The following is a 60,948-nucleotide window of genomic DNA, read 5'->3' on the forward strand; positions in this document are numbered from 1 at the left end:
GCAACTTTTTTTTTTTTGTATCTGTAGTCACTTAAAAATTACTAACAGAGCAGTATGATTTTGCAAAATGTCTTGTCACCTTGATGATATTTTTGGGATGTTACCTTAGTGGTTTAAAATATTCTATCCCATCAAGTACAGGTTTACACTGGGCTTTGCCAAGATGGTAATACAGATGTCCTCTCAGAAGAGGTTAAGCTATAAAGTGAGGGAGTGCTTTTCTAGAGAGCTACGTGGGCATGTTAATTACCAAGGTTAATAAAAGGGTGATCTCTGTGTGCCTCAATTCTTAGGTGCCCAAATGGAAAGACTTTTATAAGGGCTCTGATTTTCAGGGATGCTTGTAAAAAGGTACCTCCTTTTGGGTATTCTAAAACTGAATATAATTAAATCAATTGGACTCTTAATAAATAGATCAGAAAATGCTGAGAAGTACTGGCCAGTTTTTTTTCTCTCTCTAAAAATGCTGGATTATACCTTAGTGTATAATAAAAATAAGCAATTAAGGTGACAGGATCCTGTTTTTGGAAATCTCAGACATGATAAAGAAGTTAAAATAAAAACAATGTTTTAAAAGGGTTTTCATGGGGATGGCAAAAACACTAAGCCCTCTTCTGCCACAGTATGCCATATCACCTAGTCTGGAAAAAGGAGGATTAACAGGCATCCAAACTTCTAAAAACCTCCAGCTGTCTCTAGCCTGGACAGGCAAGCAAGCAATTTACTCACTAACCAAAAGATTGGCAAAGGTCCTGCCATGACAGCAACCTTCTCCCTGCTCTGCATAGCCTGGCTCTCTACCTATCCCAGTCCTAACCTGCTGGAAAGGAGGAGCTTTGCTCTGTCCCTTCCTTATTTATAACTAGTTCAGAGCTGGGAGGGAGGGAGGGATGAGCTGCCCGTGGTGCCTCCTGCTGCTGCCTGCCCCTGCCAGGTGCCAGCCTTGCAGCCAGAGCCACAAATGCCTCCCACTCAGCGTGGTGGCCAGCTCCGTGCCCTGGGCTTCCTCTGCCTCTGGGCACTGGTGGGAGCAAGGACCAGAACTTACTACCTGGGCATTGTGGAGGAGAACTGGGACTATGCACCGTCTGGGAAAAACCTGATCACGGGGCAGAGCCTCTTAGAGGACAAGTAAGTGACTGGGGGCTTTGGTGTACCAAAACTGGATAGTGTGGTTATTTTGCTGCAAATGTCTTAAGATGGCCTTTTCCTTGTTTTTATTCTGATGATGTTGTCATGGGAATTCAGCTTCAAGGCAAGAGTAGGCTTTGATTGATTTCCCTTCCATCGTGGTTGATTAAGGGAGGTGATAGCATGTGTTTGAAGAGGATGTTAATGAATTGATACTTGTCAAAATGCATCAGGTATGGGCTCAAAATCACATGTATTTCTAGAGATGCAGGTATCCATGGGACTTGGTATCAAAAAGCAAACTGCAACTATGCTATAACCAAGCACACTCTTTGCAGTAAAACACAAAACCCTGTTTACTGGCATATGATGTCATTTTAAGTATTTTCCCTGAAAAAATTTAGGGAACTTGGTAAGATATGAAATTCAGATGTGTATAATACCTACGAATGAGATACAAGTCCCTGTATCCATGTAGGGACTTCCATTTTGGAAATGTGCTTAGATAAGAGCTTAGATACACAGCAGTGAATGGTCAGACAGAATTCCTGGTGGTCTCTGAGGCTGGGGAGCACAGGTGAGCACTGTGATGAATCGTGCCCTGGCCAGTGAGAACAGCTGTCTGTTCTCATGTCCACACGGCTGGGGCTGGCTGTGTGATCCTCCCACAGCAGGAGAGCTGGCCTGGATGTTGGATGGAGATGGCTCTGATCCCTGGTGCCTGCCTAAAGAATGATTTGGGTTGGAAAGGACCTTTAAAGGTCACCTCCCCGCCATGTTCAGGGTCATCTTCAACTAAGTCAGGAATTTCAGAGGCACGTCCAGGCTGAATTTGAATTCAGCTTCCATGGATGGGGCATCCACCACCTCCCTGAGCAATGCGTGCTGGTGTTTTACCATCTCCATCGTTAAAAACTTTTTTCTTATATCTGAATTGTCTCACTTTTTGCTTAAAAGCATTCCTTCTTACATCATGGGATTCAAATGTGTGGGAATATTTTTAACAATTCATTGACATTTTTGTCACACTAGAGGCATTTTGGGGGTCCTTCCTCAGTGTCTAGGCTTGAGATTGGAGTGGGAGCTGTGAGTAAGTGAGGAGGTCCTGGTCTCTGTACCAGGTTTGGAGGCTCATTGGAAGCTAGATGCTGCATCCCAGAAGCTAGAAATGGAAATGTACTTTCTGACTTTTCAGGAAATCCCAAGCAAGTCTGGACGTATCTCTAGTGGTAAGTAATTTCAGAATCACTCCCAGATGAATTTCATAAAAGAAACTGTTTTGTCACAAGAAGGAAATGAGAAAGAATCTTATTTTTCAACACCAATTTATGCTTAAGCTTTTAATAGCTAGAGATCCCAGATGGCATCCAAGTCAATAGGTATTACATTTATAGGTAGAATTAAGGGTAAGAGTTTGTTCCCAGCCCATGAAAACAAGCCTTACTGGCAACATTGTTCTTCATTTATATTAAATATCTGAATTTTTCACTTTCCTAGTCTTTATAGCAGAGGATAACTTTTTCCTCTCACTAAACTAGAAGACCTCTCACTAGAGTAGTTCAGCTTTAACTGAAGAGCAGCTACTTATAAATCCACTTCAGCTGAGAGGTCTTCAATAGAGAGATACCACAGAGAGACTGAGACTTGTTCTATAAATTGTACTTTTGAGGTTGTCTGCACTTGGTGCTCCCTGAACATCAAATGGAACATTTGCTTTTAAGTCTGTGACAGAAATGCAATTTTTTTTACGAAATGGCAACACAGGGATGGAAGATACTTTATGTCTTCAGTCATCATGGCAATGTAATAATTACAGAATGCTAATTACAAAAGGTTTACCCACAGAGGATTTCAATCTAGACTACACATTCAAAGCTGGGGAGATGTTTGCCATGAACTCCCTACGTGCAGAATAACTAAGTGATTTTTGTTATTTGTCTCCATTTTTAAACCGTATTGAGTTGAGCCAGGATAAAGTGCTGTATTCTGGAATAATAGTGTGTCTGCATAAGCATGTGGGTTAAATAGTGAACCAGAAACAGCTACTTTGACTATTCACCTCTTTAGGATAATCTCTAATTTAAATTTAAAGCAGTATAACAATGGGCTACTTTTCAGCTAATTAATTGGTTCCTACGGATATTTTAAAACATAGTTCCATAAGCAAAGTTTAAGGATCATTTTCCAGGTAGGGATGGAAATGCCTTTTGAGCCAGCTCTGTTCTGCAAGCAGCAACACTTAGGCTCGCTGAGCCAAGCACTTCTCACCTTGTGAAGCATCCTCACAGCACCCATCTGATGGGGCACTATCCCAGTTTTATTGAGAGCCAAGTGGAGATAAAGAGGTTGCAGACAAGCCGATTATCTTTAAAAGAATTGGTGCATATACTAAAAGGAATGTTTCCTTTGATTCCTGCTAGCCCAGAGAGAGATATAATCAAATCAAATAATTATTCTTCAGTACTTAATGAAAATCCTGAATTAGCAAGTGTGCAGTGGAAAGTGTTACATTACTTGGATCAGATAGTGACATTTAAAGGATGATTTCAATGTTGCTTGCCAAAGTCAAAAATATCATCCTCAACCTTTAGTGTTCAGTAGTAAAGTGGACAAAGGAGGCTCTGGCAGCTGAAGCACGGGGCTGGAAACCAGGTGAGCCAATTCTGGCATCAGACACGACTGTGCTGCTCAGTTCCCGCTGTGCTGGTGCTGAGTGAGCTGCCTCTGGAGCCAGGAATCCTGGTGCTGCATCAGAACCTGCCTGGGTGTGAGCTGAAAACACTGCCTCTCATCAGAGCTGATTAGCCCAAATGAGCCCTGTCTTAGCAGAACTATCCTGCTTGGATGATAATTTTTATTATGCCTTGTCTTACTACAGTGCTCCAGAGCCAGCCTGCTGCTTGCACAGAATAAGTATCTTGCTGGACATCAGTACTTTTAAAAGACTAATGGGACTTTCATCTCTGCTCTTTGTCTTGTCTAAGTTTGAGGCCTCAAGCTGTTTTACTAATTCTCATAATTTGGAGTGTAGTGAGTAAAACCAAGACATTTCAGTCTCTGTTCTCCCTTCAGAAATCAAACTTACATTTTCTGGAATACACAGGGCTTTGGAAATGGCAGGTACAGATCATGGCCACTGAGCATAGGTGAGTTGTGAAGGTGGTCAGCATCCCTTCCCACCTTTCATAATTGGTGGAAGAGCTGGCATCCTTAAACCATGCTGGACTAGACACAAAGGGTACAAGGTGCTCTCAGTGCTGCTGGATGTGCTGCAGATCCCAGTGAGATTTTGTGATGGGTATTGCTGCGACAGGAGAGTGAGCTTGGATGGTTTCTTTAATGGTCAAATGGCCTTTCAAGAGGAAAATTTACCTAGGTGTTGTGGTTTGACATCCACCAGTCATTCTTTCCCCACTGTAGCTCAGCCCTCAGGATTAAAGCGTGGTGATAATCCCTTGAAATTAACTTGATGCTAATTTATACGATGGACGCTTAAATCTTGCTCTGCTGGTGGTAGATGTTGGTAAGTTTTGCCTGATGTGACAGCTCATCTCTTCTCTTTAGGCCACGAATCCAACATTTGTCTGGGCCAAGTGTTGCACCCACCAACACTAACGGGTGTTTTTTGTTACCACAGCACTAAACACAGTTTGTGCAATTTGCCTATGAGGAGATCCCACCCAGAGAAATGACGGTGAAACTGTCGTCACAGATGCTACACTAATGGCTGAGTCACGATGAGGCCAAATAACCCAATTGCAACAGCAGACATGATCATTGTGGGGAGGGTCAACATCAAAAGGGTATTTGAGGTGAAATCCTGGCTCTAATGAAGCCTGAGAGGAGCTTTGTTACTGACTTCAGGGGCAAGTTTATTGTAGGAGGGAAGGCATCATACCACACCAGTGGCACCTCAGAGCCTCATCTAAGATTTTATGGATTTTATTGACCTCTGTGGCTCATGTGGGTCAGAAAAAGCCTAAAACATCATTTGAGGGCTTTGTGTCTCTGTCTTTGAGGACACTCAGCTTTGTTGTTTGACGCTTTGTGGTCAGGGTGCTATCTGGAAAGGTGAGCTGGCACCACTGGTCCCCCTTCCCCAGCCATCCCTCAAGCACAGACATTGCACTGGCCTGGGCACAGGAGTCATGGTTTCCTGGAGGGTTACCTTGAACAGGTTTCATGCCACAGGGGTTCTGGAGCCCTGTGGTAGTCTGGTGCCCTGTGCTGGCTTACTGCAGCCAAAGGAAAAATCAGGGACTTTGAGGAAATAAAATGGTTGTAAACCTAAACCCAGAGTATGCAAAGAGGGAGGAGAGTAAGGAAGGTTTCATCATCTACAGATTTTATGGGATAAACCCATAAAGATGGTTGTTTAAATGGTTAGGAGTGTAAAGTGTATGGAACTTTCATGGAATAATGACAATAAAAAGAAATTTTGCATATGCGTACATTTGCACCCAGGAGTGTACAGTAGCTATTGGGAATGTCAACCACAGGAGAAAATTTGGGACTCCACATTTAGTAGCTATTCTATGCTGTTTTTTGGCACTCAGTGGTGATTACATCAGTAAACAAACTCAGGAGGCTTTGAAATTGTATTTGTGAGGATCTGTCTCCAGGCCACTGAAGAGATGTTTGATTGGCCATGCACGAGATGTCTTCCCATTTCTTACTGCTCTCTGTAACACAGTGCTCATGTAAGCACCTCTTGGAAAACATAACCTCTGTTAGGCTGTAGCCTTGAGATCAAAGGTAACATAAACACAGTAAAAATTATGGCAAAACACTTCTTCTGTGTGATAAAAGAAATGGGTGTAGAAATTACACATCACACCTGGATCTGCCTGGAAATGGCAGATTGTCTGCATGTCTAGTCTTGATTTGGAGTAGAATCTACACGGCACTCTTGCTTTATTCTTTCTGTGGAAGAGTTGTATTGCTTGTCATTGCAGGGAACTGGATGTTTATAATCATGCTTACACTTATTTTAAAGAACTAGAGTTAATTCCCTGTTAATAATTCCCTGTTCCACTCAGGTGCATTTCCAACTTTCTCTGGAGTTTTGTAAGTGCTGAGAGGGGTCATGCATGAAAACGAAATCACACACAGAAATGAAGGCAGGATTTGCATGGCTTTCTTAGTTGGAAAGAGATACTTTATGCTGATTTGCAAACCTGCTTATCTCTATATGTAACCTCAAGTATGCAGGAGATGAAGGAAGGAATTTAGGAAGTTTGCATGGGTGCTACCTCAGAGATGGAGTATCCCCTTTAGAAGAATGGCTGACATGACTTTATTCACCTGAAGTGCAGGTTGATAACTAAGTTGGAAGGAAATAGTTAAAATTTAGAGGAGCAGTTGTTACATCTTCAGCAGATCAGAAAGATGGAAGAGGTTCAAACAGCAGCATCACAAAGCCGCCAGATTAAGCTGGTGGATTAAGGGGTTTGAAATGAGCAGGGGAATATGCAGAGGCAGGGAGAAGCTTTGTCTTCTTGTGACAACAGAGGGATGACAGACAGGAAATATCCTGGCATTAGAGCCAGTGTGGATATTCCATATGTAAAAGGGCTGTAAGCACTCTAATGTGAAGCACAGCAACACCTGTAAAGAGGCACAGAGGTACCAGCTACTTGGTAAGGAGGGTCCCCAAAATCCTCCTGGATGAAAAGGGGCAGTCTAGGCACCTAGAATGGGACTCACAACAGCCAGAGGGCTCTGTTTGCAGGTACTGAGGGCAACTGAAAGGGTGTGGTGAAAACAATCTCTGAACACACAGAGCATCACCTACACTGTGACTGGCTGCAGCTGCTACCCACTGCACCCATTAGAACAGTCCTCCTCTCAGAAAACTGACACTAAAATCCTTATTTTCCCAACTTCTAGATGGCTTTAGGTAGGAGGCAAGCACAGACCCAGATATTACAGCACAGCTTTAGGCAATGAGACTTTCTCAATGCCTAAGCCTAGAGGGGCTTCTCACGGCAATTTTCTTGAACTTCAATTTCTTGAACTGACTAACTGGATTTTGGGATCACAATCTGTGCATTTAAAGGAGTTAGGCTCATGTGAAGCCTTTAACAAAGCCTAACTGAGAAGTGCATTTTTTGGGGTACAATTCTCCTCCTTCAGAAGAGACAGTGTATCCCAGGGGTGTTATGGGAGAGCATGCAATGTTGTCTGGACATAATGACACTGTCATCATGGCAAAAGCATGGCCCCACTGCACCAAAATATTTTGTGGCTGGCAAAATTGGAAAAAACACCTGATGAAAAACATCTCCTGAAAATAAAGACTTTCTGAAAAAATCAATTTGACCTTTTTCTAGAGAAAACTTCTTAAAAACCATTTTAAAAAATCAGTTCATAATTCGAATTAGAGCATAGCCATGTGAATATATTGCCATGAGGTAAGGAAGCATGTGCATTTACACTGCACTCCTACTGACACCACCTCCCACTCTGTGGTAAACACTGGCAGCATCTCTTCCCCCAGGCAATAGAAGGTATCTTCTCCTTGGTGAATGTAGTGTGACTTGCCAGGTCTTGCTATGTGCACAGACTACAGACCTGCTAATTCACTGAAAGTCCAGATTTCTTGATAACTCATTCCTTAACCCTGCTTTTAGGGTGTATTTATCTAGCATACATTATTCTGTGAAGAAGGAGAATGAGAAGCTTCTGTCCCTTCCACCCCATCCTACCCCACTGTTTCTCCCCCAGCAATATCACTGGCAATGTTTTAATTGCTGCCAAAACACATGGCTTTTTATAAAGTGCATATTTCAAATGAAAAAAGTGTACTTTTTGTAAGCTTTTATATCTGGATCACTTCAGGGGTCTGTTTTAGACAGTGATTGTGGAGATTTAACAATCACAGGTATGGGATGTTGTGTTTATGGTGCCATAGAAATCACAGCATCATCAAAAGGTTTGGGTAGAGGCAGAAGTGGATGTCATGGTGAAGAACTTAAAGCAAATTATGCCTTTCAACTTATGTGACATCCACCACTTTAGTTGCTTGCACTTCACAAAAGAATCTAAACAAAATTGGTTAATCAAGTGAACTGACCGGTCAAAAGCCTCACAATAAATGTGAAATTGCTTTATTTCAGGAAAATTTAGTTCAACTTTTAAATGAGTTTTGAAGAAAGCATGAAGGTTCAAGCAATCTTCAGGAAATAGAAAAGCTCACGGTCAATTATGGTGAAATTGGTCACACAATCCCTTGCTTGGTGTGTAGCAAAGGGTTTAATTTCTGCCTTCATTGAGTGTTATAATTAGGGATGAAGATTTACCAGCTGTAACCTGGAGAGAATTAAAAAATGGATTTTATATCATCACACATAGAATAAACATGGGTTATCAGCATGATGTTATAGTTCAGAGGGCAAAATTGATTCCCAGATATGTAAGAAATATTGTCTGGCAACATCTCTGGTCCTAGCTGGAATATTACTTGCCTATTGTGTGAGTTCTTGTGTTTAAACTTTGACAGGGGTAGAGAAATATTTGCTTTCAAAAGAGAGCTTTGCGTAAGATTTGTGGCATAAAGAGTGTCACTGTGCTTGGTTTGTTCAGAAGAAGGGTAGGAGGCAAATTAATTAATTAAAACTTATGCAAGTGTCTGCATAGAAAAGAAGTTTCTGATGGTATGTGGCTCCTTTGATCTGAGAGAAAACTTGACTGGAACCAGTGGTTGTAATGTGGAACTGGATGATATTAGAATGCAAGTGCAATTTAGGCTTCGAAGGGAGCAGGTACTTAAAGTTATAATATGCTAACCACTGACCATATGGTGGGTTCTCCATCACTTGAAGTTGTTATAAACACAGACTCTGGAATGTGGAAGTTATACATTTAATGCAAAACACATTTAATGCTACTCTTCCAGGGAGTCAAGCTGGTTGATTAGAATCTCTCTTATTGGCTTTTGAAAAACCTTAATTTGGTTTTATTTTCCTTCTGAACAGTCATGCTTTCAGAGGTGAGGTTTTGAACCTTCAGAAGAGGGAGAAGCTGTTAATATTGAGCAGCTTGAGGCTGGAGTGGCTAGTCCTCAATGAATGCTTGGATCAACTGTGCTGAGGACAAGATCTGCAAGTGGGATGGTTGTTACTGTACAGAAAGGGGCTTGGGCCCTGCTAGTCCAGTCCTGATGTACTCCTGAGCTTTAACTCCACCAGCCATGAGATGTGTCCCAGGGAACTGTTTGTCTGCACTGCAAGCACCAGTTATCTGATCAGTTCTTTAGACAGGTTTGCTGTCTCTCATATTTTCCCTTCCCAACACCAGGTTTGCTAGCGTGTACGCAACACGAGGAGCCAACCGGATAGGACGTGTGTACAAAAAGGCAATTTTTAGGCAGTTCACAGATGACACTTACTCCCAGGAGATCCCCAAAGCAGCATGGCTGGGGTTCCTTGGCCCAGTCCTGAAGGCAGAAGAAGAGGATGTCTTTATCATCCATCTGAAAAACTTTGCTTCCCGCCCATACTCTGTGCACCCACATGGGGTCTTCTATGACAAGGACTCTGAAGGTAAAATCTGTCTTGCCTTTTCCTTTCTTTTTCCCTGGAGTAATTAATATCATGACTACAAGTCTGTCCAAGTATTTATTGTTATTGACATTGACATCAGAGGACTTTAGATCATCCTCTCATAAACTCATCAGTTGTTGCAGTTGATGACTAAAACCAGGAACAGCATCATCTCAAAACTTTTTGCCACGAACTTTCAACACCTGGGATAAATCCAGTACTAAAACAGGTTAGATGGGTCTTTTTGCCTGAATTATTTTTCTGAATCATAAATCACTGAAACATCTTCCCTCCTTCCTTCTACCTCTAGTCTGTTTGAATAGATGGAGTTCTTGCAACTAAATGTTTTTTTCTCTTTTGGCCTATAACAGACATGATCTAATTTTCAAAATCCCAGACCTGTGCACGTGCATTTCTGTTAGAGGATTGTGTGGATGTGCCTACAGACAGTATTCTCATCAGTTTTCTGTGAAAAAATACACACTGTTAGATGACAAAATTCTAGATGACATGAAGAGACTATGAAAAAATAGAACCTGTTAATGCATTTTAAAGCTTTATCTACCAATAAAAAATGGATTTAAATCCCCATTATATTTGGGGTGAGATTGTCAGAAATTGAGTTTTTTCATAATTTCTCAGTGATTCTGTATTTGTAAGTGCTGTTATTATTTTATAAATACAAGTTAAAATAGAATAAACTACACATCTATTTAACAAAAAACAACTAAGGGATGGCTAAAGTCTTCATTTTTCCTTTTTATGTATTAGGAGCACTTTACCCTGATGGAACTGGCGGTAAAAGCAAAGAGGACGACTTTGTTGTTCCCGGTGGAAATTACACATACACATGGCCAGTAAGGAAAGATTATTCCCCAACTTTGGCAGACTCAAACTGCTTGACTTGGATTTACCATTCTCACATTGACACACCAAGAGATATTGCATCTGGTTTAATTGGGCCTCTGCTGGTGTGTAAAAAAGGTACTGAGCTGGGAACACGGATAGAGCAAGCCCCTCTGCCAAGCTTGGCATCTTAACAGTCATTTTTGCTTACAGGTTTAAACATGATGGTCTAGAGTCTATCCCTACATAGCCCATAAAAAGGGGCAAGGAATAGATGGGCCATTCCAGGAGCATCCCAGGGTAGGTATTGTAGCTCTGGGATAACCCTCTTCCTTTGGCTTCATGATAGGTTTGCCTCGGCTGGTGGAGGGACTGCAGCATGCTCTGTGACCACCCTGTCGTGGCTGAGACCAAAAATAAGCATTCAATCCAATCTGGGGAAGTTTCAGGATGACCAAAGGGCTCATAGCAAAGGACTCACTGTTCAGGAAATCAAATTAGAGCTGGCTGGGTGAATTTGGCATTAGCATTTACGTATTAGAAAGCCCAATCTTTGTAATTTTTTCCACACAGAGAGTATGTATTTATTTTTATTTACAAGTTATATCTCACAACCATATGGGGATGTGCACTGAACAGCCTGTCCTGTGTATTTTATGGCCTGCTAATGTTGTGCTGGAGCCATCATGAGCCAGCCCTCTCCTCTTTATCAGCTGAGCCATTGCCACCTCTCCCGCTGGGCACATGTAACTCTGCCACCTCTTTTCAGTAACTCCCAGAGTATAAAATCAGCCCTGATTTCATACAGTACTTCAAAGTGGAGTAGATTGTATATGTGAAGAAGAGAAAGACTTTAATGTGGAAAAGACAGGCCTGGTTTCCAGCTTAACTCACACAACTAAAATGTCTCAGACTCACATTCTCCTCGAGAGCCTTTGAAATCCACAGAACTGAATATGTGACGCTGAGCTGATAACTACGAGATGACACATGAAGCAAGGAGCAGCATATTCCAAAAAATCCTAGACTGAAAGGCCAGATTATCTGTGTGTTTGGCCTTGAATTCATGAAGGCAGATATCTACATGATGTCATTGCTCTAATGCTCCAGTGGTGGTGGGCACAGGATTGAGAGCAAGACTTGGAGCCTCCTCCCGTAGAGGGCAGAGGAAGTTTGCATGGGATCAGAGATTGATTGGAATGAAGTCTACACCCACCAGTGGATAATAACAGACTACTCAGTATCACCAGTCCTATAGTCTCAGGCTGCTTCCCAAATAGATACTGAGATAAAGACATTGAACTTAGCTGGAGTAAATTCTGTTCATCCTGTCTTCAGCCTTTTAAAATTTAAGTATTATATATTTATATATAATAAGTATTATATATTTAAGTATTATATATTTAGTATATAAAATTAAGTGGTCCTAGATAATGCTCATGGATTCCTTGTCAGTCTGTGGAGAGTGAGCCACAGTGTTTAGAGGGCCACTCAGGGGCTGTGGTTTAGCATCACTTCAGTGTTAATAGTAATGCAGGTTACCACTCATCACTCCTCAATTCCTTGTCAAAAAACCAAGAGTCACTGGTTTCTGGATAGATCCAGCTCATGATCTGGCTCACTGTGCAGGAACACAGATGCTAACACTGACTAAGGGAGAGGGTTGGGTGCAATGGGCCAAAGAGTGGGGAAATGTGACAACAGATATCAGCAGACGCTTGTGCTCATGTTGGACCAAAGAGAAACTGAAATTCCAGCTTGACTTAGCTTAGCTTTGCCTTTGGGAGGCACTCATCTGTTCAAAGTCTGTTGGAGAGTGGTCAAAATTACTTAGAAGGGCAAAATTAGGTGAAATTCATTCTGCCCTGCAGATTATGGGCAAAGAACTGTATTTCCTCGAGTGTGTCAAGGTTATTGTAATTTTTAAATTCAATCCTGTCCCAGGCTTTTTTTATCACTTTCCTTTTTGTTTGCAATTTAGGAACTGCAGATGAGACCACAATAGAAGGGACTGGTGCTGCTAATGCTTTTGCCCTGATGTTTAGCATTGTAGATGAAAACTTCAGCTGGTACCTTGATGAGAATATAAACACCTTCTGCTTAGAGCCAGACACAGTTGACAAAGAGGATGAAGGTTTCCAGACCAGCAACCGAATGCATGGTGAGAAGGACTTTTGGGTAAATGGTGACCTACAGCGGTGACCTACAGCAGTGACCAGGCTCTTTTCAATTCAGAAGGACTTTCTGTCCCCTGTGATGTCTTTCCTTTATCTGTGACAGCAAGGAATGGGTCAGAATGTTGAAGTACTGTGTTGATAAAAGCTTCTCCCTAAAAACAGCAGGACACTTGCAGAAAGGAGATTTGGCTTTCATGCCCAGGTCTGACATTTGCTTAGCATTTTATCTTAGGCAACAGATTTAAGCCTTTTCTTTTCCTGTCCAGCTGCGAAAAGAGCAAAGAAAGCTGCAGAGCAATTTGAGATGTGTGTATTAAAAGAATTCTCAAAAGACTTGTGGATTATGGGCTGGCTGGTATAACCACTCCTGCCTTTCAGAGATATATTGGCCAATGGTAGTTTGTGTTATTTGGTTACTTTGTGGATATTTAGTGTAAGCAGTTGATTCCAGACATTTCTGTGTATTTTGTTGGTTCCAGTGAGCCTCGGAAATAAAATATTTTGCAAAATATGAGTCTCATTCTCCTAGTGTCCTGATACATTATCAGATGTGGAACAGAGCTGACTTTACTGATTTGGCTGATATAATTTTCAAATCTAAATTGCTTAAGCCTGGCATATAATGGTATATTTATGACTTAGGACTAGAGGAAGTAGATTTCAGCCTTGCTAAATAGCTGCAGAACAAGTTAACTTCATTATCAGGCCTTTTTGGTGATGACTTGGCCTTTGCAACATCTTGATGTTACCCAGGATGTTTTTCACAGACACAGACAGAGAATTCGAGGCATGTCAACATCCAGAGCAGCAACACGTATGTTCAAAATGCTCAAGGATCATCCTTAGAAATGGCATTAGAGGCACTTTCCGTCCACCTCTCCTAAAGTCTCCAACTCCCTTTTCAGCTATCAACGGTTACATCTACGGCAATCTGCCCGGCCTGGAGATGTGCGCTGGCTCCCCCATGTCCTGGCACCTGTTTGGCATGGGAAGCGAGATTGACATCCACGCTGCCTATTTCTACGGGCACACGTTCAGCAGCCGGGAGCAGAGGGCCGATGTGGTGGGTCTGTTCCCGGCCACGTTCATCACGGCGGAGATGACGCCCGGCAGCCCCGGGAGGTGGCTGATAACCTGCCAGGTCAACGAGCACTTGCGAGGTACGCTGCTGGAGATCTCCCCTCAAACTGGGAGATGTTTCCAGGGAAAGCAGGACTTTTCAGAAACCGTGATGTGAAGGAATTTGATGGTGATGGTGTGATATTTGTGCGGTGCAAGACCCCAGAAGCAGATATATAATAAACTAGATGTCATAGGAGCAGGCAGTGTGTAATTATCACTGTTGGGAGAATTTTTATATATGGATTCCAGTGGGATTTGCATCAGGCAGAAATGACTCGATTCTGGCAAGCAACAAGTACCTTCAGCAGAAATTGTATTTCAGTGGAAGTCAGGGGGAGATGATGCTATTTTGCAGGTTTCTGGAGGCACTCTGACCTCCAAAATCATTCTACTATCCTTACGCAGATTTAAAAATTGAGTAAATAAGTCCACTAAAGAGTGTCATTGATGTCCATGGGTTTCACCTGCTGCATAAAGTGTGCCACCTTGCAAAGGAAGGGTGTTGGTATCTGACCCATTGTGGGCAGGGAATGTATACTGAAATAGAAATTTACGGTAGTAATTGTTTCCAATCCATGTAGCTCCCAGAGAGTTTTGAATGTGCATTTGTATCCATGAGATTGCTGACTCTGCAGCTGGTCAGGGACTGTCTCCAGACTCTTTCTCCTCCCAGGTGGCATGGAGGCACTGTATGATGTTCAGATCTGCCAAAAAAACCTGTCTCAACCTTCACCAATCAGTCATATGAGAAGATATTACATTGCTGCTGAAGAAGTGCTCTGGAATTATGGACCTGACGGTTATGATAAATTCACTGGGCAGGGTTTGAATGCCACTGGCAGGTAAGGTTTATTGTCAGCTCCCGTTGTGCTTTAATTTCAGGAGTCTGTGTGACACTGCCCCAGTGATTCACATGGGCTAGGTCCTGCACTGTCATTAATTTTAATTGAAAGGGGCAGGGAGGAATGGATTTAAACAGCCTTGTCAGGAAGCTAGATGCATAACATACTCCAAGGTGCCTTCTGGAAGCACTTATCTTACTCCATTAAATCCATGGGGAAAGTGATGCACGCCAAGTTCAACACAGTTAATGACCCTTCGTCGAGAACCTTCAGGCAGCTTTCACACTTACAATTAGTGCAGTTCAGAGGTGCCACAGTGGCAGAATTTCACCCCCCTGATACTACTGATGAGGACAAACTGCATTATAGTGTCTCCCAGAAAAGCCAACAAGGATTAGACACACATTGTGCACAGTTCTTGCCCTAAAATAAGCTGATATAGATGTCTCCCTGAGTAAATCAGGCTTAAACACAAAAATCTAATGTATGATGAACACTCCTTTGTTGGCTAATTCAAAACAGTAATATCTTCCTTCATGTGCTAGAAAAGTGTATGCAAATTAGTAACTTGTGGGGATCACTTCTCCTGTATCTGGAGTAACAACTTTATCTGAAATGAAGGGTTCTGCTTGAACCTTCAATTATTTAACCAGTCTGATTTGCTAATTCCACAGTGAATCTGCAACATATTTCACCCAAGGGACTGACAGAATAGGAGGGCAATACTGGAAAGTTCACTATGTGGGATACACTGATGCAACGTTCAGTAAGAAGACTTGGTCAGAGGACATGAAGCACCTGGGAATACTTGGTACAGTGAATATTTTCCCCTCCTGTCATTACATCAGGTTTGAATGTAGAACTATCTGGACTGAGAGGGAAATTTAAGGCATGCTGCTCTCTCTTCTTTTGGTGGGAATATGCTGGAGACCAGCCCTGTTAATACCTGCCCTCACTCTGTTTTTTAAGGCCCTGTTATAAAAGCTGAAGTGGGAGATACAGTGCTGGTTACTTTTGCCAACAAAGCCAGAAGAAGCTATAGCATTATGGCCCATGGTGTAAGCTTCAGCAAGCTGTCAGAAGGTGCTCCCTACTTAGATGGTAAGTTTTGGCTGCACTACTGCATTGTCACACCTAGAATACTTAAGTCCAAAAATCTGCTGCTGAGCTATGCAGGTTTGCCCTTTTGTGGATGCTAAAGGATGCAAAGGATGATTTGATTAATTTGTATCTACCCTTCATGTCACAATCAGTGGGACTCCACAATTCTGTAAATGTGATGGTTCTTCTCCTGGGTATGAGCCAGACAAGATATCTAAAACTAGAGGTCTATGTTGACAAAAGTCACAAGCACAATCCAGTTTCTATTAGTTCTAATCTAATATTGCTCCATTGCAAGGAGTGGATCTCCTCTGGACATGCTCCAGAATTACGACTCTTAGGATCTGGCATGGTGGCCCTGCTGAGTCTGGCTGTAACTATCCATATGGTCCCAGCTGCATCACTCCCAACTCTCTAATCCAGGCTGGGTATTACCTAGCTTTACTGTCAGGATAGCCAGTTTCAAAGGCAGCTTTTATTCAATTGCCCATGAAGCAGTAATAATCCTTATTAATTCTCATAAATGCTGAAATAGAGCATTTATTAAATTCTTAGTCTCATTTTGTGCAAGAACAGGGTCTTATTGTCTAAGTTTAACTACTGAATGTTAAATATCATGTTTAATTGGTAGGCACCTTTTACAGTCAGTGACAAGAAGACCCTCTGGAGATATGACTCTGTACCAATCACAGAAGTCTAGAGTTTGAGTTAGGGACTAAGCTTGAGATGGCCCAATGAAAATGAGATGGATCTCATTCACAGCATCTACAGAGATAATGCTATAGTCTCCAAAAAAAGTTTTTGCTGCATTTTCAGCACTAAAAAGAAATGTAGTTTTCTTGTTGCCTAAATTGCTTTGTTTCCATTACAATGCATCAAAAGAAACTCATGGGAGGTAATCTCTCTTTTGAAAATTGTGCTGAGAGAAAACTAGGTCAACATGTAAAACTCATCATACAATGAAATCAATGCAAAAGGCATTATTAAATTGCTGTCTCTTGTTCCTGACCTTACAACTCAACAAATTCGCCAGAAGGCAAAAAATAAAAAAACAACTGGCATGAGTTCAGCCCTGAAGTTACCTGCACAGATCTTAATGCCACCCATGTCAGAGATAGCTCTCCATGGAAGTTTCCTGCCTGCAGAGCTGTTGGGCTTTCATTTAACAGTCCCTGGTAATAGTGCCCTTCAGCACTACACACTTTGGTGCGTAGTAAAATCAACCCAAAACCCACAGTTCAGCAGCCATGTGTGAGCTGGCACACCTCTGGGTCTTTGGAGAGAAACCTGACTCCAAATTCATCAATAATCTTTCTGCCCTTTCTCTCCTTTTAACTCTTGGGCCATGGATTTCCATTATATCTTTCTACAAGTGTATACATGCAGAAATCCTGTCAGTAGACATGAAGAGGCTGTAGATTTATGCTGAGGGTAAATAATTTTTCAGAAGATGTGCATTATCTAAGTGCAGCTTACTTTTGTGAAAATACTGTAAATAAAAATACTTACATCTAGAGATGTCTGCAGATATATGTCTTTTTCAGTGCTCTCAGGAAATACCCTTGCATGTTGCATTCGATACTTGTCACTCTCAGAGGGCTTTTGGCTCCAAGTCAATGTTTGCCTCATTGAGGACTGTTTCAGGATGAATCCAGTAGTGTTGGATACTGTGGAAACCATACTCTGCTTTCTGTTGCAGTTTGCAGCAAATAGCTGTGCTCAGATGTAATACTGCTATTTTCACTTGTGTCTAAGTTTCTAAGATTTTCTTGGAGTAGTAGAAACTGACTGTGCTGAGGAAATATAGACAATGGATGCTTAAGTATCAAAGAAAATCTAAATCTACCCTTTGCATGGCAGGAGCCAATGGCCCAAATCCTTTAAAAGTAGCCTCCAACAAAGAACAATATCATCCATTCTCTGGAGATGCTGACAAAGGCTCCTGTGCACTGCTACAAAATCAAAAAGAAACAATTACCAGGATCAGATTTGTTTTGAATTTCTAAAGAGTCACAGCTCCAGCTCCACTCACTAATCTAATTCATTTTCTGGTGCTTAATGAAAAGCAGAGTCTGAGTTGGTGCCACAGATAAATTCCACGTCAGGGCAGGTAAGCTGCAAACATTAGAGGAAGCCATTTAAGCACCAGGATGATCTCTGCCTGTCTTGTGTGATTGGATCCAGATAATCCAGCGTAGCGTCGGAGGGTGTCTGAGCAGAGCAACTGAGCTTGTTCTGCGGGGAATGGGCTTGGCTGTCCCCATGGCACGAGGACATGACTGGGATGAGATGTTCCCATGGCATAACTGCCCAAACCATGGGATTTCTGCAGAAATCAGCTATGCCTGGCTTCCATCCAGCTCTCGTCATCAGGAAGACAAAGCCTTCCTGTAATCCTGGTGCATCTCAACTTTCTCTCTACAGGCTACCTGAAGCCAGGAGCCCATGTCAGGCCAGGTGAAACCTTCACCTACAAATGGAGGGTGCCTGAGAATGGAGGTCCAACAGAGAGTGACCCCCCGTGCCTGACCTACCTGTACTACTCAGCCACTGATGCTGTCAAGGACACCAACTCTGGCCTGGTGGGACCCTTGCTGGTCTGTCGGAAGAACGCCCTGAATCCCGACGGGACACAGGTGCAATGGGAATATCTGCTTCTCCCTAGAGCAGGCTGCTGCACTGGGGGTTCCATGCAGCCAATTTGTCCAGTTCCCAGCTCAGTTTACAGAGATTAAATAAATGTCACTCCTCGGGGTAAAAACTGATCTAAGTGGATGGTTAAGAAGCTAAAATCGTCATTCCCTAACATCCTGGCTCTTCCCTAGCTTTTCTGTCTTTTCCATGCAAATAATAATTATTTTCACACCACATTATAGACATTTTATTTATCCTTCTGGCTGATGAAAAGGTGCCAATTCCTGTCTCTATGCAGACTTAGTATGAAGGTGGCTTCAGGGAAAATAAAGCTTTGTTATAAAAACCTATTCATGTTTATTATTCAGACCTTTTAAAAATTATTATCTCTTGTCTTCCCTTTTGTCTACAGAAAGGAATAGACAAAGAATTTTACCTCCTCTTTTCAATCTTTGATGAGAATGACAGCTGGTATCTGAACAAGAATATTGAAGCATTTACTGGAGACCCTTCAAAAGTAGATGAAAAAGATGCTGATTTCATGGAATCCAACAAAATGCATGGTATAGAATATATAATATCTGTTCATGATACCTTTTATTCAATCATATTGGGAAGATGAGTTGGCAGGTTTGATTATCATTCATAGCTCTCTGCACTGCCCTGGAGAGTGAGCTGGAAAGCTGTCAATCAGCTTATGGCCAGATCCTGATGCTCTTGGAGGGGCAATCACAATGGCAATGAGTGCATCCATCCACCAACTACTACTGGAAAAAGGGAACAGAACATTGGTTTTGGATACAATACCTAGTTCTATAAAAAGGCACAATGCCAGACAGGCATCAGCTGCAGAAGAAGCCCATGTTCCCTAGTGTTTTAAATTTCACTGCTGTGAAATTGGCTGTGCCTTGGCACTGACTCATGCAGTAAAGTCTACTTGCTCTGTCATCTCCCATGTGGGCATGACCACCTCTGGAAGAGAATACACAAAGACTAGGGAAATGGCCAAAAATATTTTACAGCATCATTTTTGGATGATAATATCGGGCTTCAGCATGGATCTCCTCCAAGGTATCCATGGGATGACAGATTTGAGCAAATCACATAACTTATGTTTACTTTAGATATATATTGTTGGAGAACTCTGGGGCTTCCTAGACCTATCTCTTTTATTCTTCTGCTATGAGATGGACTTCATACTGAAGTTTTGTTCTTTTATAGCATCTTTCACACACTGATCACAGAGAACATTTGAGGATTAGGGAGTTTAGCCTCATAACACCCTTGTTAAAGAAAGATATGCATTTAGGAAGGAAAGGTGGAAATTAAAGGTCAAATCACATAAAAAGGCTCCATCAGAACTGAATTTGTAACTCAGACTCTTTATGGCCCTCTCCATAGCCTTAATGATCTCGTTATGCATTCTCCAGGCTGAAAGAAGGTACCAAATTTGTACTGGTGTATGGAAGGTGTACTGAAAAGCTCAGAGGAGGAATGCTACATCATCACTGCAAAGGGCTGTTACAGGATTTTACAGACTAAACCCAGAGAGATAGAAGTTCTGAGTTTATAGGAATAGCACTTAGATGTTAATTTGATGTTCTCCAATGCTACTCTTGCTTCACAAAATGCCCCTTTAGTGACTTGCTGAGTCGTGAGTCTCTGGCCAGGTAGGTGATAGGAGGCTCTGTGATGCTTCTCTGTAGACCTGCTGCTAACCAGGATTTTTTCTTCTCCTCCAGCTGTCAATGGTTACTTGTATGGTAATCTGCCAGGCCTGGCCATGTGCAAGAATGACAAAGTCTCCTGGCACCTCATTGGGCTGGGCAGCCACTACGACATGCACGGGGTTCATTTCCAAGGAAACACCATCGACTTGAGAGGGACGACAAGGGACGGGCTGGCCTTGTTTCCTCATTTATCAGGGACTGCACTAATGCAGCCAGACCGTGTGGGTAGGTCCATGAACTCATTTTGGTTGTGTGCCACTTGCTGATACCAGTTAGCCAAAATAACAGATACTGAGATGCTCTGCTCTGCACAAGGAAGCTGAAAGCATGGACAGAGACCCTGGGGACCCGACATAGCTGAGAATTCAGGCTGGATTACCTTTCTGGGAAGGTATATAAATCAAATATATGTGTGCAACAAAGACCAGAGGCTTTAATGACCTGGGGATGGGGAGAGCAGCAGGCAGAGAGATAGCTAACAGGATACTCACAGAACTCCACAATTCTCCAGACACACTTTTTCAGAAAAACTAATTCACTGCCATGTGGACAGTCAGCATCACTCAAGGTATTTTAGGACTTCAACAAAAGCTTTTCAATAATAGACAGTCTTTAGGAGTTTCTTCAGAAGCTTATACATTAAAGGTACTTTTAAATCTCATGGGTAATCCAGTGATTCACACTTCAAACTAGGAGAGTATGAGTTGTTTGCTGGAGACACCAAATAATCTTCATAATATAGAGTACAACATTACTTTGCTTTACATTGGTGCAATGCTGTTTAAATTAACAGAGTCATCAGGGCTGTACAAGGCTATGCCAAGGGCCATCCATGGCCAGGGCATTTGATAGAAGTGTACACTGGAGTTGTGTATGTGCCAGGTTAGACCTCTGTTGCAGATGCCTGTAAATGGGGAAGAAAGAAGGAGAATATAAATATTAAAATCTGCCCATCAACATGCCAAAATATGGTCTCAGTCACTACTGTGATCACCAGAGCTACCGAAAATAGAGGCCCATGGTGGCTTAGGCTTTCATGGAGGGAATGAAAGGGGCCAGAAAGTTACAGTTTACCTCAACTGTGCACACAGATAAATGGTCATAAGGAGGCATTCCTGTATAGAGGGTCTGTGTCTGTATTGCAGAGCCCTTCCTTAGCCTGATTACAGCATACAGACTGCAAGGGCACAGTGAAGAGTCCCTTGCACTGAGGGCTGGTACAGTGCTCAGGGACAAGGAACCAGCATCTCTCACACACCCCTGTTTCTCCATGCCTTTACTGAGTTTTGCAATGAATGCTTCCTCCTACGTCTTCTTGTGTTCCTCATGGGCATGTCTGCAGCATGGTATTGCTGCCAAGCTTATTTCTGCTGCCAGACATCCAAGGGCTTCTCAAAGCTTCCTTGGCCAAGCTGATCTAACTCAAAGAGAAGCAATTTATGGTGATTTTTGAGCAAAGATGGAGCAGGCTAGTTTTTCCTATGGAGCAAAACAAGGTCAAGTCCTGCTGGGTCCTGCACTTGGTTCACAATAGCCCCGTGCAATGCCAAATGCTGGGGGCAGAGTATCTGGAAAACTTCTCAGAAGAAAAGGACCTGGAGGTGCTGGTCAACAGCAGCTGAACATGATCCAGGGTGTGCCCAGGTGTCCAAGAAGGCCAATGGCACCCTGGCCTGTGACAGCAGTGTGTGGCAGCAGGAGCACGGCAGGGATTGTCCCGCTGCCCTGGGCACTGCTGAGGCCACAGCTCCAATGCTGTGCTCAGCTCTGGCCCCTCACTGCCAGAAAGACACTGAGGGGCTGGAGCGTGTTCAGAGAAGGGACACGGAGCTGGGGAAGGGTCTGAGCAAAAAACTGATGGGGAGTGACTGAGGGAGCTGGGGGTGTTTAGCCTGGAGAAAAGGAGGCTCAGAGGGGATGTTCTCACTCTCTACAACTGCCTGCATGTTAGTCTCCTCTCCCAAGTAGTAACAAGCGAAAGGAAAAGAGGAAATAACCTCAGGCTGCATCAGAGAGTTTCAGTTCATTGGAGCAGGCTGCTCAGGAAGTGGTGGAGTCACCATCCCTGGTTAAAAGATTGTAGATATGGCATTTAGGGACATGGTTTACCGGTAGACTTGGCAGTGCTGGTCTAATAATCTTGGAGGTCTTTTCCAGCCTAGAATATTCTACCATTCTATTTAAACCTCTCCTTGCTTGACTTTCCATACAGCACCATAGATTAGGATTGTCTGAGGACAGATCAGAGATGTACACAGGACCTAATTTGTGCAGCTGCTTGTTGGATTCTTTTAATTGCTTAAATGCCATGTGCTTTTCTTTGCAGGCACGTTCAAAGTGGTTTGCAGGACTTTTGATCACTTTGTTGGTGGGATGAAACATCTCTACGAGGTCAGCAGCTGCCACAACACCACCCAAGCCCAGCAGCAGCATGGGGCCATGAGGCTCTACTACATTGCTGCAGAGGAAATTGAGTGGGACTATGCCTCAAATAAGAGCTCAGCACCAAAGATTTACAACATCAGCAGCTATGAGGAAAGGTACCCAACCCAAAAAAACAGCTGTGGGCACATGACACACTTATAGTAGAGGGGAAACTTTGAAGCACCATTTCTTGATGCCAGCCTTGTATTTTTTAGGAGGACCCTTTACCAAACATAGCAAGAAAAAATGTATTCATTAAGTCACAGCCTCTCAGACTAGACTAGTTCACAGGGTCCAGTTTCAAATGCTTTCATTTCAAAGTGTCTTGTAATGCTGCTGAATTCAAGAAGGCTTCCAAGTTTGTGTTCCAGCCCTGGCACAAACTTACAATGATGTCCCCCAACCCCCTCTTCTCCCTTACTCTCCCCAGCCTTGCCATCCCAGAATTCTGGTTTTCATAGAGGCACCTGTTCCAGATGTGAGCTCCTGTAGGCACTGCAGGTGCATGAAGGGGGAGCTGAGCCTGCTTTCTTGCAGCATGGTAGCCCCTAGATCCCCTGAAAAGATTAGAACATAAGTAGCCCTGCAAGTGAATCACTGTACTGTGTTAAGGAACAAAAAACCTCCGAAAAAAATACACATTCCAGATAACATTGTATAGACTTCTCTCTGAGGACACTTTGCTGAAAGCAAAAAGGAACATATGTCAAAAATAAACCTTAGAAAATCATCTGGGAAACTGCTCCTTGTACAGAGGAACAGGAGTCTATAAAAAGCCTGAAGAGTCACAGGTGATGATGTGAGTGTAAAGAAAACATAAACTCCAGTACTGTCAAATGCTGCTGCTGTACACACAGCTCACTACACAGTAAGCAGTATCCCTGGGGCAGTTCTTTGGTTTCATTTAGTATGTTGTGAGCCAACCTTGCAACTCCCCTGCCAGGGGCACCTTGGAGATGAGCTGCCAGGAGCCAGCTGCTCCCAGAAGAGGGTGAGCTCTCAGCTGCACAGCAGGTTGTGAGTGTCCTCTGCTGGCAAGTCAGCCCTCTGGGATCCCATGGGAGCAGCAACAAACTGAGGGTAAACCTGGAAAGCATCCTCTTCCAGGTGCAGAACAGAAAATATCATGTTGGGAAAGCATCTAACCTGTTTTATCATCATGCTGGGAAAGCATCCAACCTGTGCAGCACACAGCAGCAAGAGGGAAGGGTAAAGCAGCTCCCTCTTATCTCAGATAATGGCATTTGTTTTCAAAGGTCAAGCTTTGTTTATCATCTCCCTATGCTGACTAATAGCCAGGATAGCAAAAGAAGCCATCATGATAAGAGCATTCAGGTCTCCAGGGATAGGCAGTATCTTTTATTGGAGTGAAGAATGCAGCTGAAGAGGGCAGCTGAAACCACTCTCATCTTGTACTTTACCTCTGTTCTGACAGCTCTGGTGAAGGTTTTGTGTCCCCAAAATTCTTGGAGAGTGCAACTCATTATCAGCTTTACCTCTTTGAAGAGGATGTGCATTCAGTGAGGATTATCACTCTTGCTACTTAAAACCTCCTGCATCTCTCAGGGCCTTCACATTCATCAGCAGATCAGATCAAGCTGTAGATTATCATTGAATCTATTGTGACTAACACAACAGCTACTGGCTTTCAGATACGTATGCTTTAGTGCTTTTATTGTCTTTTTTATTTTGCAGCTATGGGCATGTTTTTCTGAGCCAAGCAGAGGACCAGATCGGTTCAAAATACAAGAAGGTGGTTTACAGGGAGTACACAAGTGGCAATTTCACACAGCCCAAAGTGAGGACAGAAGAGGAGGAACACTTGGAAATCCTGGGCAAGTAGCTCTCATATCCCACAGACCAAACCTGTGGTCAGCAAGAGGATTGCTTTCCAAAAACTAAGATGTTTTCTAGCTTTTTAAAGATGGAAAATAAGGAACACTGATGCCTATCCAGGTATCAGTGATTTTACATGCTATTTATGTAATTGCTGAGTGTAAAGATCCTTTCCAAATTAAAGAATTCATTCTTGAACATGAATAAGGAGTATCCTAAGGAGTGCTATAATCCCAATTCCAGGATTCACGTCAGCTTCAGAGCTTGTAACATGAGGGAGACTCTTATAAACAGATTAAGACAATATTAAGGAGATGGATTTGTGTTTGCAATTGGGCAATACAGAATTTTACCCATCATTAAATGTTTTTTATGGGATGAAAAGTGGGCAACAACTGGTCATAAAACAGTCATAAAATCATAGAATATTTTGAATTGGAAGATCATTGAAGTCCAGCTCCTGGCCCTGTACAAGATCACTCCATGTTCCTGAGAGCAAACACTTCCTGAGCTCTGTCATTCTTGGGGCTGTGACCACTTCCCTGGGCCACCCGTTCCACTGCCCAGCCACCCTCTGAGTGAAGAACCTTTTCCTTATATTGAAATTAAGCCTCCCTGTTCCCTTGGGATAACCTTCTCTAGGAATATATTTACTATTTCCTTTTTTTGAAGAACAAGAGTTTAAAAAGAAAAAAATTAAAACAACAAAAAAAGTGGCAATTACCAGCTTAAGAAATAAAATTTTGAAAGATTCAAAACCCATCCTCAGGAATTTTCCTTAAAAGCCAGCTGTTCAAAGACCTGTCTTAAGAGAGAAAAATTCTCTTTATTGACTGAAGAGGGACTATTTATACATATGAAGCCTTTAATCAGCTGAGATAAACCAATTTTGATGGCTTTCCTGGAAGAACAGAAAAGCCCAAGGGTTTTGATAGAGACTTTGGCTCCACTCCTAGGCCAAGCTATGGAGAGTGTGTTGAATTCAGAAAAGCAGCATTAATCACTGGCACCTTCTATCTGCATTTAGGGCCATTACTCCATGCTGAGGCCGGTGACTCTGTACTCATTGTCTTTAAGAACAAAGCCAGCAGGCCTTACTCAATAAGTGCACATGGTATAGAAGAAGTTGGTTGTGAAGAACAGCCTGAGACACCAATTACCCTTCCTGGTAAGGCTCCCTTTTGTTTTCTTTCCCCCCTTCTTTTCTTTGAGCTACAAAGGCTGTATATGAAAGCATTTTAGCACATTAATGATAATCTCTCTTTCAAACTTGCCCATATCTGTATGTTCTCCCAGGCACAATATACTCAACACTTATTCAGCTACAGTTCTATAGCTGTACATGTAGGTTCTTGACCAAGTGACATGTTTGGGCAGAGAATGAGCCTTCATTCCTATCAGGGCAGAAACAGGAAGGTAATATCACTGGACAACTTCCAAAAGAGAGAGAAGCAGGCCTATAATAATGGCAAGAGAAATGTGAGCCAGTGCTGCATTTGTCTCCACACTGATACTATAACAAAGTTTTTAAAACTTTCAAATTCAGAGGTAAGAATTGCAGATGTTAATATGAACTCTGTCTCTTTCAAGCTACACAGAATTGGCATTTGCATTCAGGGTCAAGCATAAAATGCAAAATGTAGTTGTCATGCAAATTAACAATCTTTGGGAAAGTGTACCAAATATGCCTCAGTTTCTTGTGAGGAAAACAGTGGGAAATAGCTTTTCATATAGAAAAAATCTAGTTAAATTTTTTGCACTTCAATTTTTTAAATTGAGTTTATATTCTAGTAGGAAGTCACACCCAGGCATTGTAGTCAATCCAAAATGTACACACCTTTGTTTTTCCAACAGCCATGCGATTTTTCCATGGTATTTGTGAACTTCAGTGTGAAGCTAAATGAAAATAAATTTTCATGTAATAAAGCTCTTTGCAAGCTGAAATTTCTTTCCTGTGAGCAGCTGTGTTGGTGCAGTACAAATACACAGAAACCCATGTCCAAATATGAGCCAACATCTGCCTTGCTGGAGTTTGATTAATATATACTAGAGATGTAATACATGGGGGAGGGGAAAAAAGAGGAACTGATTTATATACAATTCTCTTGTTTTGTAATTTGCTCTATGATGTTGTTGATGCAGTTAGGGGTGCAACAGGAATATTACTGTCATGTCTCCTGTGTCCACATGGGAGCAGGCTTGGGATGAGTTAGATGAGGGAAGGTGTCTGTGTTTGAGAGTAAGCCAAAAGCGTTCTTCAGCAAGATCTAAGGACTGACTTTTCCTTAGGAAGGAGCAGTTAACACAGAAATGAAATCACTGAAAACAGGAAAAATTTCTGGGCACCTCAGTCCCCACCACCATCACCTAGAAATCCTCACTGTCTGTCTTCCTAGCCAGGCTGGACTGCTCACCCCAAACTGGCCAAAGACTGTCTAATTCTACTAAATCAGTTATCAGACAGATTTGCATCCTGACAAACTGTGCTCCTAAGACCACTGCCAGGTTCTAAAGAAACTGTGGAGGGCATGGTAAATAGATGCAGAGAGCAGCAGCCTATGCTATAATGGCTCCCATTTACCACAGCTTTGTTCTCTCCCTGTCCATTTTTCCATTTGCTCAGAGGAAAAAAGGGGAGAAAACATCAATTTTCCTCATGTTTATTGCTCTTTTCAGGGATTATTCCTTATTTGCACTTCAAAGATAGGTCTTCAATGCCTTCTGAAGTGTGTCAGATTTTAAGCAGGGTGGAGAATTTTTTCCATCTATAGCCCCCAAACATCCTGAGGTGAGGAGGAAAAAGCAAGGAAGAGGTGGAGGACCACAGGCAGCCTCTGTTCCCAGATCATGCTCTCTAAAAAGAGGTGATGACCTGTAGGTTACATACAGGTGGATGGCACACAGTTCCCTGACCTATGTCTCCATGACATGGTGCTTATCCTGTGAGAGTAAATGATCCTGCAATACTTACATGAGACCCATCTCATATTGCACGAGAGTTGAGAGTCACAATTTTTTGTTTTTGTAGTTACCACTCTACAATAAAACCCATTGTTGCATGAAGCATGAACAGTGTGGTGGCTCAGTGACACAAAACTAGGCTCAGTCACTTCCCAACCCCTTAAGCTTGAGAACTCTCCTTGCCTAGATGCCCAAGCTATTGGCAGTTGTTGAGTTGTAGCTGTACTAAAACCATGATTCCATGATTTCCTGGTTTTCACCTGACCCACAGCACATCCCACGATGCTCTTGGCTGTGGTCACCCTTAAAGACTTTTGGGACAGATTGCCTGGTTCAACATTTCCCCACCACTTTAAAGGGCAAGGTGTTGACAACATCTTGGTCTCCTATCCTTTCCTGCAGTACCAGGGGGGGAAAAAAAAAGCAAAAAAAAAAAAGCAGGGGAACACAGCATAGGCAGTTCATCTGAACACAGATGTTTGTGTTCAGTGTAGAGAAATGATTCTCACTCAGATAATTTTCTCACCCATTTGTTGCAGTTTTTTTTAAAATCAGAGGTCAGGGAATTTCTGCTCAGAGACGATGATATTTGGGAAGGGCTAGAGGTTCTCTGGTAATTGCTGTGGAGCAGAGGCTTATCTAAAAGAGGAAAGAACCCCCCTGCTGCTCCCAGACAGCAGGTTGGTACATATTCAGCTCTCCTATCTGGGTCCTCAGCTGACACACTTCTGCAGCACCCTCTGTAAAATCCCAGTGGCAATTGCCAATTCTTTCTGCCCTTTTCAGTTGGGAAGGTCCAAGAAACATTTTCTGGGCTTGGCTTCCAATGCCTTGAATGATCTTAAGCATCAGCAGCCAAGATCACTGAAGTACTACAAGTTTTGCCAAGGGGAAAGATGAAGAGTCCTGTCTGTAAACTTCCTTCTATGAGATGCCACTTTTGTCAATATCATTTTCAGATCTTCTTTTCCAGAGCAATCTGCCTTCATTTACACCACTAGAACCTCCCTGACCTCCTGGAAGGTAGAAATTATATCCCCATCCCATTGCTATATATTTCCACAGCTAGTTTTGATGCAGACAATTTTTTATGAGGAAGGTAGAAGGTCTGAGTTAGATACTATTCAAAGCCTCTAATACTTATCTACTCAAGGTAAAACTGTTCTCTCTCTGTTTCAGGGGAAATAAACACCTACAGGTGGAATGTCCCAGAACGATCCGGTCCTGGCAAAACAGATCCTAATTGCATCACTTGGGTTTATTATTCAACAGCAAATTTTGTCAAGGTAACCCAGAAATGCCCATGAAAGCTTGCATTGCTTTGGCTAACATATCATGCCTTGTGTAATGTTTCTGAAAGGATCCTGCTTCCCAGCTGGGAGAGGGCCACAGGCTGGAGAAACCATTTACAAAGCTAGATGCTTTGTCCTCTTGACTAACAGCTGCACATGCCTGGGTAATTTAATCTACAGAAATCCCAAGGCACCCACTACAGTAATGTGACTTCCTCCTTAAAGAACAGTTGAAGCGATTTGGGGTAAAGACAAAACATCACACAAAATCACAGAATCACAGCATGAGTAAGGTTGAAAGGGGCAACTGGAAGTCATTGCTTTGGTATATTACCAGATATGCACACAGAGAAACAAATTTTTAATCAGACTTTTTCTTATTTGCTAGGAAAAAGCAATTTAATCTTCAGTTAATCTGTATTTATTTTATAACCGGATGAACTGAAAATCTCTAATGCATATATTTATTTTATTTCAGGACACATACAGTGGTCTGATTGGGCCTCTTGTAGTTTGCAGAAAAGGAACTTTAGATGAAAGAGGTCTAAGGAAAGACATCAATCGTGAATTTACTCTTCTGTTTATGGTGTTCGATGAAAATCAGTCCTGGTATTTGAAAGACAATATTGAAACATACCTTCACAAGAATCCTGATGATTTTAATTCCACTGAGAACTTTGTAGAAGGCAACAGCAAGCATGGTATGTAGGACTCAGCAGCAGCAGCCAAGAGGAAAGAGGTTTATTTTTCACAGCCCTTTTAGGAAGACATTTGATTTAGCCTGCAGTTACCCAGCCATGTGACAACTTCATAAACTGCAATGCTGGATACAAAAAGATTTCACGAGGCCAAGCCAAGACATTTTTCTAACAAGATAGTTTACAAGATAGTATTTTGGGAAGAGGGTGCCCTGCCAGAATTCCCTTGTCATTTGGGAGCCATGCTCCTCCAAGGGAGGATAAGAATGATATTTTAAAACTGTGGCTGTATTTGCAGCTAGTCCAGGAGCCAGGCAGAACAGACTGGATGGAGACACACACAGCCCTGGCAAAGCAAACTCTTCTTTCTACAGCTGGTACCCATTTTAGGCAACAATTCTATTCCCTCTTTTTCTATGTAGCTTCTCAGCATAAATCCAGTTTGCTCAGGAGTTCAACCTCAACCAGTAAAAAACCAGTTTGATGCTTTTTAAGACAGAAAAATGTTTGCAGATGTATACTTACACAGTATGGAAATGGAAACAAAAGTATTTCTGTGTCCCTGCAGTGGCAGTGGTCACTATGGACAACAACTGCCTGACCACACATGTTCTACCTGAGCACTCCTTCTCCCCTGAAAATGCAAAGGCTGCCTGAAGTAGAGGTTATAATCACCCACACCATGACCAATTATTAACCATTCCTGTTTTGACATTCTTCCAGCAATCAATGGGAAGATTTACAACAGCCTCTTGGGTCTAACGATGAATGAAGGTGATAGGACAAACTGGTACTTGATAGGAATGGGCAATGAAGTGGATATCCACACAGTTCACTTCCATGCACAGACCTTCATCTTCAAGGTTGGTAAAATAAATCAAAGTAAAACTTCTATAGTGTGGTGGGAAATTTATAAGAACAACAAACAGAAAAGATCCATATTTCCAGCCTGGTTTTGTCACTTAGGCACAACACCCTGGGCTGATGCTGATGTTGGTGAGAATTCTGCATTTGAAGGAAATGCAAAATGGATGAGATCCTTGCAAAGCTTCTATTGCTCTAGCAGAGGACATGCTTGGGTGGGTTAAAATATGTGATTACCCATAGATGTAAGGGAAGATACAGGGAGGAAATTAGAGTTATGCTGGGTTAGAGTACAGTTTCATGGTGTGACAGTTTGCCACTGTCAGAACTACCTGAAAAATCTATCTTTCAAATAAACATCCTTGCTCAACCAACAGCTGGAGTTATCAGGACAGGTCTGATGCTGTTATATAATGGATTAAATGAGAGGTGTCCACAGACCTCAATTTCTCTGGATGATGCTCACCAGAAATGCACAAGAAGCATTTGATCTACCTTAAGGAGCTGGAAGTCTAACTGGAATATTTCAGTGTCCATGGGGGACTATTTGAGGCACGACTCTCACAATTCTGGTTTTGCTTTGCCACAGACAGATAAGGACCACAGAGGAGACGTATATGACCTGTTCCCTGGGACTTTCCAGACAGTTGAACTCGTAGCAGAGAACCCTGGAACGTGGCTTCTGCACTGTCATGTGGCTGATCACATCCACGCTGGCATGGAAACAACCTATACCATCAATAAATCAGGTGCAGTATCAGAAACATTCTGGCACTCAGAGGTGGTATTGCAGCACAACTGGATGGAAGGCAGGGATGAAAGGAAAAGAGCTTACCTGGGAAGCACCTGCACTGCCATGGCCAGTTAGCAGTGATAAGAGACAGGACAAACAGCCCTAATGACATGGCAAAGACAGCAATCTTTGGTTCACTTTGCTGCATATTGAAAGCAGTTGGTGCCCCATAAGTGCCCTTCTGAGACAGTGGCAGCCTAGGGACCATTTGCCATTTAAAGGAGGTGCAGAGAACATCTGCCAAGCTGTTTTTCAGCCTTTTTGACACACTGTGAGGGAGGCCCTACAGTCTGGCATGGTGCTTCCTGTGACCCCTAATGATTTGCAGATTTGTTTTGTGAACCTCTCCACAGCACATCACTTCACTAAGCACCTGGATCCAGCATCTCCCACCTAAGTCCCCACTGTGCTGGCTACACTCCTCTACAAGAATTGAACCAGTGCCAGTAGACACACCTCATACCTATAACCCTGTAGCAGCACGATGACAAGTGTAGATGACAAATGTAGCCAAAATACTCCTTCCTTGGATATGAGGAATTTACTTGATTCCACCTATTCATGTGGGCTGTGAAATTTCAAATGGACAAGCAAATGTAGAATCATGGAATCATGGAATTGTTTGGGTTGGAAGGGACCTTAAAGATCATCCAGTTCCAACTTCCCTGCCATGGGCAGGGATACCTTCCAATAAACCAAATTGTTCAAGGCCCCATCCAGCCTGGCCTTGAACACAGCCAGGGATGGAGCATTAACACCTTCCCTGGGCAACCTGTGCCAGTGCCTCACCCCCCTCATCATAAAAAATGTGTTCCTCATAACCCATCTAAATCTACCCTCTTTCAGTTTAAAAGTTACTCAGTGTCCCATCACTACAGTAAGTAGTGGAGTAACAGAGATACCTCCAGAGAAGGGGAATGTTGCCCATGGAACTGCCCAGAGGAACAGCTGTGATGATCTAATCACAATTTGTGTTCAGATCAACAAGGTAGAAATAATGAACATTTTCAAACAAGAAAAAAATATTTATTAAGGCTTTCAATATAACTATGCTTTTTTTCTCTCTGAGAAGAGAGAAGAGAGTGGGAAGTTCCTTCAGAAGGAAGACACACAACTGGAGCTTACAATACAACTACTGCAACAAATGGAACCACTACAAAGGGTAAGGAATTTTTAAAATGCATTTAAAACTCTTCAGATTCGTGTGCAGATTTCTCATTAACAACTCTCTTTTAGCAGATGATGACAACAGAGTGGGCAATTTTTTCAGCAAAACTTTGAGTCCTGGAGAAGCCAGCCTGATACTTGCAGCAATTTTTTGCATCGGACTTGTTCTACTTTCAACAGCATTAATCTTCTTCTGCTTCATCACCCACCAAGGAAATAGAATCCATTACACAGCTCTGCATGACAAAAGTGCATTTCTGGCAGATTCCCTGTAAATCCCCACTTTCAATATCGTTCACAGGGACTCACTGGATTTCACGACATGGAACCATAAAACCATTAAGGTTGGAAAATACCTCTAAGATCATTGAGTCCAACCATTAACCTAATAGTGCCAGACCACATGCTGCTAATAAAACTGGAGCAGGGCATATGCTGACAGGCCTACCCCATGGCCACAAGAGTGAACATGAGCTGTAGGGCTCAGCTCCAAGAGCACACCTCTTGGCATCCATAGGCTTTTCACAGGAGTAAGGAGCAGGCAGAACAGCATCCATGTGCTCTGTGCAGAAACACGGGGCTCACACTAGGAAATAAACACCACCATGGACTGGCTTAAGTTGTCAGCTTCTGAAGGAGCAGGTGCTAATCTCAAAGTCCCTGCAGTTTCCCAAAGTCTGGCTCAATGAATTCACCACCAGTCAAGTGATTGTCCCTTTCTATTTTTCTTGTTAAATGAGGAAACTGCACCACAGAGAGATTCCTGAAGACCTACAAATCAATTTTAGCACCTGACAGGTTCAGCAGTGCCCCTGCTGTTAGTTTTTAACAGCTTTTTCTATCTCTAAAAATCTAGGCCTGAACAACCTCCAAGAGATTAACTGACTTTGTAAATGCTGCTTTTTATGTCCTGATTCTGTATTTCTTCTTTGCACTGAGCAACACCTCTCTCCCTACCTGTAATGAAGACATCAGGAAGATGATCTCTGTGCTCTGTGAGGCAGACAGACAGAATCAGGACATGTTTAGTGATACTTGAATGTTTACAGCTCATTTTTTGTTAGGCTGTGTTCTTTCTTGCCTGCTCATACCTGCTATAGCTCTTGCAGAGGAATTCCAGAACAAACACCTTTGTAAAACTGTTTACACAAATTTGATTTTGAATGTAAATTCAAGTTGCTGATTTGTTGGTTTTTTTTTTTTTTTTCATTTTTTTCCCACTTCTGTACTTTAAATTATGGTCAAAGGTAGGAAATTTTACTGTGCAACAGTCTTACTGCATCTTAAATGTGTCCTTCATTGATGTCCAGTCAAACAATATGTTGAAGGTTCTTAGATGTTTTTCAGTAATTTCTTTGTTTTCCTCAGTCATTTGAAAGCACACAGATAAAGAAGAAAAGAAGGGCTGAGCCCTAATAGAATTTGCATCATAACAACAAACAAAATTTCCTTCTCAAAATCTCCCATTTGAGCTGCCAAAAACAGATACTCTAAACTCTTTCATCTTCCTGTCCTGTAAACATTGAAATTGGGGTCTCTTGTTCTGTGCAAAAATACTGTCTGTGCAGAACTTTTGTTCTCTGTGTACATATAAAATTAAAGCCTTTCACTTAAAATGCATTGTTAAGAAAGGGAATTATTTGGTACTTCACTTCTAGGGTAGCTAATGTGCCTGATGTTTTAGAAACAGAATAGTAAGTATCTTTTGACTGTAGAAACTAGTTTGCCAAAGTGATTACATTGATAATAAAAAAAATCCAGCTATTTGTATGAACCTTCTGGCACAGTTCATTTCCTCTGTCCTGCTCCTCAGCTGGACAGAAACTGTGAAACCAGAGTGAAGACTCCAAAGAGCCCCAGGATATCACTGCTGCCATAGGGATCATGAAACATCACAAAAAGTTTGAAGCAACAGCATCTGTGCTGGGCTGAAACACCAGCAGGGACAGAGTCAAGCAACAAAATGAACAGAGATCAAGTCACCAAGGCAGGGATGCTCTCCATGGAGTGCTACAGGTCTCAAGTATGAAAGGTCTGGATTATAAACTGGGGTAGCAGTTGGGAACTGTATAAATCCAAAAGCTTGAAAGGTGACAAATACAAGGTCAACCTCTAAAAACTTGCCAGAGGATTAAACTGCTCTGTCAGCTACACAACAGGAGCTGTCTGAAACTGTTCTAAAAACAAAACCAGGAAATTGTCCAAAGAAACAGAAGAGAACATGCAAGAATTTATACTTTTTCCCCCACCAAAGAAAATTGTGCCTTAGAAAGGTTATTGAAGGACTCAGTGCATAGGTAAGAAATGCAGATGAATATAAGCTGCTTACATTTCCATAAGATCTTTGAGAAGGTCTTCAGTTAAAGCTTCTTAAGGGAATGAAATCACCATGGGATGAGGAGTCCATAGAAGTTAAGTAACTGGTTAAAAGATAGTGGAAAGTGATCAGATTTCATGCTGAAAATCACTCATGGGGCTACATGGCTTGTAGATCATGCTTGTCCTTTCTCTTCACTATTTTATCTAGGTGCTGTGAAAAAGAGTGGACAAAGTGAGTGACAATCTTAATCACATGTAGTATGAAAATCAGTGAAAAAAAAATTACTGACACATTTACAGTACTACCCATGGAAAAAAGCAATCTTAATTTTATGTTAGGTTTATATTATCTAATATGTTAGGTTTTATACTATCTAAGCATCTCTGAAATGGGATCTTATTTGTAATACTTTAATGACAACATTAGCTCCAGTGTTGTTTAGTGGGTAGAAAGGCAATTAAATATTATGAATCAGTACAAATTAAGAATAGAGCAAAACAGTAAACCACTTTGTCCCATGTCACAAATGTGTGGGGCATCTGCATCTTGTGCACTGCATGAATCAAATCTACTGGCCTCATCCAGCAAAGCAGCACAAGACCAGCACAAAAAGAACAAAAAAGGGAATCAGTATTGTAGGACAGTTTCCATATGAGGAATGATTCCCTCATCTTATGGCTTGGAAAAAATAGGAAGGACAATTGATAGCAGATAGGATAGCAGTTTTATCAACAGGAATTTGAGTGGAGAAGGGAATAGTGTGTCCTTTATGTAGAAAGCAATGAGCTGGGGGAGTGTTACATGAAAGCACAGCACAGGAGGTGGCTCTTCATGGGGCAGATGTGATTTCTTCTCTGACTCCTGAGGATATTCCACGCTCACAGAGGTCCAGAAGCCAACAGGAAAACTACAGAGGGGCAAATAAATTAAAGGTTATTAAAGGTGCAGGCACCCCAGTGACTTTCCCAAAAACCTGACCCGAAAAACAGTGATCAAACATTTTGGGTGGGGAAAATGCCACTGTACATGGTGCTGGGTAGGTTAGGGGCTTGGAGCATCTGTCAGACTGTGGTGGGGAGATGAGTGCTGTGACCCTGAGATGAGCTGGGGCTCATCAGCCTGCAGAAAGTGCCACAGGGGCTCTGCACAGGGTGTGCAAACAGCTGATGGAAGAGTAGCATGGACAGAGTCAGGTTGTTCTGGGAAGTGCCTGGCAAGGTGACCTGAGCTGATGGGCACAAACTTGCCACAAGAAATCTCCATCCAAACACTGCCTGGGTTGAGGCAACCACAGACATGAGAACCCACTGAGAGCCCCTCTCATTGTGGGTTCTTGTGGATGAAAAGCTGGACACGACCAAGCTGTGCTCAGAGTGCAGAAAGCTAATGTCATCATGGGCTGCATCAGAGTGTGGCCAGCAGGTCAAGGGAAGGGATTCTGCCCCTCTGCTTTGCTCTGCTGACAACCCACCTGGAGTGCTGTGTCCCCAACACAAGAAAGACACGGACATGTCACAGCACACTCAGAGGAGGCCACCAAGATGGTCTGTGCAGGGGCTGGAGCAGCTCTCCTAGAGGACAGACTGAGAGAGTTGTGATTGTTCAGAACAGAGAAGACAAGGCTCTGGACAGACCTCACTGAGGCCTTCCAGTGCCTAAGGGGGCTATAGAAAAAAGGGACAATGACACTTTACAAGGATATGCAGTGATGGGAGGAAGGGCAATGGCTTTAAACCGAACGAGGGTGGGTTTAGAATAGATTTTGTGCATAGATTGTGAGTACGGTGGCACAGGAGGCACAGGCTGCCCATAGAAGCTGTGGATGCCCCACCACGGTGGCGTTCAAGGCCAGGCTGAATCCGGTGTAGTGGAATCTGTCCCTCTCCACAGCAGGGGGGCTGGAACAAAGTGATCTTTACAGGCCCCTCTTAGCGAGGCCACGCTGTCACTCAGTGTTGGCAGCGCCTCTCCCGACCTGCAGGACGCGCCCCGCGCCCCTCGGCGGAGCTGGGCCGGGCCGGGCTGGGCCGGGCCTGGCTGCGGGGCGTGCCCGAGCGGGGCCCAGCCCAGCTAACCCGGCACAGCCAGCCCGGCACAGCCAGCCCGGCACAGCCAGCCCGGCGTGGCCCGGAGCAGCCGAGCCCGCCATGGCCATCGCGCACATCGCCACCGAGTACGTGTTCTCCGACTTCCTGCTAAAGGAGCCGCCGGAGACGCGCTACAAGGGGCTGCGGCTGGAGCTGGCGCTCGACAAGATCGTCACCTGCATCGCCGTGGGGCTGCCGCTGCTCCTCATCTCGCTCGCCTTCGCGCAGGAGGTGTCCATCGGTAGGTGTGCACCCCCCTTTCCCGGTGGCCCAAGGCGGACAAAGGCTCGGCGGGGCGGGAACGCCGCCCGGCTGCCGGGAGGGCTCCGCTGGGGCAGGGCAGAGGGCGCCTGTGGGCCGCGGGAAGGGAGGCTGCCTGCCCGGAAAGCAGCCGTCCCGGAGAGCATCCCGGGCTCTTCAGGTGTGCTGTGCATCCCGGTGAGCCGTGCCCTGCTCCTCGCTGGGATCCCGCCCTTCTCCAGCACCTGCCGAGCAGCAGCCTTGTCAGCATCTTCTCCCTGCGAGGACGGGAGCGCTGGAGCCGTGGCGCCTTTGTTTGGCAGGCTGGAGCGGGCAGGCGGGCGGGATGTGCCCCGGGCGTGCCCGGCTGCCGCCGCCGCTGTTTGGCAGCAGGATCCCGGGATCGCAGAGCAGCTGCCAGGGCCGGGGAAGGAAGGCTGTCAGAGCTCTGCCTTTGTGCTGCAGCCGGCTCCCTGGGGCCGCCCGCGGGACGGGCAGCTCTCTGAAGCTCTCCGCTGCTCCGCTGCCCTCCTGCAGCTGTTCCAGTGCAGTTTTCAATTTCTGCTGTGACTCGGTAGATGAAACCATGCTTTATAGGTAAAAAGCCAAGTTCCCCAATTATTTCACTATGTTTTTATTTACCTACCTCCCCAAGTTACAAAAGGGATCATGCAGCAGCCCTTGGCGTGAGGAGTGGAACTAAATGATGTTTAAGGACTCCTCCAACCCGAGCCTTTCTATGATTTGCTAAGAATAGCACTATATGAATGAAGATTTCAAAGCTGAATAAGCAGTGCTGTCCATTTTGAGACAGGGTTGAATCACAGGATTTCCAGCCTTTCAAACAAATAGTTAGATTTATTTCATGTACCTGTTTATTGGCATTCAGTCTTACATACCTGATCTCCATCATCTACAGGACTGAGTCAAGGGAATGTCAGGAGAATGGAAATTGGAATGGGACTTTGAGTGGGTGGTGAATCTGTGTAAAGCCATCATGAATAGCATTAGTCAGATACCAGATCGTTTAAGAGATAAGGTGCCCCAGATTGCTGTATATGCAAAAAGCTACACACCTATTGCACAAGATGTGCACCAGATCGCTGTGGCCTGCAATAACTGCACAGGGGAGTGAAGGACTGTCAGACTGGGAATGATGAGACCAGGTCTGAGCCCCATGGCAGCTCTGTTCATCCAGAAACTGTGTGGATACATCCATATTTCTGTGCTCTAACTTGTTTCTTTTAGTTTTAGATCTGCTACTGATATATGCACATTTCTTACTCTTAAAACAATGAAAAAGAGTGTTTGCATTTCCATACAGTATCTTGTATGTGGCCCCTTAATTCTTCTTTCTACTTCTACTCTAGAAGTGCTGGAACCAGTTTGAAACAGTTCCTGTTTCTTTTCCATGTTTCTTTTATTTCTTTCATTTTCCTCCCTTACACAAAGATCAAACACACAGTGGAACTGCAGAGTTTGGTAAAGTGTGCCTGTCTTTCAGATGAATTTAGTTCTTATCTTTCAGTTGTTCCAGTATTAAAACTATTTCAAATTGAATCTGTGAGTGTGGTAGATTCATAAAGTGAGAATAGAAATGTGGGCTCTGTCTTGCTAGTGTTTCTTTTTGTTTATAATCCTGAGGCCCTATTAGAAGAAAACACTGGGTTGAAAACTGAGCTTTTTTATTTGAAAAACAAATATGCAAGTAAATATGAGAGGTACTTATTGTGATTTCCGGGCACGTGTGAAACTGCACCACGTGGTGTCCATACAGAAAGTGATAGTAAACCAGCCCTGCTGCTGTGACAGCTGTCACCTATTTCCCACACAGTCCTTGCACAGGCTGGCTGCTTATGGGACAACCCAGAACTGCTTCCCTTAAGGCATTTGGGGCAACACTGAGGATTTTAGGGACAGGGAATGCCTGGTTGTCTGTGCTGTGGTGTTCAGCCAGCGATAAAATAGGCAGCAAGTTTTGTTTTCAAACACTTTGTGATGTAATCATGCTCTGAAAAAGCTCAGGAGTGCTAAACTGAGGGGAAAATGTCAGGGTCCATTTTTAGGTCTGAAAAAGAACAACACAGAGGCGGGAGTGAAAGTGTTTGGTGGAAATATCTGCCTCAGAGTACAAAAACAGAACACACTTTCCAAAAATGAATGCTCAGCTCCCATCTCTCCTGGGATAATTGCATTCTTCCCACCTCGGGTTCTCTTGGCACCTCCTCCTGTCACCTTCCTTTCCTGCCCTGCTTTCCTGTTCCCTTGCAGTGTGGTGTCAGACACCTGCAATTTTCCTCCTACACGTGGCTGCTCTTAATTGTGCAAAACCATTAAAATGTTTACAAAGGCTGTGGAAGTTCTGTGAAGCCACCAAGTAACTTCTAGTTTTGATGGGAGTTTCAGGAAATAAATGAGATTCCAGCTGAATCACAGAGGATTTCTCTGCTGGAGGCATGGAAACTCAACTGTAGCAACCAGCCAGTGAGCAGTGCTGAAACTCTGGGGTTGGTGCCTGCATCCCACTTTGGCATTCTTCAAGGGCAGGAGGAGAACTCACCTGAGTTTACTTTTGGCTGTATTTTAGGAACCCATTGTCAGCTGTAGTTTTGTGAGGATTTTAAGCTGGTACTGGCAGTAGTTAAGCAGTGATTGAGCTGTTGTCTGCTATCCCTGGGAATCTGCTGCTTGAAATCCTGCACCTTTTACCTCTTTGCAGCTAGACCTTGTTTTACACAATTTTGCATAACTTTATGCAATTATATATATACTGGGAACAAGAAAATGGAAATAACCATAGGATTGTGAGGATTGTGTTGTTTCTGTATATTCCTTATATTGTGGTTTGATATTATTTCCTTATATTATTTTGCAGTTCTTGGGTAAATGATACTAGAGGTAGTGTGGTAACAGAAACCATCTAAATATAGCTAAATCAGCAATTCATCTTGTGAAGGGGAAAAACCCTGAAAGATGGAGCCCCTTCAGCAGTGTGTCAGCCAGAAATGAAAAGAATTTTATCTGTGTCATTTTTAGTAAGAATAGCTCTGAGTCAGGATTGAGATTCCAGTTTCTGAACCCAGATTGTGTGTATTGCAAGGTGTGCTTTCTTACTGTAAACAGCTTGGCTGAAAACATAGATATTTATTCCCAAGGTGCTGCTTGATGCAGCCCTAAGCAGATACAGTCAGATGAGCAGAGAGGAAATCAAAACAAGCTGCTTCATTTTAGCTTCTGCCAAAATTCAGCTTGTGGTGTCCACAGCAGCCCTTACTACGTGTTTGGTTTGGGTGTTGGTTGTGCATGGCTTGTACATAGCTGGGATGAAGTAAACCACATGTTTTAGCATCTCTGTTTTATCATATAAGAAAACACCTTGTAAACCATTCCAGGATACAGAAACCATCACTTGTTGAGTAAAGACAGTTGAGAAACTTGGTTATAATCATATTTAAGGCTTGGGTAGTTCTGCTGGCTTATCAGTTGTGGCAGGATACTGGGCCAGGAGGTACCAGACCATGGGCCAACCCACAGCATCTGCATGAATCTGTCAAAATGGAGATTTGCTGCACTGAAACAATCTTTTTTCTCACTGGTGCTCTCTGGTGCATCTTGTCATTTTGGAGGGTGCTTAAAGGTGGAAAGGAGCCTTGCCTTATGCTCTACACACCATGGGGTGAATGTCCCCATTGATCTCTTTGAACTTGCCCAGTGGTGACAATCCTTACTTGCCTTGCTCATTTTCCATCTAATTTATGGGTACTTTTTTCACCCAGTTTGTTTTTTTAGTTTTCATCCTTGCAGTTGGCTGCCTGTGGGATTTGAGGAGCTTGGCTGGCAGAAAACACAGAATGAAGGGTGTTAGTGGGGAACTCTGGGTGCTGCATCCCAGAAGCTTCTGTAGGAGCCACAATAGCATCAGTGCCCCTTACTACACATCCAGCTGGGCCTGTATCTCTCTATGTAAGTTAATAATGGGTCTGAAGCAGTCATGGGAATAGAATGTATAGAAAATGGAAGAGAAAAAACCAGTTGTGAGACTGAATCACTACAAATATACTCAAAACCAAACCAGTCTTAATTCTTGAATTCCTCTCTTGTTAACCCATGTGGTCCTCCCTGCTGATGTCCCTCTCCCTTCATGTTCTCAAGTTCATGGGGAGGCTTCTAGGAAATAATCCTATCTTGTGACTTCATAAGAGCTAGGGGCTAAAGTTGGGTTGGGTGTAATTAAGCCAAAGACTATAACTATGGCAGCTGCTGGCTGAGAGCTGGAAAAACCCCTCCCAGTGCTGCTGAAGCTGGCTGTATGCTAATAGTTGACATTTGCACACCTTGCATTTAATTTAGCAGGATGCTGTGAAACCCAGGGCATGGCTGAAGAGCTGAGACAAGTGTGTGAGAAGGCTCAGCCCAGAGCAGCCAGACAGGCTGGGGACTTCTGTCAGCAGATCCCAGCAGGATACACTGTGCTGCTCTTTGGCATGTAAGGGAGTGCTCAGGAAAGAGCAGCAGTTCCAGCATCAGGCAGTTCCTGCCTGGGCAGCCAGGACAAACTTGTGAAAACGTTTACTTTGATATCAATTTCTAAACTGTCACTGGGTGAGCATCTTCAGCTATTGGCAAGATTTTTTTTCAGTTTAATTCCTATAGATCCAGCTTTACCTTTTCTGTGGAAATGATGGTAAGCTGCTGGCAGAGTAAATGTAAGAAGAGGCATTGGTCTCTGGTGCTGCCTGAGATTTGGGGTACCCCCCATGTTGGCAGGGAAGCTAGATGGTCATTGCCATTGTTTTGTAATGCTTCTCCTTCAGATGAAGGGAAACTTTTTTTGTTTTCCTTAAATCTCAGTGGTGGAAATTTAATTCACAATTCTTTTTCCCCATGAATCAAAAAAACTTCTCACTCTGAAGGCTGTGCTTGATAAATACCCATGCATGACTTTGAGACTTCTCTGAGGGGTAACTTGCAGCCCAGTAGAGAGAGATTTATATCTGCTAATTCCTCTAGCCCACTTCACTTCCACTTTTTATCACCTGAGCCTCACATTCTGCTGGTATTCTATTGCCAAAGTGCCTCTGGGAAGAGGTGCTTTTCTTCAGTGCACCCATTTGCTCTATACTTCCTTCTTCAAAGAATTCTGTTTCACCCAACCTTCCACTCTGATCATTCCTTCAGGTCTGCTCTTAGTGCATGTGTATACACCTGTACACCCCCATGGACATTTGTTTCTTCTTTGGGATGCATTGGTATTCCTTTTTTAATTCTTTTTTTTTTTTTAATCAGTCTGGAGGATGTGTGTTGGATGGTGCCTGACAGTCTGTACATTGTTTATGTGTGTCTTCATTTTCTTGTTCAGGGTTTTCTTTAGTGGCTACTAAAGAGCATAATTCTTGCTAGGTGAAATCAAATGTTTGGGTATCATGGCAAGTTCATTTTGCCTTGTGGGAAATTATAGTAATAATTAATGGCCAGGTTTTCCTCCAAGTGTATGCAAATCTTTTTGCAGTGACTGCAGTGTATTAGAATCCAAATATTTACTTACTGAAGGTTTAATTCTGCCAATTGCAATCATTTGATCCTGGTTCAAGAAAAATAGTTAAGCCTATGATTAGCATTGATTCTTGAAAATCCTATCTGTTAGTTGCAGTTTCTGAATTAGTTGTATAAGTCAACAGAGAGGTTTTGAACCACTGAAGAGGAAACCAGTCAGGCTTGCTGACTTTTCTCTCTCTTTTGTAAAGAATGCAGCCAGAAGGTGCTGATCCCTCAGCTCATCCTGCCTTGGACCCAGCAAAGCAGTCCAGTACTGAATAGTAATCCTTTGGATTTGAGATTTCCTTGGGGTTCTGAGAGTTTCTTCTCATACACAGATTTCCTGCATAGGAGCTGCAGAAGAGCCAGTTGCAGGGGGAGAAAAGGGTATTCCTGGTACAGGTGTGGGGGCAATAGCTGGAAGTTTGTTGGCAAAGCTCCCATGAAGGTGTGCCACAGCTACGTGGGGCACAGCTCATCCTTGCTGCAGTGACTCAGGCTTGTACTCTGCACTCAGTTGCATGCCTGCAGGTAATTCCTGCTGCCAGCAACCAGCTCAATCTGGTAATCTTAGCACTCTTGGAAAAGTGTCATTTCATCATATGTGGCTGCACACTTGTTGCTGCCTTAGTTTCCTGCAGCTCTTTTGGGTGGTCTGTCTTTTAGGACAACCATCGTAAATAGCATTTTTAATCCTCATTTGTTTGCAAAAGTAAAAGTCAAATCCCTGTTGCTCCCTCTACAAAGCTAATTTAGTATCAGGAAATGTTTGCAAAAAATGTGCATTGCCAATTGTGATGATAAATTGGCCAAAGACTGTTGGGACAACTGCTTGACAAGTGCAGTCATTTGTTATTCCTCATACTTCTTGCTGTGTATTTTATCTCCCTGTTGTTATGGGCTTGTTTGCTGCCTTTCTCTTTCCCAGGCTATTGTGGGAGCAAAGGACAGGAATGCCTTCATGTCACCAAGCCAGGAGGCTGTTCCTGTGACAGGCTCTCATAAACTAGCCTTGTGCATAGCTGTGTGCACAGTGTGTCTGTCGAAGGCATCCAGCCCTGTGCCAAATTTCTCCAATAGAAACCACAGATTTTCTTTTCAACTTCCTCCAGAATAGTCCAACATAAAGGAAATTATCTCTGTATATATGCTGCTATTACTTCTTCAGTGAAGAGAAGGAAGGAGGGGAAAAAAAATGGAAAATGGTGACCATTTTCTGAGGCATGTAGTGCTCTGTGTTTTGTATGGATGATGCACAAAAACATCTTCCCTGTATAACTCCTAACATTACTACCATTACTGCAAAGTTGTGATTTGAATTAACAAGTGTTTACCAACAAGACTGCAGTCAGTTAATTAAAAACCAGTACAACAGCTGGAGTGTCCCCCTGCTTGAGGCTGATCTCTGTCTGCTGGGCTCCCAGCTCAGGATTCCAGTGTCCCTGCTGAAGCACTGGGGATTGTGAGTGATGGTCACTGCTCTGCTGCAGCCCTGGCATTGCTGTAGCTGTTCTGGTATGATGTTGTGCACATGACATTTTGGAGGCTGGCTGCCTTTTTCATCACTGGTTTTGGAGAATGGGCCTGCCTGCCTTTTTCCTCACTCTCCTGCCTTTTAAACACTCCATCACTTTAAGTGGTGTTCCACCCGTTGATGAGAATGAACACATGGAATGTGTTTCTTTTTGTGGATACACAAACAAGAATAAGACAAAGCATCTTTCTCAACACTCCATTGCTCTTCTTTTGAAAGAGTCACTTGTTTGCTGCTCCACACTGGGCACAGCCACCATCAGGAGACTGGTTAAGTGATGAGAGCAGGGCATGAATGGTCCTGTCCAGTGAGGAGCAGACATTAAATGCCTGCATTTTTCTTTGCTTTCTTTCTCCCTTCTTTTTTTCCCCTTGCAATGTATTATTTCTTGGGTTTCCACAGCTAATTTAAATCATCTGGAAAACAAAAACTCCCAAGGCTTTGGGGGAGTGCAAGTGCTTGTCTGGTGCCAGCTTTGCTAAATCACATGAGCTCTGAGCTCTGCTCTGATAAACAGTAACTTGTTATCCATAAGGGAGACTTGTGACAGGTCAAACCATGATGATCAAAACATGTCCTTATGATACTACAGCCATAGAAATCATTATAATAGTGACTCATATGGAAAGGCTTTTATTCATAAAGCTCCTTGACTATGCTACATTGTAAAGAGGCTGTACAAGTTACAAGGCAAATGCAGTTGGCTCCTTTCTGAAATAAATTCTTATTCTCTGGAAACTAAAGTAACAAAAAGGCACGACAAATGATAGTCTTTTTACTCCCATAAAGCACACAGCAATGCCATTAGCATAAGTTAGATGATTATGTTAAGGGGAAAAAAATAGCAATATTTCCCCCATTGGTGCTTTGATACTGGCAAAAGTGTTGGAAGTGTTGCTCCTAGAAGAAATGTTCATGGAAGTGCCATGTCCACTCTGTGTAATTATTTGGTAAAATGGCTGTCCTGTAACAACATTTTTGAAAGTGTGGTGCAAATGTATATGTGTTGGGGGGATTGCTTCAGGAAGAAAGTTGAACCCCTTCATCCTGTTTGGCTGGCATTACCTGAGGAGCCACTGCTACTCCATGTCCCATAACCACTCCTCCTGGTTGAGGTGTGCTGTGGGAGCAGTCACCTGGTGCCTGTGACTGGCCAGAGCAGAATTTGACCCTAAGGCTGGCAAATAGCTGCCCTTGCTGTCAGTTAGGGCCTTCATCTTAATTTGGAGCTCCTGAGCAGCTGGAGAGGTCGTGGGAGTAAATGAGAATGACAGAGTTATGTGTAATTATGGACACAGCACATCACTGCACTGATGAGGAGGGGCCTGGCACACCTGGAGGTGTCTGGGGCCACAATTTCTCTGTCAAACTTACAGGAGGAAATCCTTGTTTTCACAGATATAACTTGAACCCCTCCAAATAATTTGCAGTCTCAGAGGCAGAAGTGGCAGCACCCTGGGGAAACCTGCCCTTCCATCATTGCAAGGACTGCTGTGCTGCAGGAATGTATTTGAGGTTTTGTTACAACAGCCCTGTGAGCTGCAGGTTGTGATTTTGGGAAGTTGTGACACCATGGTATGTGATGGCATTTGTTGCCTCTGGCCTGATTCTGTCACACTTTGTGTGATAACTTTGGATACCATAACATCTTAAATGTGCATTTTTCTTCCTAAACTGGTTTCCTTCGGTTTTTTTTTTAAATCTTTTGAGGCTGCAATAACTTTTGCTTTGTTTTCCCAGGTGCTCAGATAAGCTGTTTTGCACCCAGCTCTTTCTCCTGGCGACAAGCTGCTTATGTGGACTCCTACTGCTGGGCAGCTGTGCAGCAGAAGCAACCATCCCACAACAACTTAGAAAACATACCCCTGTGGCTGCATAAAGTATGTATAGGTCTCCATCTCCTGGCAGAGTTATTCCCACGCTGAAACCTACCCTTGCCTCACTTTTCTTGTTTCTCTGCTGTGCTGTAGTCCTTGCCTTTGACTTGACTCTATTTTTAGAATGTTTTCTTTCCCTTACTTCCAAAGAGGGTAGTACTAGAGAGCTTTTAATAAAGGGCCACGAATTATCTGACACAAGATTAATGTTAATGTTGCTGAGTTGCCCTGGAGTGAATGCTTCACCTGGCTTTAGCCAGGAACTATTTTAAAACTGGAATACAGGACACAACAACTGCCTTAAGGCTTCTAGCAAAAGCTTATTTTAGAAAAGCAGGGTAATAAAAACGTTTTATATTTTTATTGTGTTACTCTTGACCAGTTGTGCATGGACTGGTGACAGATGGACATTTTGAGAGAGATTAAATTAATCAGTGGTACCAACAGGTTTAACCCCTGTCCTCAGTGTGCTTTTCTGCATGTCCACAGGCAAACCATGAGCTGGCTTTCATTGCTTCAGGTAAAGCAGCATCATATAAAGATAGGAAGAGATTTATTTTATGGGTTAAAAGTGCAGTAGGTTTTAAGATATTTGAGCTGGCTCAAAGCAGTTAGCTGAGGTTTGGCAGGAGTTACACACTGAGTTAGTGCCATGCCAGTGCCTGCAGCTGACTCAATTCAAGAGGCAGCTTCTGCCTGCTTGAGCAGTGCTGATGCCAAAGTAAGAAATGATTGTTGGGCTCTGCAGTTTATGTTCTGCCTCCCTCAGCCCTTTTATTTCTTGCCCCAGCAAATAAACCCCTGGCACCTGGGAGCAGAGGAGAACCTGGTGCTAGAGGGAGCTCAGGTATGAGACCTGCAGCACCTGTATTTCTGGCTTTTGCTTCTGTATCATGAGCCTCAGATTTTATTATACAATCATCTGGTGATATAATCACTGAGAGATTATTCAAGGCTGTCTCTGATTTGTTTGCCAGCTCAAATCATTAATTGAGGATTTACTGCTGGCTTCTCCAATTAGCTCCACTGATAACCTTGACCCAATAGGCATGTGTTTCATGAATATTAAAGCCAAACTGGTTGGTTTGTAGCCTGAACTCTTCTTGCACAGTTAGGATTCCACTTCAGCCAGACCTTCTACAGGGACCAGTCAAAGCTGTTGGAACATCTCACAGTGCCAGAAACTCCATCTGCTAACCTGGATATTTTGCTGCCCCTTTCTCTTGAGGAAGTGAGCTCTTGTTAACCCAAATTCTTTATGTTGAATTTCATGTGGTAGTCACCTGCTGAGAGCACTAAGTCTGCTTGTTTGCCATCCATGAATAGCTTAAGCACTCACACTTTTATGAGGCAACCCATGTTAATTTGCTGACTAGTGCTGTATCAGAAATTGCTGCAGTTTCTCCATGACTTTTTCTTGTAAATATCCTGCAGACTGTCTGCTGGAAGTGCATCTGCACAGCTGAGCCAGGGGCTGTAACAGAGGCTGGTGACTCCTTTCTAGATCCATGATTAGCCACCCACCCTTCTGACCCAGACACTGGGAGCTGCAGATGCTCTTTGGAGCTCAGTATTAGCTAGTGTACTTCTGGTTATTCACCAGCCTCCATGCTTTACAAGTTTACAGGGAAGGAGTGGCATTGCAGCTGTTAAACAGTGAACTTTGATTCCCACTCTGGTGTCTCAAGGCTGTTTTTTGCATCCAGGGAAAATAGCTGCTGAGTGGCTTGGGATCACTTCTGCAGGGTGACTTGGGGTCTCCCCCCAGCCTTTCACTGCAAGGTATGCACGAGATCTTTGCTCTGCAGATTTTGGCTGGATAATCATTAAAATGGCTGGAGGAGAGCCTTTTGGGAGCACAGTGATGTTGAGGAGAAAAGGGAGACTGCTGTGCTTAGGTCAGTGAAGACCTGTCTTTGCAATGTAAGGGCAGGGGTGCACACAGAGGAACAGCAGGGGTCATAAGCCCAGCTTTTCTTAAAACAGCACTTAAAAGTTTTTTCTTTCTTTCTGGGAAGCAGAGCTTTTATTTGCAGGGCATCTCAGGTTCTTTCCAAAACTGACTCACTCAGTATCTCACTGTATTGGCATGCTGGAAGGCTCCATAAAAACCAGTGAAGGAGGCATTATGTTAAGGTTTTGGGGGAATCAGATTGTAGGCCCCATTACTGATCAAAATGGATGGATTTCCTTGTGTCATGCTCTCTGTGCTCTGTCAGAAGCATTGCCTCTTGGGGCTGTGCTCAGTGTGTACAGAGAGGAAGAGGGAGCAGGTTGCTCTTTGCTGAAGAAGCAAAGTGTAGTAGCCTGACTGCTTGTGTTCTCAGCAGAGAACAGGTTACTCTGGAGGATTGTCATGCCCAGACTGCATTACAGAAAAACTGAAACCTTACCATCTCCCTCCTGTTTCAGAGTTCAAGTTTAATCTGGGATTTTTGAACAGTAGAATGTAAACTTCAGTTCTGGGCACTCCCCAAAGCTTGACACCTTTACTGGTTGTCCTTTCTGCTCTAGGAGATCTCTCCCAGGGGTTGAATTCACCAGTTTGGGAGCTCAAAAGGAGCATACTGCAGACTTCTGGGTTCCTTGACTCTCTAATGGTCAGTGAGCTCTTAGATGGTGCCCAGGACCTCTCCATGGAGAACAGGAGTTCTGAAATTTCCAGTGATCCTGGAAACTCTTCACACTGGATAACCCTTAGCAGGAAGCAAAATGAGTTGTGTACTAAAATGCACAACTGAATGAACAAAATACCTGCAGATAGATAAATGCAAAGAAGAGACTGTGGTAGGTCCTGCCTGCATTCTTAGTTTAATGCTAAGATTTCCTCCTCTTTGTCAGTGGAAGAGGTGTCAAAATTATTATATGTTTGAGTCCTCTGACAAAAGTCCTGTTCAGGTTTGTTATTGATAAAACTTACTCTGGTCAGGCTTCACTATTTTCTTGCTTCTCTTTTCTTACGGAATTTTCCATTCAGGTTTAATTCCCTTAAGAGGTTTCTTGTGTCTGTCTGAAGTGTCAGAACAGAGATGTTGGTTTCTAGAGGTGAGTAGTAAAGACAGACAGTCAGTGGTGATGGGGGATGGAGGAGTTTTGCATTTCCCTGCCCTGTGCAAATAGTTTGCTTGCATCTCTAATGATGAATGTTCCATCTGACAAGTTATTTTGGTAAAATTTGTCTTGATCCTTATCTGGAAGGAGAAGACAAGCTTTTGGTCATTGTGTCTGGGCAGTCCTTGCAGTCTAGTGAAGGAGAGGAGATGGAGACTGCATTGTGAAGCCTTTTTAATCCATAGTGCACAGAGAAATTTATAAAAACTCAAGCAGGAGGACAGTGAGCATCATCTTACTGGCTCTTGATAGCAACCAAGCAAGTTGAGGGGTGGTTGAGCACTGAGTGATGACCACTTTATAATCCTGAAATTTGGATTGCTAGGGTGGAGCTGCCTATGAGCAAGAGTCTTCTAGATTTTTATAATTACTGTATTTTCTAGGCTTCTATTAATTAGGGAGAAGCAAAGAAGATAAAGGTAAGCAAAGAAGAGGTAAAGGGTTGTTCAGAAGAAGAAGTTTTGTACTCGTATGAAATGCAGGCAAACAATTCATCTGATTGAAAGAAGAGGTCTACCAAAAATCCCTACAGATGTCTTCACATGTGGCACAGCCAGGAGAGGTCAGTTGTGTGACTCAGATCTTTCAAAGTGCAGGACAAGTGCTTTGGCATCTGCTGAAAGCATTGCATACAGATAACTGGTCTGCAGTCTTTGTATATGCATGATGTAAAATTATGTGAAAACCCTCACTTTTTGTAAAAGAAGAAAGATTTACCATGGACTATTAAGGTGTTCTTTGAGTCACTTGTCACCAAAACAAACCTTGGGGTTATTCATTGTATTGATGGTAGAGTTATAGTCATGATTTTTATCTGGTCCTAGTTAGTAAATGTTTGTACAATTTCAAGTTTGACTGAGGGCTCTTCATGTTTCACCTGTAAACCCTTCCCAGAGAGGTTAAGGGCTGTCAGAGCAAGGAAACCCATATGCAGATGCATTTACAAATAATTCTTTGAAGGTGTCATGCTAGACCTACTTCAGTCTGTTGCAGATGGAGTCATCCACTTCACTCATAAGAGAGAAGTAACAATGAGTTGATATAAAACAGTGAGTTAATACAATTCAATGGTAAATGTGACAGTGGTTCATCAAGATTCAGTGGAAAGATACACTTCATTATTTAGTGCATGGAGGATAGAATGAGAATTGTTAGGGAGACCCTCTTGCTGAGTCTTGAGGTTCAGAAAGGACTCCTTTGTTATCTAAACTTCTCAGAGGGGAGTTCAGGTGTGGCTAGGTTCAAACTTAGCCCCAGACTTCTCAACAGTTTGTGTCTGAACGATTCTATGTGCACTGTCAATCCTTTATATCACTTAGCTGAGATGTCAGGCATGCTATTAATCACCTACAGACAGTGTGTTACAGCAAGGAATTTCTCAGCCTTGAGAAGTATCCCTGCTCAAGGGAGAGCCTGGCATGCAGTCTGTAGCCATGCAGGAAAGCTCAACAGGCCCTGGACTGCCTGCTGCTTGTGGAGTGTGGTGATTGACTTGTCTGGGTCACTTGTCTGTTCCAGGCAGCCCTTGACTACCACGCTGCCATCTGTCCCCCAAAGTCCAGAGTAAACTGGATACAGCCATCACAGCCTCCACTGGTGATCATGGCTGGGGATAATTGAAACTGGAGGAGTACAGTTTTGGGCTATATCAAAGCAGAAAGTATGTAACAGGCAGGATGAAGGTCATGTAGGGTTTGAGATTCACTTGTAGGTTTGGAGACAGGATAGGATCTCATTTAGAACATTAGTCATTTATAGCTGTTTTTGCTGAGCACCAGTGAGACACCTCCCTTTGCTGCAAACAGAAATAGGGTCATATCCAGAGGGAGTTTAATGCCTTTGCTTCTGGAAATGTGTAATTACTGTCATTAGCCTGTTTGGGGACTAGTGCCTTTGCTTGGGCTCTTTCCAAAATTGGAACTGAAGAGGGAGACATCTCCCTATGTTCATGCATTTTAATGTCAGGTGGGTGAAGGCACATCAGCACTTCATTCTTTTAATTGTCTGCAAATTAATTATCTCAAGGCTGTTACCCAGACCTGTGCAGCTAAAGTTTTGTGCTATTTATTCTTGGACCATGGTCAGGTAGGTGGAAGTCAGAGTGCTTTCAGTCACTTGTATAGTGTTTGCCCAGGGGAAGTAGGGACTGAAGTTGCAGTAAAATTAGAAAGCTGTTGTTTTCTAAATACCATTAAAGTTACTTTCATCTTTCAGCCATTTTTATCCAGAGGCTGGCAAGCTTTCTGTAGATTAGGTCCTTGAAAATAGCTTTTGTGTCACTCCACCAATTCTAGATATATTTTTTTTGCATGATAAAACCATATTTGAGGTTCAGATATATTAAATACCCTTTTAACTTATTTGCTGTGTATTTACTTCATCTTAGCAGAGTTGAAGCTGGTGATGACACAGACTATTTTGTGCTTTAGTCTGATTTGGTCTTTCACCTTCAGGAGAGTGGTGCTTATGCATCTTTGAAAGACAGTTTTGTGAATCCAGCACCTTTCGTGCTTCTGCAGATGGACTGCTTAAATGCCTCTTCTTTTCCACCCATGCACATATTCCTCCTGAACAGTAGCTGAGTTCTAACAAATGTACTTAAGCAGCTGAAATGTGCACAGGGCTCAAAGGCTTGTCAAGTGATGTGACCTGCAGCAGTACAGGGGCAGCCTCTTGGCTTGCAAGTGCTCTGCTTCCTTGGGAGCCTGCTGTCCCCCCAGTGTGCCCTCAGACTAAGGGCCAAGCAAGGCAGGAGAGCCTGCTTCCATCATCCTTAGCTTTCAGGAGCTCAGCAATACATAGCAGAAAACATACAGGGCACTGCAGTTTGAGTTCCTGCTGCACACACCACTCGTTTTGTCAGTCTCATACTAGTATGTCAAAAAGAAACTTGATAACTACACAGCAAAGGAAAAACTGAGTTTTACTTCTGGGCCAGTATCTTTCTCTGGCATACTTTTGACCATACAGTTCTTGGGATCAGTGCTGCTTCCTTCTCCTTCAATGCTACAAACTACCCTAGACTGAAGTGGCATTTCCTCCTTGTGTATTCGGCGCCTTGGGAGCAAATAAACCATAAAACCATAAACCATAAAAGAAAGGTGGATGGCATGTGGTTGCACAAATACCATAGAGTCCTCATTTTGAAATGGGTAGTCATTATGTTTGACTGTCAAATATAGTCAGATGAGCTTGACACCCCAAGTCCCTACTGTTAACAAATAGAACAAGTGTATCTTTAATTTTTAAAAAAGCCAGGATCTGAGAAGGATGGGGTTGTGCATCAAGGGCTGTGGAAGAGATGATAAATACAGACTTCTTTTTGCAAGCTGCTCTAATGATCATGCTGCTGCTCTGGTTTTAAGTCTATTCAGGAAAGAGTTACATAGTGTTCACTTAGGCTGCCCCAAGCTGCAGCTTGGGGGTGATAGGAGCCTGGCGAGAGGAAGCCAAGCAAATGTGCAAATAGCAAATGTGTCTTTTCCCCAGCAGTGGGATGGATGCTTCTAGGTGAGGAGGCAGTGGTGGAGGAGCTGGGGAGAGGAGGAAATGCAAGGCAAGATGACAGGGACTGTTTTTTTAAGGCAACAGCCCGAGGGCAGGCTAGAGGGGGCATTGGAGGACATCTGGGACAGAGCAAGAGGGCTGATGCCAACGTGCTACACAAGTGCAAATTCTTTTTAAGTTATAAAGGGAGAAGTGGAGACTGGAACAATGGAGGTTTGGGGGCTGTAACTTCAGCATGAAAACTATCTTGCCTCTTACCACTTTTCTTGTAGTATTTGGGATAAAGAGATCTCTAGGATTATGTGGGATACTGCTGATGGTGTTTCCAGTTTTGAGGGTCAGAAAGGGCATTAATGAATCTTCTTATGCCTGTAAAATTTGAAATGAGTGAGTACTAAAGCCAAGTGGTGTAAACCAATGTAAGGCATTTTGGCTGCTCCTTACTGAATCAGATGTGTCTTTGCTTCTTTCCCCACCTGGCACCAGTGGAAGGTGGCTCAGAGGTGTGTGACACAGGTGTAAGTGAAGGCAAACAGGCTTTGCAGCTATATAAGCATTTGTTATGACCTATGAGAAATGAGTTGCAGCACTTTAGAGGAGCTTAGATAAGTATAAGATGGGTTCAAAGACAGATAATTTCTGTTTCTACATAATACAGAATTCAGAGGACTGATAGAGCCTGGATATGAAACCATGAAGTTTTGGGTAAATCAAGGCATCAGGACTTAAACCTGGTGTCATTGTCCACAGTGATAAATAAGGAGACCAAATTCTTGTGCTGTTGATGAGATGTCCAAAATATGTTGAACATGCCAGAGCTTTACATCTCAGTTGGGAAGGCTAGGCCTGGGAGAAGGAAAATGATCTGATGTTATCTGTTGTGTAGAGAGGAAGGAGAGGCAGTAGTGAGGGCAGAGCTCTGCACAGTTTTTATGGATTGCTGTGGATGGGGGAAGCCAGTCATTTAAGGTTTGATACATCATATGCATTTCCTACTGCCAATAATAACACAGGGTTTTGCTTTAATGGTAGGTGATATTAGTAGTAATTTTCCTGAATAAAATGTTCCATAAGACCAAATTACTTACTTTGTGCATGCAAAACTTCAATCTCTCTTGATTAATGCAAACACAAGTTAACATAGCTGTATTAGGTCCAGATTTTCATCTTGTTAAATACCTGAAAATGTACGTGTAGCTTTTCTACTTGCAGTGATTAATGACTTCAGTTCAAGCTCTCTCTGAAAATCTCCACTGGCTTTTCTGATGAATGTGCATGGGAACATGTCTGTAACACTGTTATGTCTTACATCTATTTCACATTTGTTCAACTAATTTAAAGTTCCCTATTAACTCATGCTGGATTTGGGTTAAGTGTGCTTGCTGTGAAAACCTGAATGTAATGAATTAGAGGTTGGCTGAATTTGCAGTATATTTTCTTAAAAAACTGCTTGTCTAACCAGGTCTTACATCGAGACTGTATAAGGGTAATGTTATGTATGATTTTATACTTCAAATATAATGTCTGAGTACATATAAAACACCATCTTTCCTGCAGCTGCAAGGAATTAGAGTTAAAATTGCATGACAGAAACTACTTGTTGATGAATAGAAGAAAGATGGGAAAACTTCACCCCTGTATTTTGTACCTGGTTCAGCCCTTTCCCTAAACAGTTGTGACTGTGTAAGGGCTGACTTCTCAGTGCTGCATTGACACCAGACCATTCTGATGCTGTGTGTTGGTTTCCATTTAGGTGTTATGTGAAAATATTTAAATACCCTGAAGTATTACAGCCCCACTTACATCCTTTGCAGTCCCTGGATGCACTCTGAAGAGATAGGTGTTTTCAGGCAGAGGCAGAGCTGTAACAGCTCTATCCATTAACCTCCTGACATCTAATGGAAAGCAGGAAAGATTTTGCTGGTATTTGAAATGTTTCAGTTGCTATGAGTGGTGACACATTGAGGAGGGAGAGTTTGATGACATTTATTCTTTCAGTCAGCCCCTCTGATAGCTGCTTTGCTATTTGTTTCTCCCCAGGTCAATGCTGGCTTTCGTAATGTCATCTCCAGCAGTTCTGAATATACAGAAGATTGAAAATGTTTTCAGGATCATGGCACCTTTATTCTGCGTGTTTCTTTTTCCTCCAGTGGGAGGAAGCTCTAAGCAGCAGCAAAGTTACTGGAGCTGTCTGAAAAGAGATTTTGCTTCCCTGCATATCCCAAATAATCCCAAACTTGGGTTTTAGGAGAAGGATTTAAATAAAATTATAGGGATTTAATAGACCTCTAGGAAACCTAATGCTTATGGAGAATGATGGTGATTGGCTGATATATTACTTACGCAGGTGAAGCCTAATCAGGTTTTTTTTCTCCTGCAGTTCTTCCCATACATCCTTCTGCTTGTTGCTATCCTGCTGTATCTACCATGTTTGTTCTGGCGCTTCACTGCAGCACCTCACCTTTCCTCAGACCTGAAATTTATCATGGAAGAACTTGATAAAGCCTATAACAGGGCAATCAAAGCTGCTAATAGCATCCGAAGTGGAGACCCCAGGGACCCTACTGACTTGATTCCTGCTGCTAATGAGAACTTGACACAGAGGTGAGATGTTGGGGCTTGGCTCTCTCTGCTCTTCAAGTTTGTAACAGATGTGACATCTGTACTCCTTTAGAAGTTTATTGCAAAAGTTTGAATGGTGACCTGACACAATTTTAAGTTTGGTTGAAAAAAAGGAGATATCTGAAATGATTACTTTGGCACTTTGAGCTGGAACTTAGCAATTTTTTTTTTCAAAGAAAACATGTAATGAGCTCTTCAGATTGCTTATTACTTGAGATGTTCTGATTTCTTTAGTTGCAGTAGGTGTTAAGTAGTTTTGCCCATCACAGAGTAAGAAAAGAGGTACTTCAGTCCTCAGTTCTCAATGTTCTTGACAGTCACTTGCACACTGTCAAGTTACTTGTCATCTCCTGTTCTTTGAGATCTAGCTCTGCAAAGCTTCTGGTCAGGAAAAAAAAAATTTAAAAAAACAAACATCAAAAACCCACAGAAGTGATCCACTCCCCTTCTGGTCAAGTTGGTTCACTGTTCCAACCAGATCCAGTTCCTGCCTTGTTCTAGGTCAGGGTACCTGTTTCTCTCTGGATGTAGGAGGTATGAATAGTGCAGTGGGGACTTGGGTTTCTTCTTTGAAATGTGGAGTTAGGTCTTGACAAATACAAAGCCTTCTAGTGTTCTATTATTGAACAAATACTTGGAGAGTCTGCTTTTCCACAAGGAATTGCTTACTGCTCCTGTTTTGTACTTGAACAAAAATAATTTTTTGCCATGAGGGCAATACATTTTTTTCATTTTCCAGTGTTTGAATTCTTTGTTTCTTAACAAAGTTAAGAAAGTTTAAAAGTTTTCAACTTTACTATATTAGAGTGTTGATATTTTTCATTTATCTGCTATTCTGTTTGTTTTCTACTGTCTTCAATAAAACTATCCTTGATTTACCTCAATATGAGGATGTGAACATGTTGGAGTAGGTCTGGAAGAGGATTATCAAGGTAATTAGAGTGATGGAATACCTCTCCTACAATACAGGCTGGGAAAGATGGAAAGATACAGACTGAAGAAGAGAGAACGGTCCAGGGAGACCTTCCAGTACCTAAAAGGGATATACAAAAAAACTGGAGAGGGGGTTTTTAGAGGAGTGTGTAGTGACAGGAAAGGAGGAATGGCTTTAAACTGAAAGGAAATAGATTTAGATTAGGCATTAGGAAAAAATTCTTCCCTGTGAGGGTGGTGAGGCTGGCACAGGTTGCCCAGGGAAGCTGTGGATGCTCCACTTCTGGAAGTGCTCAGGGCCAGGTTAGGTGGGGCTTTGAGCCAACCTAGTGGAAGATGTCCCTGTCCATGGCAGAGTGAGGAATTGGTTGGAAATAGATGATGTTTAAAGAACCCTTCTAATGCAAGCCGTACTGTGGTTCTATGATTTTAAGAAGGTTTCCAATCTTTTATCTCATTTAGAGTACTAGGTTTTGTTGATATTTGAGGTAGGTTAATATATCTATATGACTTGATGGTTTTTTTCTCTCTTTTTCAGTTTGTGGGAAATATCTGAAAGCTACTTTAAATACCCAATTGTGGAGCAGTACCTGAAGACAAAAAAGAATTCCAAGTGCTTAATAATTAAATACATTACATGCCGTTTGCTCACACTAGTAATTATTTTCATTGCATGCCTCTATCTGGGCTACTACATTAGTCTCTCCTCTTTGAGTGATGAGTTTCTCTGCACTATCAAAACTGGGATCCTAAAGAATGACACAACTGTTCCAGAAGTGGTTCAGTGCAAGCTTATTGCTGTTGGTGTCTTCAAGGTACTCAGCTATATTAACTTGATGGTCTATCTGCTGGTGATGCCCCTGGTAGTCTATGCAATGTTTGTTCCATGGAGGTGGAATTCAGGTGTTCTTAAAGTGTATGAAATCTTGCCAACTTTTGATGTTCTGAAACTTAAGTCAAAGCATTTTGATGACTTAAGCCTTTACCTCCTCTTTCTTGAGGAAAATGTGAGTGAACTTAAATCATTTAAATGCCTCAAAGTGCTGGAGAACATTGCAGTTTCTGAGAAGTTTGATGTCATGCAGCTTTTGGTAAACCTTGGTACTATTAAGACTGATACCATAGATGGGAAGCCTGGGACTGCTGAGTTGGAGAAGCCTGAAGAAACAACTACAGAAGAGCTGGAAAAAGATGCAACAGAGTTACAAGGTAAACTGATCTAGATGTGTATTCCTACCAAAAACCTAATATATTCTGTAAGATTAGTACATTCTAATATATTCTGTAAGATAATGGACATGCTTAGCCCTTGCTGTGTTTCCTGCTGTGTAAGTGCTGTAACCTCAGGAGACTGTGAGGGTGTAGGTCTGTGGCACAGCTAAATCCTGAAGTGTTTGTTAGGTTGGTGGTCCTTGCTGACGTCTCTGCTCTGGCACTAAGAGCCTCCAGCTGTTTGAGCTTTAACTGCTTCAGACCCCCTACACAGCAGGAGGACTCTAGGGTAGGTTGTGCTTGAAGCAGCTCCAGGGAGAAAGCTGGTGGTTTCAGGACTTTTCTTGAGAAATTAGCTCCAAAATGTAGTAACTGCTGTTTCTACTGCTGCCAAACCTTCTATTCAGGCTTTGGCAGGAGTCTTGGGTGAATATAAAAATATGTCTGATGCTCTGAAATGCTGCTGGCAGAGGAGCAGAAAATGACAAAAGAAGGGCTATGGGACTGGGGTCAGTGAACACAGTGTTCCTGCTTTGATAGAGAGCAAGGAATATTTAATGTAAAGAGATTTTTGTCAAAATGGTCCAAGTCAATCTGGATTGGTGCAACAGTAGATATCCCATCAGTCCCATGGTCAGCTTGAGCAGTCACTCATATAAGATGCAGTCTAGGATTCTGTCCTAAAAAATGTGCTGTATCTTAATTATGAAACCAGTTTCTTCCTCAAGTGCAGAATTAGAAAAGCCAAATATCCAGGGAGAGGTATAAACCAACAGTGATGATGCTTTAAAAGCATGAGTATGTGCTCACATGAGTATGTGAGCACAATGCTGAGGGAAAGTTAAAGAGCTGTTTCAAAGGTAGGAAAAGAATAAATATATTTTCTCTTCAGAAGGGTATGCCTTGTCATTAATAAAAAAGAAGCATCAGTACTCAGAGGTTAGCTGTTCCTCTATGCTTGGGTCAAGCACTTGTGGTAGGCTGAGATTTGGAGAAAACTTAAACAACAGGATAATTCAGAACAATCAAGCAGGATTGCTTTTGATCCAGAAGAAGCCCCTTTAGCAGCCAGCTCTTGTGCAGCAGCTCAGATTAATTCTGACACCATATAGTTTTCTCTCAAGTCTGTCAATTTTTGAAATGATAGGTGGGTTTGGAAGTAAAATATAAGAGCCTAAGGTGGAGGTCTGGGTTCAAGGAGCTGAAAAAGTTAATAGAAAATCTGACTTGTTTTTGTCTGAAAGCAGAATTTTTGAGATTGTTTTCATCTCATGAAATCACTTCAAAAATTTATTTTTGTTCAGATCAGAACAAACTCGGGCTTGAAGCTCTGTTAAAATGCATTGCAGAAAGAAGCTTCTGAGTTAATGACCAGCTCAGGCTGGTGCAGCCCCTCTCCTTCTGCCTGGGGACAGCTGCAGGCTCTGCCACCCATCAGCAAAGCTTTGCCCACAGCTCATCATCTTTTCCTCTGTCCCTTGTGGTGTCAGCGTGTTTTGTTAGAGGCTGTGTTGGCAAAGCAGTGGTGCATGTTGGCTTTGGGAGAGCAATATGCAGAACCCCCTGGTGCTGGGTGTGGGACAGTGGAGGCAGCACGGGTATCCTGGTTTGAAGGACAGGTGTCTACCTATAAAGGCAGTAGCTTCTCTTTGAAGTGGAGAATGTAAACCCCCTCCCTCCAAATTATTATAATTTTGAAATTAAGGGGCTCTCAGGCAAAGATATGGGAATTAGAAATAACAGTTCTTTACTAGGAAAATTAAAATAGAAATACAGTATTACAAAGAACAATCCCAACCCTGACAGAGTCAGAATACAACCTGACACCCTGTCAGTCAGTCAGGGTGTTGGCAGCAGTCCCATTAAATGGTAGCTGCATCCTCCTGCAGTGGCAGATGTGGTTCAGCTGAAGCAGTGCTGCTGTAGAAGGTGTAGTTTTCCTCTGAAGGTCCTGGGATGATGTGGAAACGTCCAGCTTTCCTCTGGAATCCAGTGGAAAGATGGTAATTGCTGTCCAAAATCTCAGTTTTTATCTAGGTAGGAAAGGTTTGGCTCCTACCCCTGGCTGGAGCATCTCCCAATGGGATGATATACAGTCATACCGTATATACAGATTTACAGTCATACAGTATATACAGATTTACAGTCATTCAGTGGGACTTGATGGCCCACCAGCAGATGATATCTTCCTGGAGGGAGGATGGGTTGTGGAAAAGATAAAGATGATTGCTGATTGCCCCACCTGTCTTAAAGATGGCCCATTAGCAGATGATGTGTGCCACGGAGATAAGGAATCACTGCCCCGCCCGGCTTCAACAGATGGTGATAGAATACACATTTCTGGCCACATCAACCCAACACAACGGGCATGGGGCAGCTCCTCTGTGCACCAGAATGTGCCGAGTGGTTTGATGGCCCTTCCTCTTCTAAAGCTTGTCCTTCTCCTCAGTTCTGGCAGACCGGGATGCAGGTGGCAGTGTGAATACGAGGGAAGACGAGGCTTCGCCAGAGACTTGTAGATTCTTCATGCTGATGCTTCCTGCAGGAGCCTGTTCTGTGGGAAGGCTCCTCCTCTGCCCCCTCTGCGCTCAGCCCAAGGTGCTGCTCTTCAAACACAACGTTCTCAGTCCCCTGACAGTCCCCAGAGGCCACACTGGTTTACAGACTATTTGTTATATAATGATCAGGAGTCGTGTGCCTGAAAAATCATGTTGTACGCTTCCGTTATTTATTCAAAAATTCAAACCACACACAGGGAGGAACAAGAACAGAACAATTCTGTCATGAGTAGCAAGTGATGTGCATTGAATGCAGCTGAAGCTGGCAGCTGGACAGATCTCACTTCATGCTGGACAGGGATAGGAAATATAACACTGCAGATAGCAAGAAGATTTGGCCACATTGCATTCTGAAGTGTTGCTCTGCAGCAGTGGCCGTCTCAGTTCTGGGGTTTAAGTGTGGTAACTTTGGGTTCTCTGATCTGGAAAAGAGGGGCTGGGGTTTTATAATGAATCTGGTTAATCTGTCCCAGATGGTGGCTGCCACTGACACTGGCTGTGTCTTCATAGGAAAAATAGAGATTACTCTTTCAGCCTGAGATGTCTTGGTTAGTCATTCGAACTTTTCATGTCTGGGATTAAGTACTTGACATTGGTAGAAAATAAACTACAAACAGTTCTAGTGTTAAAAAGGTACTGTAAATATTAGGAATTTTTAATTTTCTATGTTTTAATAAATTAATAATGTCTTAACACTTTTTTACAAAATGTAATGATGTGTAAGCTAAGTGTTGGTTTAATTTTTATCCTTTGGTTGTTTTGGTCTTAGTGTCTACCAAATCCACCTTGGAGTTTTAGACTGAAGATCAGTGAAGTTGGTTCTATTTTTGTAATGGTTTGTTGAAGTTGTTTTTATGCTGTAATGTTTTAATGTGTAGAATTTTTCTCAATGTATTTGTAGTATCAAATGCAATATTAGTTGTGCTCTTTTCCAAACCACACTCTAGAAGACAAACTAACTTGTTTTAAAGTAGCACCCAAATGCCTCAGCAGAGCCAAGCACCCAACAGCCAAAGTGAAGTAGATGTAAATACTATGAAAGATTGCTCTCCCACACACACATTGTGGCTATATTTTAATGAAAGATGCTTAAGTGTGCTGGAACAAACAAAGTAAGGGAGAGTGTTTGTACATTGATTTGTTATCAAATCATTTGGGGAGAGTAGAATTCAGCTTTAATGTTGTCCTCTCTGCCCAAGACCTCAGTTTTCACTGAGTATTAAAATGACCTTTGTCTTGAAATACTAGATG

The 60,948-nt window shown here is 42.9% G+C and overlaps 2 protein-coding genes across 2 annotated transcripts; both read left to right on the top strand.

The window, feature by feature from the left end:
• Positions 1-961: 961 nt before the first annotated feature.
• Positions 962-33,917, top strand: HEPHL1 (hephaestin like 1; the record flags this gene model as incomplete). Its single annotated transcript, XM_079319085.1, has 20 exons — positions 962-1,131; positions 9,430-9,674; positions 10,446-10,658; positions 12,502-12,681; positions 13,603-13,857; positions 14,493-14,661; positions 15,336-15,472; positions 15,631-15,762; positions 18,187-18,398; positions 18,809-18,959; positions 20,139-20,351; positions 22,453-22,666; positions 24,246-24,385; positions 25,414-25,554; positions 28,527-28,633; positions 29,118-29,340; positions 30,061-30,200; positions 30,791-30,950; positions 32,076-32,156; positions 32,234-33,917. 20 exons carry the CDS (start codon positions 962-964, stop codon positions 32,434-32,436), a joined length of 3,486 nt encoding a protein of 1,161 aa, XP_079175211.1. The 3' UTR covers positions 32,437-33,917.
• Positions 33,918-36,577: 2,660 nt separating this feature from the next.
• PANX1 (pannexin 1) lies at positions 36,578-59,798 on the top strand. Its single transcript, XM_079319193.1, is given in 6 exon segments — positions 36,578-36,809; positions 45,618-45,757; positions 54,753-54,976; positions 56,466-57,136; positions 59,589-59,634; positions 59,636-59,798. Coding segments are annotated over 6 exon segments (1,299 nt in total). The 5' UTR covers positions 36,578-36,628; the 3' UTR covers positions 59,673-59,798.
• Positions 59,799-60,948: the final 1,150 nt, after the last annotated feature.

This window comes from Erithacus rubecula, assembly GCF_903797595.1.
Source record: "Erithacus rubecula genome assembly, chromosome: 1".
NCBI classification, from domain to species: domain Eukaryota; kingdom Metazoa; phylum Chordata; class Aves; order Passeriformes; family Muscicapidae; genus Erithacus; species Erithacus rubecula.